Genomic DNA, 72,089 nt, shown 5'->3' on the forward strand with positions numbered 1-72,089 from the left:
CTACTGACTGATTACCCCACTTACCCACAGACTGGCAAGACTGATGAAGTTACTGCAGTGGGGCAACACTGCCACCTGCTGACTGACTACCCCACTTACCCACAGACTGGCAAGACTGATGAAGTAACTGCAGTGGGGCAACACTGCCACCTACTGACTGATTACCCCACTTACCCACAGACTGGCAAGACTGATGAAGTTACTGCAGTGGGGCAACACTGCCACCTGCTGACTGACTACCCCACTTACCCACAGACTGGCAAGACTGATGAAGTTACTGCAGTGTCTTCGTCAGCAAGTCAACATCAATCATTTGCCCACTTTGTCTTTGACTTAATTGGACCAGGAAGACGAGAAGGAAACAGGGACTTTGTCTCAAAATGATTGCAATGTTTTTGTAAACCAATAGGGATTAAAAAATTGCTAACACGAACAAGTTATGTAATACTCAAATTATGGCAACATAATAATTAACATAATTTTATGTTATCCATGAAAAGAGCCATGTGTGGGTTCAGAGGTCATGTGTGGGTTCAGAGGTCATGTGTGGGTTCAGAGGTCAAGTGTGGGTTCAGAGGTCATGTGTGGGTTCAGAGGTCATGTGTGGGTTCAGAGGTCATGTGTGGGTTCAGAGGTCATGTGTGGGTTCAGAGGTCATGTGTGGGTTCAAAGCATTGTAAATGATCATGGAAACAGTCTCTATTCCAAACCAAGAGTGGTTCAAGAAGGACAGAGATGGACAAAAGAACACAAACACCCAACCCACAAACAAATACAGAAACACACAAACACAGAAACACACAAACGTTTCGGGTAGCCTTCCACAAGCTTCCCACAATAAGTTGGGTGAATTTTGGCCCATTCCTCCTGACAGAGTTGGTGTAACTGAGTCAGGTTTGTAGGCCTCCTTGTTCCCACATGCTTTTTCAGTTCTGCCCACACATTTTCTATAGGATTGAGGTCAGGGCTTTGTGATGGCCTCTCCAATACCTTGACTTTGTTGTCCTTAAGCCATTTTGCCACAACTTTGGAAGTATGCTTGGGGGTCATTGTCCATTTGGAAGACCCATTTGCGACCAAGCATTGACTTCCTGACTGATGTCTTGAGATGTTGCTTCAATATATCAAAATAATTTTCCTGCCTCATGATGCCAGAACAGAGAACAGAACACAGCATCCAACTCAACATTGAGGTAAGCCTATCGCTCACAACACCATATTAGGACTTCCTGAGAGTCCCAATGAGTTGGTATCAGTGTCATTCGGACCGGTTAGTGTCATCAGGCCCTGAGCCATAGGACCACGCCTTTCTAGGGAGTTTTTCCTAGCCACCCCTCATAGCCTGGTTCCTCTCTAGGTTTCTTCCTAGGTTTTGGCCTTTCTAGGGAGTTTTTCCTAGCCGCTGTGCTTCTACACCTGCATTGCTTGCTGTTTGGGGGTTTTAGGCTGAGGGTTTCTGTACAGCACTTTGAGATATCAGCTGATGCAAGAAGCGGCTTTCTAAATACATTTGATTTGATCAGTCTCTGGACTTCGGTGCTTGATGAAGGTCACTGTTGACACAACTGTTGACTGTTGACATCACCGTGTTCTGTATCTTTCCTGTTTCTATGGCGGGAGAGACACTTATTCTGTCCACTTCTAAGAGGGGTCTGTCCCATATCACATATAAATCAGCTATCAAAGGCTCCTCCGATAGTGTTCCTCTGTGGATAATACAGAGTCTCCAGTCACACAAGGTAAACGGATGTTACTGGCAGACTTCAGGAGAGGAGAAATGTTGTAGCCAGACTCAGATATGTTTCTAGCCTGAGTTCCAGATCGGTTTGTGTTGTCATTTCCACTATTGGCGGAGTTGGCAAGACAGTGAAAAACTGTGGTGTGGTGATGATGACGATGATGAAATGTTGGCTCTAAATTGGCAATAATCACTATTTTCTATCATGTTTCCCAGGTGTAGTTCTTTACCACAGTCAGAATCTTTGAATCTGAGTGAAAATGACCGTGCTTCATGAACACACAGCGCGAGGAGAGAGAGGGAAACTGGGGCACTATCATCACTATCCTCCACCAGGAGAGAGATGGAAACTGGAGCACTATCCTCACTATCCTCCACCAGGAGAGAGAGGAAAACTGGGGCACTATCCTCCACCAGGAGAGAGAGGGAAACTGGGCCACTATCATCACTATCCTCCACCAGGAGAGAGAGGGAAACTGGGGCACTATCATCAGTATCCTCCACCAGGAGGGAGAGGGAAACTGGGTCACTATCATCACTATCCTCCACCAGGAGAGAGAGGAAAACTGGGGCACTATCCTCCACCAGGAGAGAGAGGGAAACTGGGCCACTATCATCACTATCCTCCACCAGGAGAGAGAGGGAAACTGGGGTACTATCATCACTATCCTCCACCAGGAGAGAGATGGAAACTGGGGTACTATCATCACTATCCTCCACCAGGAGAGAGAGGAAAACTGGGGCACTATCCTCCACCAGGAGAGAGAGGGAAACTGGGGTACTATCATCACTATCCTCCACCAGGAGAGAGAGGGAAACTGGGGCACTATCATCACTATCCTCCACCAGGAGAGAGAGGGAAACTGGGACACTATCCTCTACCAGGAGAGAGAGGGAAACTTGGACACTATCATCACTATCCTCCACCAGGAGAGAGAGGGAAACTGGGGCACTATCCTCACTATCCTCCACCAGGAGAGAGAGGGAAACTGGGACACTATCATCACTATCCTCCACCAGGAGAGAGAGGGAAACTGGGGCACTATCCTCACTATCCTCCACCAGGAGAGAGAGAAAAAATGGGACACTATCCTCCACCAGGAGAGAGAGGGAAACTGGGACACTATCCTCACTATCCTCCACCAGGAGAGAGAGGGAAACTGGGACACTATCATCACTATCCTCCACCAGGAGAGAGAGGGAAACTGGGGCACTATCATCACTATCCTCCACCAGGAGAGAGAGGGAAACTGGGGTACTATCCTCACTATCCTCCACCAGGAGAGAGAGGGAAACTGGGACACTATCCTCCACCAGGAGAGAGAGGAAAACTGGGACACTATCATCACTATCCTCCACCAGGAGAGAGAGGGAAACTGGGACACTATCCTCCACCAGGAGAGAGAGGGAAACTGGGGTACTATCATCACTATCCTCCACCAGGAGAGAGAGGGAAACTGGGCCACTATCCTCCACCAGGAGAGAGAGGGAAACTGGGTCACTATCATCACTATCCTCCACCAGGATAGAGAGGGAAACTGGGGCACTATCCTCACTATCCTCCACCAGGAGAGAGAGGGAAACTGGGGCACTATCATCACTATCCTCCACCAGGAGAGAGAGGGAAACTGGCGTACTATCCTCACTATCCTCCACCAGGAGAGAGAGGGAAACTGGGCCACTATCCTCCACCAGGAGAGAGAGGGAAACTGGGCCACTATCCTCACTATCCTACACCAGGAGAGAGAGGGAAACTGGGGCACTATCATCACTATCCTCCACCAGGAGAGAGAGGGAAACTGGGGTACTATCCTCACTATCCTCCACCAGGAGAGAGAGGGAAACTGGGCCACTATCCTCACTATCCTCCACCAGGAGAGAGAGGGAAACTGGGGCACTATCATCACTATCCTCCACCAGGAGAGAGAGGGAAACTGGGGTACTATCCTCACTATCCTCCACCAGGAGAGAGAGGGAAACTGGGCCACTATCCTCCACCAGGAGAGAGAGGGAAACTGGGCCACTATCCTCACTATCCTCCACCAGGAGAGAGAGGGAACCTGGGACACTATCATCACTATCCTCCACCAGGAGAGAGAGGGAAACTGGGCCACTATCCTCCACCAGGAGAGAGAGGGAAACTGGGACACTATCCTCACTATCCTCCACCAGGAGAGAGAGGGAAACTGGGACACTATCCTCCACCAGGAGAGAGAGGGAAACTGGGCCACTATCCTCACTATCCTCCACCAGGAGAGAGAGGGAAACTGGGACACTATCCTCCACCAGGAGAGAGAGGGAAACTGGAACACTATCCTCCACCAGGAGAGAGAGGGAAACTGGGCCACTATCCTCACTATCCTCCACCAGGAGAGAGAGGGAAACTGGGACACTATCCTCCACCAGGAGAGAGAGGGAAACTGGGCCACTATCCTCACTATCCTCCACCAGGAGAGAGAGGAAACTGGGTCACTATCCTCCACCAGGAGAGAGAGGAAAACTGGGACACTATCCTCACTATCCTCCACCAGGAGAGAGAGGGAAACTGGGACACTATCCTCCACCAGGAGAGAGAGGGAAACTGGGGTACTATCCTCACTATCCTCCACCAGGAGAGAGAGGAAAACTGGGACACTATCCTCACTATCCTCCACCAGGAGAGAGAGGGAAACTGGGCCACTATCCTCACTATCCTCCACCAGGAGAGAGAGGGAAACTGGGGTACTATCCTCACTATCCTCCACCAGGAGAGAGAGGAAAACTGGGACACTATCCTCACTATCCTCCACCAGGAGAGAGAGGGAAACTGGGACACTATCCTCCACCAGGAGAGAGAGCGAAACTGGGACACTATCCTCACTATCCTCCACCAGGAGAGAGAGGGAAACTGGGAGACTATCCTCCACCAGGAGAGAGAGGGAAACTGGGACAATATCATCACTATCCTCCACCAGGAGAGAGAGGGAACCTGGGACACTATCCTCACTATCCTCCACCAGGAGAGAGAGGGAAACTGGGACACTATCATCACTATCCTCCACCAGGAGAGAGAGGGAAACTGGGGCACTATCATCACTATCCTCCACCAGGAGAGAGAGGGAACCTGGGGTACTATCCTCACTATCCTCCACCAGGAGAGAGAGGGAAACTGGGCCACTATCATCACTATCCTCCACCAGGAGAGAGAGGGAACCTGGGCCACTATCATCACTATCCTCCACCAGGAGAGAGAGGGAAACTGTGCCACTATCATCACTATCCTCCACCAGGAGAGAGAGGGAACCTGGGACACTATCCTCCACCAGGAGAGAGAGGGAAACTGGGGCACTATCCTCCACCAGGAGAGAGAGGGAAACTGGGCCACTATCATCACTATCCTCCACCAGGAGAGAGAGGGAAACTGGGCCACTATCCTCCACCAGGAGAGAGAGGGAAACTGGGACACTATCCTCCACCAGGAGAGAGAGGGAAACTGGGCCACTATCCTCCACCAGGAGAGAGAGGGAAACTGGGGCACTATCCTCCACCAGGAGAGAGAGGGAAACTGGGACACTATCCTCCACCAGGAGAGAGAGGGAAACTGGGCCACTATCATCACTATCCTCCACCAGGAGAGAGAGGGAACCTGGGACACTATCATCACTATCCTCTTCTTTGATGTCTTATGTTAGCCATGTGTTAGCCTTTACCTTATATGACCTGCAGGAATGTAGTATGATTTCCCACGTTGAGATATAATCTCACACTGTTCTCTTTAATTGTGTAATTTACCCTATAGATGTAGCCTATGAATTCTCGATATATTACAATGCCACAGAATTGTCCAAATAATACCTTTTAAAAACACTTACAGATGTTCTTCCGACTGATCTGAGTGAGTTGACCTACAGTACATGAAACAACCAGACGTTCAACGCTGAGGAACCAACAACATGTACCACTGCCGTCTGCTCCATCCCTTTCAACAGCGTCAACACACACCGCTCATTCCTGACTATATAGCGCCATCTACAGGACAGTGGCTCAGAGAGGAGAGCCATGTTCATTTCTTTATGGCAACAATTACGTGGCAGTATATACTTTATAATATATCTCATTGCTCACGTGTGTGTTTGTGTCTCTGTCTGTCTGTCTGTCTGGTTGTATGTCTGTCTGTCTGTCTTGGATCCTAATGAGGGTGTTTGAGTGACAAATATATTAAACATAAACATCCCTTCATGTCCTCTCTTCTCCTTCCCCTCCCCTCCTCTAAAACGAAACCCTAGTCAGAGATGGTTGCCTCGCTTCAGGTCCTTAGGAAACTATGCAGTTATTTGTTTTTTTTTATGTATTATTTCTTACATTGTTAGCCCAGGAAACCTTAAGTGTTATTACATACAGCCGGGAAGAACGATTGGATATCAGAGTGACGTCAACTTACCACCAACATTACCACCGGGAATACGTCTTCCCGAAGCGGATCCTTTGTTCATACCTCCACCCTGGACATGTGATCTTATCCCAGAGGCCCAAAACAACGTGGTCGCCGCAGGAGAGGCAGACGGAGCGGCCTGCTGGTCAGACTCAGAAGGCGAGCACACCATCCATATTGGCAAGGCGACTGGAAACATGACCGAATACAAACGGTGCAGCTATTCCCTCCACAAGGCAATCAAACAATCAAAGCGTCGGTATAGAGACAAAGTAGAGTCGTAATTCAACGGCTCAAACACGAGCAATTCAACAGCTCAGACACAAGAGGTATGTGGCAGGGTTTACAGTCAATCACGGATTACAAAAAGAAAACCAGCCCCGTCGCGGACCAGGATGTCTTGCTCCCAGACAAATTAAACAACTTCTTTGCTCGCTTTGAGGACAATACAGTGCCACTGACACGGCCCATTACCAAAGCCTGTGGGCTCTCCTTCACTGCAGCCGACGTGAGTAAAACATTTAAACGTGTTAACCCTCGCAAGGCTGCAGGCCCAGACGGCATTCCCAGCCGCGTCCTCAGAGCATGCGCAGACCAGCTGGCTGGTGTGTTTACGGACATATTCAATCGCTCTCTATCCCAGTCTGTTGACCCCACATGCTTCAAGATGGCCACCATTGTTCCTGTACCGAACAAAGCAAAGGTAACTGAACTAAATGACTATCGTCCCGTAGCACTCACCTCTGTCATCATGAAGTGCTTTGAGAGACTAGTCAAGGACCATATCACCTCCACCCTACCTAATACCCGAGACCCACTCCAATTTGCTTACCGACCCAATAGGTCCACAGACGATGCAATCGCCATCACACTGCACACTGCCCTAACCCATCTGGACAAGAGGAATACCTATGTAAGAATGCTGTTCATTGACAACAGCTCAGTATTTAATACCATAGTACCCTCCAAACTCGTCATTAGGCTCGAGACCCTGGGTCTCGACCCCGCCCTGTGCAACTGGGTCCTGGACCTTCTGACGGGCCGCCCCCAGGTGGTGAGGGTAGGAAACAACATCTCCACTTCACTGATCCTCAACACTGGGGCCCCACAAGGCTGCGTGCTCAGCCCCCTCCTGTACTCCCTGTTCACCCATGACTGCGTGGCCACGCACGCCTCCAACTCAATCATCAAGTTTGCAGACGACACAACAGTAGTGGGCTTGATTACCAACAACGACGAGACAAGTCTACAGGGAGGAGGTGAGGGCCCTCGGAATGTGATGTCAGGAAAATAACCTCACACTCAACGTCAACAAAACAAAGGAGCTGATTATGGACTTCAGGAAACAGCAGAGGGAGCACCCCCCTATCCACATTGAAGGGACTGCATTGGAGAAGGTGTAACGTTTTAAGATCCTTGGCGTACACATCATGGACAAACTGAAATGGTCCACCCACACAGACAGTGTGGTGAAGAAGGCGCAACAGAGCCTCTTCAACCTCAGGAGGCTGACGAAATTTGGCTTGTCACCTAAAACACTCACAAACTTTTACAGATGCACAATCGAGAGCATCCTGTCGGGCTGTATCACCGCCTGGTACGGCAACAGCTTCGCCCTCAACCTCAAGGCTGTCCAGAGGGTGGTGAGGTCTGCACAACGCATCACCGGGGGCAAACTACCTGCCCTCCAGGACACCTACACCACCCGATGTCACAGGAAGGCCAAAAAAGATCCTCAAGATCCGCTATCATCCAGAAGGTGAGGTCAGTACAGGTGCATCAAAGCTGGGGACGAGAGACTGAAAAACATCTTCTATCTCAAGACCATCAGACTGTTAAACAGCCATCACTAACTCAGAGAGACTGCTGTCAACATACAGACCCAATCACTGACCACTTTAATAAATGCACTTAATAAAGATGTCATTAGTCACTTTAAATAACGCCACTTTAATCATGTTTACATACCCTACATTACTCATCTCATATGTATATACTGTACTCTATACCATCTACTGCATCTGGCCTATACCGTTCAGGCCATCATTCATCCATATATTTATATGTACATATTCTTATTCATCCCTTTACACTTGTGTGTATCAAGTAGTTGTTGTGAATTTGTTAGATTACTTGTTAGATATTACAGTGTTGTCGGGAACTAGAAGCACAAGCACTTCGCTACACTCGCATTAACATCTGCTAGCCATGTGTATGTGACCAATAAAATGTGATTTTATTTGACATGGCAGCTGCACAACATGGTTAGCAAGATGTAGCGAGATGTGTGACCTGTTGCCACAACAAGAGGACAACCAGTGAAGAACAAACACCATTGTAAATACAACCTATATTTATGCAGATTTATTTTCCCTTTTGTACTTAAACTATTTACGCGTTGTTGCACCACTGTACATAATAATAATCTAACATTTTGAAATGTCTCTTTTCTTTAATTTTTACTGTTAATTTCCGATAGTTTATTTCACCTTTATTTATTATCTATTCCATTTGTTTTGGCAATGTAAACATGTTTCCTACGCCAATAAATCTATTTTAATTGAATTAACTGAGGGACTTACACTTTTCCAGAGGGCTCTCAAGACTCCACCCCCTAGTAACCACCCTTGGCAACCAATCAGAACGGTCCGGGCCAAAGGTGTGAATGACTGGGGGGGGGGACGGTAGATTCTGCTGGGGGTTAGAGAATCCTAAAGTAGAACTCTAACTCCCATGGCGCCAGAGAGATGGTTTTATAGGACTATCTACACTCATGTTGCTGCCTCCATTAACATAAACAAGTACATTCTTCACACAAAAAAAATACTTCATTTGGCGAGACAATAATATGCTGCAAGTTCAACAAATGCTTTTAAAAAACTCCTATTAGGCTTAGGAAGGTGTTCCTAATGCTTGGTATACATAGTGTATATCCCCATCATATCTCTCAGAACAGTACCATGGTCATTTTATTATTATATTAAGTGTGTAAGGAAACATATGAGACATTAGCTCTTTGGCCTAATAACCGAAAGGTTGCTAGATGGAATCCCCCGAGCTGACAAGGTTATAAAAAAAAACCTGTCGTTCTGCCCACTGAACAAGGCAGGTAACCCACTGTTCCTAGGCCGTCATTGTAAATAAGAATTTGTTCCTAACTGACTTGCCTGGTTAAATAATGGTTTATAGAATATGCTATCTTAGCTTCTGCTACATATATAACAGCCCTCTTATGTCCAGACCTGGCTTCAAATACTTTTTGAAATGAATACTTTATCTGGGCTTGATTGATCTTGCCTGGTCAATGGAACCAAATGAAAATAGTTTGAAAAGTGCAAACCCATCTGGTACTCCAGGCTAAAGCAAATGAAAATAGTTTGAAACATTTTAAATACAAATTTGAACCCAGGTCTGATCCCTTCCCACCGCTATTAGGACTTGAGAGGCCCACCCCCAGAAACGCCCACCGTCAGGCCCCACCCCCAGAAACGCCCACCGACAGGCCCCACCCCTAAAAACCACCCCCCAGAAACCCCCACCGCCAGGCCCCACCCCCAAAACCATCACCCCCAAAAACCACCACCCCCAGCCCCCCCCCCCGGCCACCACCCACCAGAATCACACGCTGTCCTTAATATAGACAGGTTTGGCATGATTTCAACTAACTGTCCGTCGAGCTCACTCCTCTGCCGTGCCACAGCAACGTGGGAGTCTGATAGAGCAACCACGGACCTATCACACGCTGTCCTATATATAGGCCTGGCCCGTCTCGATTTCATCGGACCGACTATCGAACTCAGTGACTCTGCCACAGCGATATACAAGAGGTTTTCAGACTGAGAGACTGCGAGCGACACGATCACAGACCCGCCAATCGCAATCCTCTGCTTTGCAATGGCAACAAAAATAGAAAAGTATTTCTGACTGACGAGTTTTTAACAATAGAAGATTTACTTTGGAAGCAAACCTCCAGTGTCCTATCAAGAGTTGCTGGATATCTTCTCATATTCCGTTTGCTCAGTTGTTCATGCACCTTGGTTTGAAAGAGACTTTCTTTTCTATCCTTGATTTGAGCGACTGTGAAGCTCACTCCTCTCTGCCACACAGCAGCAACACAAGAGGGCTTTCTGGGACATGGACTGGGAGGAAGGCAGAACCATGGAGGGACTGTCTATAACCCACTGGGTGAACAGCCCAGTCCGCCACCAGGCCCTGTTCCAAGGAAGGGACTTGGACGACTGTGTGGAGGACCATGACCTTTTCGCCCTACCCGGGCCTGCCTTCCCCGACCCTGGGGTAGTGAAGCCTGGCCCTGGGGTAGTGAGGCCTGCCCCTGGGGTAGTGAAGCTAGAAGCGGTCTGCGAAGGTACTGCCACATCCCAGCCCCAGCGGACTGAGCCTGTTTACCAGGTGCTTCTGGACGTGTCCCAGTTCAGACCTGAGGATATCATGATTCAGGTGTTTGAGGGATGGCTCTTGATCAAGGCTCAGCATGGAGCCAGAATGGATGAACATGGGTTTGTTACCCGAAGCTTCACCCGTCAGTACCCACTGCCTGAGAAACTACAGCATGCGGGGGATCTGAGGGCTCTGCTATGTCATGATGGGATACTGGTGGTGGAATCCAAGCAGAGAACACCTGTCAGGATACAACACAGTGAGGAGGACCCCTATTGATTATTGACTGTTGATTATTACTGTATTGATCAGGTAAGGATGAGGCCAGATCAGCTGCTACAGTACCACTAACATGAGTGATTGATTGATTCATTGTGTCTGTTATTTTCGTGTGAAGTTCAATTTTCTAATATTTCTCTAAACATTGTTATTGTAACGTTTCTATCTGACGCTACTTCGCTATAAAAAGCTGTTGGTGCTAATGTTATCGAATTATATAACGGCAGTAATGATATTTAAAAATCTATTTTCTGAAAATACGTTGTTTTTTTTTCCCCCCCTCCTCGCTTTAAAATGTTACTCCCAACTCCTCTCACCTCAATTAAAACAATGATGTGTTTCATTTGAACAGAAATATGAAGTGTTTATTTAATTTGGTAAATAGACAGAGGAAGTTCCTCTCCAGTCATTGAAAACGTATGATATCTATGACTACAATGGGAATGTTAAGCATGAGGCTTTCAGCATCACTGATCATGTTGTTTTTACACATTTTATCAGATTGCTTAGAAATTGTTGACGGAAGAGACGTAAAAACGTGAATAAATATTGTTATTAGATGTTATCGGTCTAAAGGCACTGCATCGCAGTGCTAGAGGCATCACTACAGACCCGGGTTCGATCCCGGGCTGTATCACAACCGGCCGTGATCGGGAGTCCCATAGGGCGGCGCACAATTGGCCCAGCGTCGTCCGGGTTAGGGGAGGGTTTGGCCAGGGGGGGGGCTTTACAAGTAGGCTGTAATTGTAAATAAGAATTTGTTCTTAACTGACTTGGCTAATTAAATAAAGGTTAAATAAAAAATGAATGTCACGTGATGCGTACACGTCATGTAGACATAGTGTACACGTCATGCAACGTGACACGGACACGTCAAGTGTCAGTTTGCTTGTAAATTTATTATGAACGATCTTACCATGAACGCCTTAAAAACGTCTACATGTACATGATTTTATTTTTTAAAAAATGAAATGGATTCCCAGAATAATCTAATCAATTTCATTTGTCGATTTAGCTAAAAATAGACATATCACCTCAATACAAAAAAGGGTTTGTTTGTTGGAGGTAGAGGGAAGTATCTAGTGACGCATTCAAAATAACTCGGAACTCGGCAATCTCCGACTTCCGACTTCAGTGCGTTCAAGACAACTTGGAGCCCGGGAAAAAACGAGCTCAGACTGGGATTCATTTTTTGCTTTGACCGGTCGTCGTCCAACTCGGAATTCCAATTCAGAAACTCTGGCATCTTTCTCTGACCTGAAAATCACTGATGTCACGATATGACCAAAAAGTCGGTTTATTGGTTTATTAAATGCTCCGCAATTTAGAATATTATTTGTAGGCTATGCCTACAAGCAAAAGACCAAAAAGATAGAATCGGTATGGGTCTATGCATAGAGCAAACAGCTTAACAGATAAACACTTTTTTTTTAATTCAGGAGAATCCCATTGAATCAGGCTATTCATTTCAGTAAAGTTTTGTGGTTACGCATAACCACCTGAGCCTAAACAGAAGCGAAAACACCCCAGCCTGTTTCGATCACAGATCATGATGAAACCTGAACATTTCAGCTGGTTGTCATTGATTTAGTCCACAATCGCATACAGATTTGATACACATGAAGACCTATATTTAATCTGGATTTGACACACAATAGCCTGACTAGGAATCCTGACTTTTCCCCCACGTCATATTTGTTACCAAGTAGGCTAATGTATTTATTTTCCTATTAATTTGCATAGACGAACCATTGCGATTCAATGTTATTTACCATCTTCTGCTTTTTATGAATAAACAGGCATCGGGGTAAAAAAATATATAATTTCAATGCTCCCCCCCCACACATTAATCTGACTTACTTTACAGATCACAAAAGTCAGCTAATTTCCACTCCATTCATAGGCAAATACATTTGATTCATACACTGGCTTGTCTGGCTGGCATGTTTTCATTTTAAACAAGTCTTCCCATATTTACACTGAAATAATATTATTTTAGTAGTCCTCTACTATGACTTTTCAAAAACAAATCATAGTTCATTAGCACACCCTTGTGGTTGAATATATATCTATTGTACGTCCTACGATACAACAATGAATAATGTTGAATTAACAAATACCATCAAGGGATACGTTACAACTTACAATAATGAACACCTTCATGAAAACAGCTGTAAAAACCAATCTGGCAATATTTTAGATTTAAATATATAAATGTAAATTAATTTATTTTTTTGTACATGTGTATCAATTTACTTTTAGATTTTATTGAACACTCACATGGCATCACAGACTGAGATACTGAATTCTGGTGTGTGGAATAGAGAGTAGGTGGGTGCTGTGTGGTTCAGCCTTTCACTTGGTTTTCAACAGGCAGTCAGTCTTTGCGGTGCTCGTGTTTTTAGCTACTCTGTGCGGCTCACATTATGTGCTCAGTATGATAGTGTTCTGGGTAACAGTGGGTTAACTGCCTTGTTCAGGTGCAGAACGACAATATATTTACCTTGTCAACTCAGGGATTCGATCCAGCAACTTTTTGGTTACTGTCCCAACACTCTAACCACTAGGCTACCTGCCGCCCCAGGTCACATAACGTGACCCAGCGGTTGGCCTTGACGTGACCCAGCGGTTGACCTTGACGTGACCCAGCGGTTGGCCTTGACGTGACCCAGCGGTTGGCCTTGACGTGACCCAGCGGTTGGCCTTGACGTGACCCAGCGGTTGGCCTTGACGTGACCCAGCGGTTGGCCTTGACGTGACCCAGCGGTTGGCCTTGACGTGACCCAGCGGTTGGCCTTGACGTGACCCAGCGGTTGGCCTTGACGTGACCCAGCGGTTGGCCTTGACGTGACCCAGCGGTTGGCCTTGACGTGACCCAGCGGTTGGCCTTAACGTGACCCAGCGGTTGGCCTTGACGTGACCCAGCGGTTGGCCTTCACGTGACCCAGCGGTTGGCCTTGACGTGACCCAGCGGTTGGCCTTGACGTGACCCAGCGGTTGGCCTTGACGTGACCCAGCGGTTGGCCTTCACGTGACCCAGCGGTTGGCCTTGACGTGACCCAGCGGTTGGCCTTGACGTGACCCAGCGGTTGGCCTTGACGTGACCCAGCGGTTGGCCTTGACGTGACCCAGCGGTTGGCCTTGACGTGACCCAGCGGTTGGCCTTGACGTGACCCAGCGGTTGGCCTTGACGTGACCCAGCGGTTGGCCTTGACGTGACCCAGCGGTTGGCCTTGACGTGACCCAGCGGTTGGCCTTGACGTGACCCAGCGGTTGGCCTTCACGTGACCCAGCGGTTGGCCTTGACGTGACCCAGCGGTTGGCCTTGACGTGACCCAGCGGTTGGCCTTGACGTGACCCAGCGGTTGGCCTTCACGTGACCCAGCGGTTGGCCTTGACGTGACCCAGCGGTTGGCCTTGACGTGACCCAGCGGTTGGCCTTGACGTGACCCAGCGGTTGGCCTTGACGTGACCCAGCGGTTGGCCTTGACGTGACCCAGCGGTTGGCCTTGACTTGACCCAGCGGTTGGCCTTGACGTGACCCAGCGGTTGGCCTTGAGACTATTTGGAGATAACAGTACCAACACTGGCCCAGGGGTTAACAGCATGGCGATGTCGTCCACCACGAGGAGGAAAATGTAAATAGTTATAATGTGAGATTTTTATATTCTCCTTAAACAGATGGTGAGCCCAGCTAGGAGCGAAACAGCAGGAAGTTGTCACAGGACTCGCCTTCCTTTTGTCTTTCTTCCAAACCAAGGCATTAGTCCGGATGTTCAAAACATTTTGTCCCCTTGATTATCCTCCGGTGGCTCTCATTCTGTTTCTCCGGCACCTTCTCCATGTTCGGTCTCACCTTGATTTAATAATAGAAATAAATGCAGTTATATTTTATGTTATTACAAATACATCTCTTATATATCTCTTGGAAAGACAGAAAATAAATTAACAGCAGACATTTTGACCTGGTCAAAAACCTCCACATCCTTCTCAGTCGCTGCTTGAAGGTGGTTTCTAGGTAGTTTTTCCTAGCCACCGTGCTTCTACATCTGCATTGCTTGCTGTTTGGGGTTTTAGGCTGGGTTTCTGTACAGCACTTCGAGATATTAGCTGATGTACGAAGGGCTATATAAAATAAACTTGATTGATTGATTGATGGTCCTCGAAGGTATTCTGATCTGGTTCAACAACTTGTATCAGTGATAATAAAGTATATTAGACAAAAACAACAATAGAAAAACACAAAGTCAATCACAAATGTTTCATACTACAGTATAGGCAATCATTTATACACAATTGGGTTGCTTAGCTCAGTAAATAGTCGCGGCTTCTGGTCCGTTGTCACCGCAGTCTTCCTCTTCTTCGTCTGAAGAGGTGTAACAAGGATCAGACCAATACGCAGCGTGGTAGAACTATGGTCAGAACGTGACGTCCGTACAGCAGGTGATAGGGGGAGTGTTCTGGAGGCCTGGACCCTGCTGTTGTGTGCAAAGATAAATACTTTCAGATTGTCCTCCCACCATTCCTGGTACCCGTCAAGGGACTTGCCCCATGGCAGAACCCGTTGGTCCGTTAACCCGTCAAGGGACTTGCCCCATGGCAGAACCCGTTAACCCGTCAAGGGACTTGCCCATGGCAGAACCCGTTAACCCGTCAAGGGACTTGCCCCATGGCAGAACCCGTTAACCCGTCAAGGGACTTGCCCATGGCAGAACCCGTTAGCCCGTCAAGGGACTTGCCCCATGGCAGAACCCGTTAACCCGTCAAGGGACTTGCCCATGGCAGAACCCGTTAGCCCGTCAAGGGACTTGCCCCATGGCAGAACCCGTTAACCCGTCAAGGGACTTTCCCCATGGCAGAACCCGTTAACCCATCAAGGGACTTGCCCATGGCAGAACCCGTTGGTCCGTTAATCCAAATCTGCAGTCATCATACATCTACACATTACATATAACTCACTCTACTATCAATGTCAATTTCCCCCAATTTTTTTTTTTACAAAATGTAATTTACTGGGGGCCAAGCTACATTTGGTTAACATCACGCTAGTAAACTGTTAAACGCTATTTTCGTACAAACATTAACACTTAACACATTTTATCGTGACATCGCATATTTACATATATTACCTGAACTAATCTGACTCTTTGTTGATAGAAAATAAAACAAATTGGATCCAAAAATGTTGTTGAAAAAAAAGGTACAGAAAGTTTAAACGCCATTTTTAATAACCTTCTCTTACATGTAAAACCATTAGCAATCTAGCCTAACTCCATTACTTTACAATGGAGAAAATACCCTTCCGTTTTTTACACGGGGGAAAAAAATGTACATTTCTAGCATTTACGGTTGAGATTTAACTAATAATATAAATATAGACACACCTTATGACTTTCATTAACACGCAGGCGTCAACACAGACGTTGGTATTATGTCATGTCAGTCAGACGTTCAATAGTAGGCGACAGCCACAGGGTGGTACGGTTGCCTAGACTTAATTCCGTCTCATATCACCCTCCATATCTACTCTGCCTGATTACGTGCGGTTGTTGAACGCGAGAAGGGAGTGTGTGATGAGTGAGACAGGAGCCACCACTGCAACTAGTCCTTTCAACTTTAAACGGCGAAGACTTGGACGAAATAACGGGATTTTATTGCACTTGTTATTTTTAAATGTACAGTAGTAAAAGACAACTGGATTGCGAAGTAGATCGCTTAAGGAGGGGCATTTAGGAGGGAGTGTGCCTACAGAAGTAGTGTAGTTTGTATATGCTAGCCCGTTAATAGTTTGCTGGCTATTGGAGTGCTAGACACTACACAGTCATTTGTTGAACTATGGCGCTCAAGGCGAGGGCTTTATACGACTTCAATTCCGAAAACACTGGGGAGATATCATTAAAGGAACATGAAATAGTGAGTTTGTACAGCGAACAGGACATTGAAGGATGGCTAGAAGGGTCCAACGGCAAAGGCGAGAGAGGTCTGTTCCCCGCGTCCTACGTCGAGATACTTAATAACGAGACCGCGTCCACGTTTAACAACAGCACATCAGAGGATACTTACCCGGGATCCCGATACGACAATATTCCAACCGGAGATTTCGGGGACACCTCAAATAAAACATTAAATCAAATTGAAAACTTGTCCAAATCATCAACATCGTCTGGGTTGACAGCGTCCTCACCGCCTGCCCCGGCGCAGCAGCAGCGCGGTTACCAAGCCAGCCAGGGCAGCGATGAAGACTGGGACGATGACTGGGATGACACCTCGACGGTGGCTGACGAGCCCGGGGTTGTTGGGGGAAGTCACCAGGGGGACTTTGATGGCAACGGATCGTCTACATACAGCGTGTCAACATCGTCTATGTCCAGAAGTGGCAACGTTCAACAAGCCAAGAGCTCTGCCACGGTCAGTAGAAACCTCAATAGGTTTTCAACATTTGTGAAATCAGGAGGGGAAGCGTTCGTGTTAGGCGAGGCAGCTGGGTTTGTGAAAGATGGCGATAAGATATGTGTTGTAACGGGACAATACGGTCCAGAATGGCAGGAAAACCCGTACCCCTTCGCCTGTACCATCGACGACCCCACCAAGCAGACCAAGTTTAAAGGGATGAAGAGTTACATTGCCTACAAGCTGACGCCCACCCACACACAGATCCAGGTAAACAGAAGGTATAAACACTTTGACTGGCTCTATGCCCGACTGGTGGAGAAGTTCCCTGTCATCTCGGTGCCCCACATACCGGAGAAACAGGCCACGGGGCGGTTTGAAGAGGACTTCATCTCTAAAAGGAGGAAAGGGTTGATATGGTGGATGAATCACATGACTAGTCACCCGGTCCTGTCCAAATGTGACGTTTTTCAGCACTTCCTCACTTGCAACAGGTAGGTTTCTCTCCTCTGCTCTCATCTCCTCGCCAGTCTGTTTCTATTTATTCTCTTGTCAGTTCCTTATGGAATTGTCCTGTCAAACATGACAATGAGTTGGCCAGAGCCCTTATACTACATTACGTGGTTGGAGAAATTAGCAAGCTAACTTTGATCAACTATTGAGTTCAACTCTGGATAAGAGGTACAGTGAAAGTGGCTCACATTTTTTAGCCAGTCAGGTACATTTTCAATGGCAATGAATCCTTCAGAACGAACCTGTTCTCAGGCAGGCTAACTCAGGGATAACTCCATTCGTCCTGAATTAAGTCTCTGAGCTGTGAGTTGAGGACCAATGAAATCAGATTCCCTCCCTCTCGCAAATATTGCATCATCATCCACTTTCATGTTGAGGAAGACAACCCGATTTAAATATTTGAATAACGTTACACGTTTAGTAATGACAGAATACGTTTGAAACGTCACGTGCAGTAAAACTTGTGTATGACCTAATAACATGATTATTTTTTCGATAGGTTTGGAGAAAAAAATGTTGCTTGTACATTAGGTTTGAACACTATCCAGATTGTCACACCTTCATATCGACCTTGTGCCATCCCTGGATGTTTGGGTAATAATCGGCACTGAACACTAGGGGCGCTATTTTCATACCCTACTGAGCTTCTGTAATCTAGAAGATTAGCAATTCCAATGTAATGTAAAATCTCATAGCAAATGACAGTCTCTGACAAACTATGTGCAGGACAGACATTCCAGCTCATAACTTTATACCAGACATTCCAGCTCATAACTTTATACCAGACATTCCAGCTCATAACTTTATGCCAGACATTCCAGCTCATAACTTTACACTAGACATTCCAGCTCATAACTCTATACCAGACATTCCAGCTCATAACTTTACACTAGACATTCCAGCTCATAACTTTATACCAGACATTCCAGCTCATAACTTTACACCAAACATTCCAGCTCATAACTTTGTACATGTAACTCAAAAAATGCTACTCACAGTTTGATGTACGAGCAAAACAAATATTAGACAGCAAGACTCTGGAATTATAGATAAACTTCTCCTTAGTGCAACCGCTGTGTCAGATTAAAACTTTTTTTTAAATAAAAAGCACACCATGCTTTAATCTGAGTACGGCGCTCAGACAGAAAAACAAGCCATACAGATAACCGCCATGTTGTGGAGTCAACAGAAGTCAGAAATAGCATTATAAATATTCACTTACCTCTTCATCAGAATGGACTCCCAGGTATCCCAGTTTCACAATAAATGTTTGTTTTGTTCGATAAAGTCCATAATTTATGTCCAAATACCAGGTGCAATCGGACCAAACTTACACTGTATCTTGGATAGGCAAAGAGTTGAAAAACTACAAACCTCCGATTTCCCACTTCCTGGTTGGATTTTTTCTCAGGTTTTTGCCTGCCATATGAGTTCTGTTAAACTCACAGACATCATCCAAACAGTTTTAGAAACTTCAGAGTGTTTTCTATCCAAATCTACTAGTAATATGCATGTCTTAGCTTCTGGGCCTGAGTAGCAGGCAGTTTACTCTGGGCACCTTATTCATCCAAGCTACTCAATAGTGCCCGTCAGTCCCAAAGAAGTTAACAAACACCATGTGACTGGGGCCTACCAGTAAGCTTCAAAATGAAAAATTATATGACAAGTGAAATGAAGAACATTATCTGCTAATGTATTACACTAGTTGACTGAAGGTATTTACTTAAAAAAATATTTAAAAATCACTGTATTGAAAACCATCCCATGGAGGCGGATTATTTAAGATGTTTGAAGATGGGCAGGGACTGTGCTGTCCTAGCTTCAGGGGGGAGCTGGTTGAACCATTGGGGTGCCAGGACAGGGAAGTGCTTGGACTGGGCTCAGCGGGAGCTGCCCAGTCCAAAGACACCTGAGGTGGCAGAACGTAGTGCTCGGGTTGGGGTGTAGGGTTTGAGCAGAGCCTGAAGGTAGAGAGGGACAGTTCCTCTTTCTGATCTGTAGATTAGCACCATGGTCTTGTAGTGGATGGGTTGGGGTGTGGGGTTTGAGCAGAGTCTGAAGGTAGAGAGGGACAGTTCCTCTTTCTGATCTGTAGGTTAGCACCATGGTCTTGTAGTGGATGCGAGCTTCAACTGGAGGCCAGTGGAGTGTGGAGAGGAGCGTGGTGGGAGAACTTGGGAAGGTTGAAAACCAGGTGGGCTGAACTTGGGAAGGTGGAAAACCAGGTGGGCTGAACTTGGGAAGGTGGAAAACCAGGTGGGCTGCAGCGTTCTGGATAGGTTGCAGGTGTTTTCTCCCACTTTTTCTGAAATATTTACATAACGTCACAAACCCACTATTATATTCTAACTATAGAATTAGAATAGTCATTCTATTTCCATCCAACAGTTTGCCCAAATGTTTCTCTCTAAATCGCAAGTCAAATCGCAATTGCAACATTTACAGTTGAAGTCGGAAGTTTACATCCACTTAGGTTGGAGTCATTAAAACTTGTTTTTCAACCACTCTACAAATTTCTTGTAAACAATCTATAGTTTTGGCAAGTTGGTTAGGACATCTACTTTGTGCATGAAACAAGTAATTTTTCCAACAATTGTTCACAGACAGATTATTTCATTTATAATTCGCTGTATCACAATTCCAGTGGGTCAGAAGTTTACATACACTAAGTTGACTGAACAGCTTGGAAAATTCCAGAAAATTATGTCATGGCTTTGGAAGCTTCTGATAGGCTAATTGACATCATTTGAGTCAATTGGAGGTGTACCTGTGGATGTATTTCAAGGTCTACCTTCAAACTCAGTGCCCCTTTGCTTGACATAATGGGAAAATCAAAAGAAATCAGAGAAGTCCTCAGAAAATAAATTGTAGACCTCCACAAGTCTGGTTCATCCTTGGGAGCAATTTCCAAATGCCTGAAGTTACCACGTTTATCTGTACAAACAATAATACGCAAGTATAAACACCATGGGACCACGCAGCCGTCATACCGCTCAGGAAGGAGACACGTTCTGTCTCCTAGAGATTAACGTCCTTTGGTGCAAATCAATCCCAGAACAACAGCAAAGGACCTTGTGAAGATGCTGGAGGAAACAGGTACAAAAGTATCTATATCCACAGTAAAACGAGTCCTATATCGACATAACCTGAAAGGAAGCTCAGCAAGGAAGAAGCCACTGCTCCAAAACCGCCATAAAAACTACAGTTTGCAACTGCACATGGGGACAAAGATCGTACTTTTTTGGAGAAATGTCCTCTGGTCTGATGAAACAAAAATAGAACTGTTTGGCCATAATGACCATCATTATGTTTGGAGGAAAAAGGGGGAGGCTTGCAAGCCGAAGAACACCATCCCAACCGTGAAGCACGGGGGTGGCAGCATCATGTTGTGGGGGTGCTCTGCTGCAGGAGGGACTGGTGCACTTCACAAAATAGATGGCATCATGAGGAAGGAAAATTATTTGGATATATTGAAGCAACATCTCAAGACCTCAGTCAGGAAGTTAAAGCTTGGTTGCAAATGGGTCTTCCAAATGAACAATGACCCCAAGCATACTTCCAAAGTTGTGGCAAAATGGCTTAAGGACAACAAAGTCAAGGTATTGGAGTGGCCATCACAAAGCCCTGACCTCAATCCTATAGAAAATGTGTCGGCAGAACTGAAAAAGCGTGTGCGAGCAAGGAGGCATAAAAACCTGACTCAGTTACACCAACTCTGTCAGGAGGAATGGGCCAAAATTCACCCAACTTATTGTGGGAAGCTTGTGGAAGGCTACCCGAAACGTTTAACCAAAGTTAAACAATTCTAAAGGCAATGCTACCAAATACTAATTGAGTGTATGTAAACTTCTGACCCACTGGGAATGTGATGAAATAAATCATTCTCTCTACTATGATTCTGACATTTCACATTCTTAAAATAAAGTGGTGATCCTAACTGACCTGAGACAGGGAAGTTTTACAAGGATTAAATGTCAGGAATTGTGAAAAACAGAGTTTAAATGTATTTGGCTAAGGTGTATGTAAACTTCTGACTTCAACTGTAGTTAAAAATAAGGCCAAGATTGTTTGGGAGAGAGGAGCAGGGGCCAGTGTGTGTGACAGACAGAGGGAGGGAGAGAGAGAGGAGGGAGAGAGAGGGGAGGGGCCGGTGTGTGTGACAGAGGGAGGGAGAGAGAGAGGAGGGGGAGATGAGCAGGGGCCGGTGTGTGTGACAGAGGGAGGGAGAGAGAGAGGAGGGGGAGATGAGCAGGGGTCGGTGTGTGTGACAGAGGGAGGGAGAGAAAGAGGAGGGGGAGATGAGCAGGGGCCGGTGTGTGACAGTGTGTGGGAGAGAGAGAGGAGGGGGAGATCAGCAGGGGCCGGTGTGTGTGACAGAGGGAGGGAGAGACAGGGGAGGGGCCGGTGTATTTGACAGTGTGTGGGAGAGAGAGAGGAGGGGGAGATGAGCAGGGGCCGGTGTGTGTGACAGAGGGAGGGGGAGATGAGCAGGGGCCGGTGTGTGTGACAGAGGGAGGGAGAGAGAGGGGAGGGGCCGGTGTATTTGACAGTGTGTGGGAGAGAGAGAGGAGGGGGAGATGAGCAGGGGCCGGTGTGTGGGAGAGAGAGAGGAGGGGGAGATGAGCATGGGCCGGTGTGTGTGACAGTGTGTGGGAGAGAGAGAGGAGGGGGAGATGAGCAGGGGCCGGTGTGTGGGAGAGAGAGAGGAGGGGGAGATGAGCATGGGCCGGTGTGTGTGACAGTGTGTGGGAGAGAGAGAGGAGGGGGAGAGGAGCAGGGGCCGGTGTGTGTGACAGTGTGTGGGAGAGAGAGAGGAGGGGGAGGTGAGCAGGGGCCGGTGTGTGTGACAGTGTGTGGGAGAGAGAGAGGAGGGGGAGGTGAGCAGGGGCCGGTGTGTGTGACAGTGTGTGGGTGGCACAAAGGGGGGGAGAGTGAAAGTAGCCAAACCGACTTGTGCTAGTTAGAAAAACTTGTTGCTGCCAAATGTTATCCACCATACCATCTGGTAGTGCCTGTCTTGACTGTATCAAATTGTTGTAAAGAAGCTCGCCAGCTAGGTTAGCCTAGCTGCGGTAGCCGGCTAAGTTAGCCTAGCTGCGGTAGCCGGCTAAGTTAGCCTAGCTGCGGTAGCCGGCTAAGTTAGCCTAGCTGCGGTAGCCGGCTAAGTTAGCCTAGCTGCGGTAGCCGGCTAGGTTAGCCTAGCTGCGGTAGCCGGCTAGGTTAGCCTAGCTGCGGTAGCCGGCTAGGTTAGCCTAGCTGCGGTAGCCGGCTAGGTTAGCCTAGCTGCGGTAGCCGGCTAGGTTAGCCTAGCTGCGGTAGCCGGCTAGGTTAGCCTAGCTGCGGTAGCCGGCTAGGTTAGCCTAGCTGCGGTAGCCGGCTAGGTTAGCCTAGCTGCGGTAGCCGGCTAGGTTAGCCTAGCTGCGGTAGCCGGCTAGGTTAGCCTAGCTGCGGTAGCCGGCTAAGTTAGCTAAAGTAACAAGGCTAATTGAGGCTGTTTTGCTGCACTTCCTGTCCAATGTCTACAACAACTCCAACTCATATAAAAACAACAGCCTACTCCTTCTCATTTAGCCAACTTCATTCCGTAATTAGAAATCACTTTGCTACGCATTGAGCCTCTGTCTGTAGCGCCACTGTGATTGGTCGACAATAACAAGGTAATTTGGGAAGTCATTAATATGGAGTTGGTCCCCCCTTTGCTGCTATAACAGCCTCCACTCTTCTGGGAAGTCATTAATATGGAGTTGGTCCCCCCTTTGCTGCTATAACAGCCTCCACTCTTCTGGGAAGTCATTAATATGGAGTTGGTCCCCCCTTTGCTGCTATAACAGCCTCCACTCTTCAGGGAAGACTTTCCACTAGATGTTGGAACATTGCTGCTATAACAGCCTCCACTCTTCCTGGAAGGCTTTCCACTAGATGTTGGAACATTGTTGCTATAACAGCCTCCACTCTTCCTGGAAGACTTTCCACTAGATGTTGGAACATTGCTGCTATAACAGCCTCCACTCTTCCTGGAAGGCTTTCCACTAGATGTTGGAACATTGTTGCTATAACAGCCTCCACTCTTCTGGGAAGGCTTTCCACTAGATGTTGGAACATTGTTGTAGGGGCTTGCTTCCATTCAGCCACAAGAGCATTAGTGTGAGGTTGTGCTCACAGTTGGCGTTCCAATTCATTCCAAAGGTGTTCGATGGGGTTGAGGTCAGAGTCAAGTTCTTCCACACCGATATCGACAAAGCGTTTCTGTATGGACTTCGCTTTGTGCACGGGGGCATTGTCATGCTGAAACAAGAAAGGGCCTTCCCCAAACTGTTGCCACAAAGTTGGAAGAACAGAATCATCTAGAATGTCATTGTATGCTGTAGCGTTAAGATTTCCCTTCACTGGAACTAAGGGGCCCGAACCATGAAAAACAGCCCCAGACCATTATTCCTCATCCACCAAACTTTACAGTTGGCACTATGCATTGGTGCAGGTAGCGTTCTCCTGGTTTTCACTAAACCCAGATTTGTCCGTTGGACTGCCAGATGGTGAAGCGTGATTCATCACTCCAGAGAACGCGTTTCCAGTGCTCCAGAGTCCAATGGCGGCGAGCTTTACACCACTCCAGCCGACGCTTGTCATTGCACATGGTGATCTTAGGCTTGTGTGCTTCTGCACGGCCATCAAATGGCCACCCAGACTATTTAAATTGACACCCATCCCCCCCATTCCCATTTGTTTTTACACTGCTGCTACTCGCTGTTTATTATCTATGCATAGTCACTTCTCCCCCACCTACATGTACAAATTACCTCAACTAACCTGTAGCCCAGCACACTGACTCGGTACCGGTACCCCCGCTATATAGCCTCCACACTGACTCGGTACCGGTATCCCCGCTATATAGCCTCCACACTGACTCGGTACCGGTACCCCCGGTATATAGCCTCCACACTGACTCGGTACCGGTACACCCTGTATATAGCCTCCACATTGACTCGGTACCGGTACACCCTGTATATAGCCTCCACATTGACTCGGTACCGGTACCCCCTGTATATAGCCTCCACATTGACTCTGTACCGGTACCCCCTGTATATAGCCTCCACATTGACTCTGTACTGGTACCCCCTGTATATAGCCTCCACATTGACTCTGTACTGGTACCCCCTGTATATAACCTCCACATTGACTCTGTACCGGTACCCCCCTGTATATAGCCTCCACATTGACTCTGTACCGTAACCCCCTGTATATAGCCTCCACATTGACTCTGTACCGTAACACCCTGTATATAGCCTCCACATTTACTCTGTACCGGTACCCCCTGTATATAGCCTCCACATTGACTCTGTACCGGTACCCCCTGTATATAGCCTCCACACTGACTCGGTACCGGTACACCCTGTATATAGCCTCCACACACTGACTCGGTACCGGTGCCCCCTGTATATAACCTCCACACTGACTCGGTACCGGTACACCCTGTATATAACCTCCACACTGACTCGGTACCGGTACCCCCTGTATATAGCCCCCGCACACTGACTCGGTACCGGTACCCCCTGTATGTAGCCCCCGCACACTGACTCGGTACCGGAACCCCCTGTATATAGCCTCCACACTGACTCGGTACCGGTACCCCCGGTATATAGCCTCCACACTGACTCGGTACCGGTGCCCCCTGTATATAGCCTCCACACTGACTCGGTACCGGTAACCCCGGTATATAGCCTCCACACTGACTCTGTACCGGTACCCCCTGTATATAGCCTCCACATTGACTCTGTACCGGTACACCCTGTATGTAGCCTCCACATTGACTCGGTACCGGTACCCCCTGTATATAGCCTCCACACTGACTCGGTACCGGTACCCCCTGTATATAACCTCCACACTGACTCGGTACCGGTGCCCCCTGTATATAGTCTCGTTACTGTTACGTTTATTACTTTTTAACTTTAGTCTACTTGGTAAATATTTTCGTAACTCTTCTTGAACACCACTGCTGGTTAAGAGCTTGTCGGTAAGCATTTCACGGTAAAGTCTACACTTGTTGTATTCGTCTCAATGTGACAAATAATGTTTGATTTGAAACCCATTTCATGAAACTCCCGAACGGTCAGTTCTTGTGCTGACGTTGCTTCCACAGAGGCAGTTTGGAACTCGGTAGTGATTGGTAGGACCGAGATTGTTACACGCTTCAGCACTCGGCAGTCCTGTTCTGTGAGCTTGTGTAGCCAACCACTTTAAGGCTGAGCCATTGTCGTTTCCACTTCACAATAACAGCACTTACAGTTGTCCCTGGGGGCAGCTCTAGCAGGGCAGAAAATTGACCAACTGACTTGTTGGAAAGGCGGCAATCCTATGACGGTGCCACATTGAAAGTCACTGAGCTCTTCAGTACAGGCCATTCTAAAGCCAATGTTTGTCTATGGAGATTGCATGGCTGTGTGCTCAATTTTATACACCTGTCCGCAACGGATGTGGCTGAAATAGCCAAATCCACTAATTTTGAAGGGGTGTCCACATACTTTTGTGTATATCTAGTGTAGAACGCCCCCCCCCCCAAAAAAAATGTAAATATTTTTTTTTATTTTTTTTAACTAGGTCATAACCGCTTTAATAACGTATATATTTTTAGTGTGCCTTTGCTAATGCATCGATATACATATTAGTATTACATTGTAAAATATGTGAGAATAATGAGGACATAATGCCTGACTAAATAGAATAGATGTGTCCATGGTGATTCTTCTGTAACCTGTGTGTCTGATGCAAGAACACATCATCAAAGCCACGAATAGCGGTAGCGAATGTTATTAGCATTATTTTTATAATGAGGAAAAATAACCAAAAAAACAGGTTCCCTTTTTTTTTTTTTTTTTTAATGGAAGGATTTGAATGGAACGCCAAGGCGATGTAGCCGTTCTCATAATAACCCATACGTGGATTTTACCGCAACAGAATACCCTTCAATTGAAGCGGCAGGAAAAACAACCCGGAAGTGGCCACATCTCTCACAACAACAACAAAAACGGATCAGAAATGAAATCGCGGGAAATTTAAAAAAGCAACTCGAGAGCTTTAGAAATGTCTGCATTTCAACGTAGGCCTCTTCTAGCAGCCTACTTGTTCAGGTAGTCTACGTCAAGCCCCTCGTAGGCCTCTTCTAGCAGCCTACTTGTTCAGGTAGTCTACGTCAAGCCCCTCGTAGGCCTCTTCTAGCAGCCTACTTGTTCAGGTAGTCTACTTCAAGCCCCTCGTAGGCCTCTTCTAGCAGCCTACTTGTTCAGGTAGTCTACGTCAAGCCCCTCGTAGGCCTCTTCTAGCAGTCTACTTGTTCAGGTAGTCTACGTCAAGCCCCTCGTAGGCCTCTTCTAGCAGCCTACCTGTTCAGGTAGTCTACGTCAAGCCCCCCGTAGGCCTCTTCTAGCAGCCTACTTGTTCAGGTAGTCTACTTCAAGCCCCTCGTAGGCCTCTTCTAGCAGCCTACTTTTTCAGGTAGTCTACTTCAAGCCCCTCGTAGGCCTCTTCTAGCAGCCTACTTTTTCAGGTAGTCTACTTCAAGCCCCTCGTAGGCCTCTTCTAGCAGCCTACTTGTTCAGGTAGTCTACTTCAAGCCCCTCGTAGGCCTCTTCTAGCAGCCTACTTGTTCAAGTAGACTACTTCAAGCCCCTCGTAGGCCTATTCTAAGTAGTCTACTTCAAGACCCTCGTAGGCCTCTTCTAGCAGCCTACTTGTTCAGGTAGTCTACGCCAAGCCCCTCGTAGCCCTCTTCTAGCAGTCTACTTGTTCAGGTAGTCTACGTCAAGCCCCTCGTAGGCCTCTTCTAGCAGTCTACTTGTTCAGGTAGTCTACGTCAAGCCCCTCGTAGGCCTATTCTAGCAGCCTACTTGTTCAGGTAGTCTACTTCAAGCCCCTCGTAGGCCTCTTCTAGCAGTCTACTTGTTCAGGTAGTCTACGTCAAGCCCCCCGTAGACCTCTTCTAGCAGCCTACCTGTTCAGGTAGTCTACTTCAAGCCCCTTGTAGGCCTATTCTAAGTAGTCTACTTCAAGACCCTCGTAGGCCTCTTCTAGCAGCCTACTTGTTCATGTTATTTCATTACCAGATCATATTGGGAATAAGCCCACTGAGCTATGTCATTTGTTGTCATTTATATCCAGAATAATTCATAGGAAGAGCATTGAGTGTATCTCAATAGTCTTATCCTACACAACTGCGCACAGTAGCCTTGGTGTCCAATCAGACAGCAACGCAGTAGCCTTGATGTCCAATCAGACAGTAACACAGTAGCCTTGGTGTCCAATCAGACAACAACACAGTAGCCTTGGTGTCCAATCAGACAACAACACAGTAGCCTTGGTGTCCAATCAGACAGCAACACAGTAGCCTTGGTGTCCAATCAGACAACAACACAGTAGCCTTGGTGTCCAATCAGACAGCAACACAGTAGCCTTGGTGTCCAATCAGACAGCAACACAGTAGCCTTGGTGTCCAATCAGACAGCAACACAGTAGCCTTGGCGTCCAATCAGACAGCAACACAGTAGCCTTGGTGTCCAATCAGACAACAACACAGTAGCCTTGGTGTCCAATCAGACAGCAACACAGTAGCCTTGGTGTCCAATCAGACAGCAACACAGTAGCCTCGGTGTCCAATCAGACAGTAACTCAGTAGCCTCGGTGTCCAATCAGACAGTAACTCAGTAGCCTCGGTGTCCAATCAGACAACAACACAGTAGCCTCGGTGTCCAATCAGACAGCAACACAGTAGCCTTGGTGTCCAATCAGACAACAACACAGTAGCCTTGGTGTCCAATCAGACAGCAACACAGTAGCCTTGGTGTCCAATCAGACAGCAACACAGTAGCCTTGGTGTCCAATCAGACAGCAACACAGTAGCCTTGGTGTCCAATCAGACAACAACACAGTAGCCTTGGTGTCCAATCAGACAGCAACACAGTAGCCTTGGTGTCCAATCAGACAGCAACACAGTAGCCTTGGTGTCCAATCAGACAGTAACTCAGTAGCCTCGGTGTCCAATCAGACAACAACACAGTAGCCTCGGTGTCCAATCAGACAACAACACAGTAGCCTCGGTGTCCAATCAGACAACAACACAGTAGCCTTGGTGTCCAATCAGACAACAGCACAGTAGCCTTGGTGTCCAATCAGACAACAACACAGTAGCCTTGGTGTCCAATCAGACAGCAGCACAGTAGCCTTGGTGTCCAATCAGACAACAACACAGTAGCCTTGGTGTCCAATCAGACAACAACACAGTAGCCTTGGTGTCCAATCAGACAGCAACACAGTAGCCTTGGTGTCCAATCAGACAGCAACACAGTAGCCTTGGTGTCCAATCAGACAGCAGCACAGTAGCCTTGGTGTCCAATCAGACAGCAACACAGTAGCCTTGGTGTCCAATCAGACAGCAACACAGTAGCCTTGGTGTCCAATCAGACAGCAGCACAGTAGCCTTGGTGTCCAATCAGACAGCAACACAGTAGCCTTGGTGTCCAATCAGACAGCAACCCAGTAGCCTTGGTGTCCAATCAGACAGCAACCCAGTAGCCTTGGTGTCCAATCAGACAGCAACCCAGTAGCCTTGGTGTCCAATCAGACAACAGCGCAGTAGCCTTGGTGTCCAATCAGACAACAGCGCAGTAGCCTTGGTGTCCAATCAGACAGCAACGCAGTAGCCGTGGTGTCCAATCAGACAGCAACGCAGTAGCCTTGGTGTCCAATCAGACAGCAACGCAGTAGCCTTGGTGTCCAATCAGACAGCAACGCAGTAGCCTTGGTGTCCAATCAGACAGCAACGCAGTAGCCTTGGTGTCCAATCAGACAGCAACGCAGTAGCCTTGGTGTCCAATCAGACAGCAACGCAGTAGCCTTGGTGTCCAATCAGACAGCAACGCAGTAGCCTTGGTGTCCAATCAGACAGCAACGCAGTAGCCTTGGTGTCCAATCAGACAGCAACGCAGTAGCCTTGGTGTCCAATCAGACAGCAACGCAGTAGCCTTGGTGTCCAATCAGACAGCAACGCAGTAGCCTTGGTGTCCAATCAGACAGCAACGCAGTAGCCTTGGTGTCCAATCAGACAGCAACGCAGTAGCCTTGGTGTCCAATCAGACAGCAACGCAGTAGCCTTGGTGTCCAATCAGACAGCAACGCAGTAGCCTTGGTGTCCAATCAGACAGCAACGCAGAAGCCTTGGTGTCCAATCAGACAGCAACGCAGTAGCCTTGGTGTCCAATCAGACAGCAACGCAGTAGCCTTGGTGTCCAATCAGACAGCAACGCAGTAGCCTTGGTGTCCAATCAGACAGCAACGCAGTAGCCTTGGTGTCCAATCAGACAGCAACGCAGTAGCCTTGGTGTCCAATCAGACAACACAGTAACTGTGGTGTCCAATCAGACAGCAACACAGTAGCCTTGGTGTCCAATCAGATAACAACACAGTAGCCTTGGTGTCCAATCCGATGCACAAAAACATGAACTCATTACCTTGATACATTCTGTTTTAAATCTAATGAGACCCTGCTGTAAATCAGACAACAACAGATCATCAGTTCACCAGAGATATTAGATCCAACATGGCTCCAGACACTACTGTCTTCACCAGCGTAATGAATGAGACACCAACATATCACCAGAGATATTAGATCCAACATGACTCTACTGACTCTACCGGGCGGTCCTGTAGGGGCTCTACTGGCTCTACCGGGCGGTCCTGTAGGGACTCTACCGGGCGGTCCTGTAGGGGCTCTACTGACTCTACCGGGCGGTCCTGTAGGGGCTCTACTGGCTCTACCGGGCGGTCCTGTAGGGGCTCTACTGACTCTACCGGGCGGTCCTGTAGGGGCTCTACTGGCTCTACCGGGCGGTCCTGTAGGGGCTCTACTGACTCTACCGGGCGGTCCTGTAGGGGCTCTACTGGCTCTACCGGGCGGTCCTGTAGGGACTCTACCGGGCGGTCCTGTAGGGGCTCTACTGACTCTACCGGGCGGTCCTGTAGGGGCTCTACTGGCTCTACCGGGCGGTCCTGTAGGGGCTCTACTGGCTCTACCGGGTGGTCCTGTAGGGACTCTACTGACTCTACCGGGCGGTCCTGTAGGGGCTCTACTGACTCTACCGGGCGGTCCTGTAGGGGCTCTACCGGGCGGTCCTGTAGGGACTCTACTGACTCTACCGGGCGGTCCTGTAGGGGCTCTACTGACTCTACCGGGCGGTCCTGTAGGGACTCTACTGACTCTACCGGGCGGTCCTGTAGGGGCTCTACCGGGCGGTCCTGTAAGGGTTCTACTGGCTCTACCGGGCGGTCCTGTAGGGGCTCTACTGACTCTACCGGGCGGTCCTGTAGGGGCTCTACTGACTCTACCGGGTGGTCCTGTAGGGGCTCTACTGACTCTACCGGGCGGTCCTGTAGGGGCTCTACTGACTCTACCGGGCGGTCCTGTAGGGGCTCTACTGACTCTACCGGGCGGTCCTGTAGGGGCTCTACTGACTCTACTGGGCGGTCCTGTAGGGTCTCTACTGGCTCTACCGGGCGGTCCTGTAGGGGCTCTACTGACTCTACCGGGCGGTCCTGTAGGGGCTCTACTGACTCTACCGGGCGGTCCTGTAGGGGCTCTACTGACTCTACCGGGCGGTCCTGTAGGGGCTCTACCGGGCGGTCCTGTAGGGGCTCTACTGACTCTACCGGGCGGTCCTGTAGGGGCTCTACTGACTCTACCGGGCGGTCCTGTAGGGGCTCTACTGGCTCTACCGGGCGGTCCTGTAGGGGCTCTACTGACTCTACCGGGCGGTCCTGTAGGGGCTCTACCGGGCGGTCCTGTAGGGGCTCTACTGACTCTACCGGGCGGTCCTGTAGGGGCTCTACTGACTCTACCGGGCGGTCCTGTAGGGGCTCTACTGGCTCTACCGGGCGGTCCTGTAGGGGCTCTACTGACTCTACCGGGCGGTCCTGTAGGGGCTCTACTGACTCTACCGGGCGGTCCTGTAGGGGCTCTACTGGCTCTACCGGGCGGTCCTGTAGGGGCTCTACTGACTCTACCGGGCGGTCCTGTAGGGGCTCTACTGACTCTACCGGGCGGTCCTGTAGGGGCTCTACCGGGCGGTCCTGTAGGGGCTCTACCGGGCGGTCCTGTAGGGGCTCTACTGACTCTACCGGGCGGTCCTGTAGGGGCTCTACTGGCTCTACCGGGCGGTCCTGTAGGGGCTCTACTGGCTCTACCGGGCGGTCCTGTAGGGGCTCTACTGACTCTACCGGGCGGTCCTGTAGGGGCTCTACTGGCTCTACCGGGCGGTCCTGTAGGGGCTCTACCGGGCGGTCCTGTAGGGGCTCTACCGGGCGGTCCTGTAGGGGCTCTACCGGGCGGTCCTGTAGGAGCTCTAACCTTTATTGTGTTCTATTCAACAGCATGGACCAGAAGTCATGGAAGCAGGGGAAGAGGAAGGCAGAGAAGGACGAGATGGTGGGGGCCAACTTCTTCCTCACTATCTCCACCCCCTCCGGACCCCCCTTGGACCTAGTCGAAGTCGAGTCCAAGATCGACGGCTTCAAAGCGTTCACTAAGAAAATGGACGACAGCGTGGTCCAAGTCAACGCCACCACCAACGAATTCGCCCGGAAACAGATCACGGGGTTTAAGAAGGAGTACCAGAAAGTGGGCCAGGCGTTTAAAGTCCTGGGCCAGGCGTTTGAGCTGGACCAGCAGGCATACTCGGTAGGGTTGAACCAGGCCATAGCGTATACAGGAGAAGCATACGATGCTATCGGAGACTACTTTGCAGAGCAGCCAAGACACGATGTGGACCCTTTAATGGATTTGTTACAGCTGTACCAGGGACATCTGGCCAACTACCCTGACATCATCCACGTACAGAAAGGTAATGTCCTCATACTACCCTGACATCATCCACGTACAGAAAGGTAATGTCCTCATACTACCCTGATATCATCCACGTACAGAAAGGTAATGTCCTCATACTACCCTGATATCATCCACGTACAGAAAGGTAATGTTATCATACTACCCTGATATCATCCACGTACAGAAAGGTAATGTTATCATACTACCCTGATATCATCCACGTACAGAAAGGTAATGTTATCATACTACCCTGATATCATCCACGTACAGAAAGTTACATATTATTTTTATTTCCCCTTTATTTAACCAGGTAGACCAGTTGAGAACAAGTTCTCATTTACAACTGCGACCTGGCCAAGATAAAGCAAAGCAGTGCGACAGAAACAACACAGAGTTACACATGGAGTAGAACAAACATACAGTCTTTAACACAATAGAAAAGTCTATATACAGTGTGTGCAAATGAGGTAGGATAAGGGAGGCAAGGCAATAAATAGGCCATGGTGGCGAAATAATTACAATTTAGCAAATTAACACTGGAGTGATGTGCAGGAAATGAATGTGCAAGTAGAGATACTGGGGTGCAAAGGAGCAAAAATAAATAAATAACAGTATGGGGATGAGGTAGTTGGGTGGGTTATTTACAGATGAGCTATGTACAAGTGCAGTGATCTGTGAGCTGCTCTGACAGCTGGTGCTTAAAGATAGTGAGGGAGATATGAGTCTCCAGCTTCAGTGATTTTTGCAGTTTGTTCCAGTCATTGGCAGCAGAGAACTGTAAGGAAAGACGGCCAAAGGAAGAATTGGCTTTGGGGGTGACCGGTGAGAGATACCTGCTGGAGCGCGTGCTACAGGTGGGTGCTGCTATGGTGACCAGAGATATATACCTGCTGGAGCGCGTGCTACGGGTGGGTGCTGCTATGGTGACCAGCGAGCTGAGATAAGGGGGGACTTTACCTAGCAGGGTCTTGTAGATGACCTGGAGCCAGTGGGTTTGGCGACGAGTGTGAAGCGAGGGCCAGCCAATGAGAGCATACAGATCACAGTGGTGGGTGGTATATGGGGCTTTGGTGACAAAACGGATGGCACTGTGATAGACTACATCCTGTTTGTTGAGTAGAGTTTTGGAGGCTATTTTGTAAATGACATCGCCGAAGTCGAGGATTGGTAGGATGGTCAGTTTTACGAGGGTATGTTTGACAGCATGAGTGAAGGATGCTTTGTTGCGAAATAGGAAGCCGATTCTAGATTTAATTTTGGATTGGAAATGATTAATGTGAGTCTGGAAGGAGAGTTTACAGTCTAACCAGACACCTAGGTATTTGTAGTTGTCCACATATTCTAAGTCAGAACCGTCCAGAGTAGTGATGTTGGACGGGCGGGCGGGTGCGGGTAGCGATCGGTTGAAGAGCATGCATTTAGTTTTACTTGCATTTAAGAGCAGTTGGAGGCCACGGAAGGAGAGTTGTATGGCATTGAAGCTCGTCTGGAGGTTAGTTAACACAGTGTCAAAAGAAGGGCCAGAAGTATACAGAATAGTGTCGTCTGCGTAGAGGTGGATCAGAGACTCACCAGCAGCAAGAGCAACATCATTGATGTATACTGAGAAAAGAGTCGGCCTGACAATTGAACCCTGTGGCACCTCCATAGAGACTGCCAGAGGTCCGGACAACAGGCCCTCCGATTTGACACACTGAACTCTGTCTGAGAAGAAGTTGGTGAACCAGGCGAGGCAATAATTAGAGAAACCAAGGCTGTTGAGGCTGCCTATAAGAATAGGCCGTCACACGCCGAGTCGATCAGGACTAGGCCGTCACACGCCAAGTCCGTCACACGCCAAGTCGATCAGGACTAGGCCGTCACACGCCAAGTCCGTCACACGCCAAGTCGATCAGGACTAGGCCGTCACACGCCAAGTCCGTCACACGCCAAGTCGATCAGGACTAGGCCGTCACACGCCAAGTCCGTCACACGCCAAGTCGATCAGGACTAGGCCGCCACACGCCACGTCTATCAGGACTAGGCCGTCACACGCCACGTCTATCAGGACTAGGCCGCCACACGCCACGTCTATCAGGACTAGGCCGCCACACGCCACGTCTATCAGGACTAGGCCGTCACACGCCACGTCTATCAGGACTAGGCCGTCACACGCCACGTCTATCAGGACTAGGCCGTCACACGCCACGTCTATCAGGACTAGGCCGTCACACGCCACGTCTATCAGGACTAGGCCGTCACACGCCAAGTCTATCAGGACTAGGCCGTCACACGCCAAGTCTATCAGGACTAGGCCGTCACACGCCACGTCTATCAGGACTAGGCCGTCACACGCCACGTCTATCAGGACTAGGCCGTCACACGCCACGTCTATCAGGACTAGGCCGTCACACGCCACGTCTATCAGGACTAGGCCGTCACACTGTTTCTTTTTGTTCACATTTATTCGATTAATCCAAGTGATCAAATTACTATTTGCATCGTCTGGGTTGACAATCATCGAATGATCTCTATTATCTGATTGATCGATCGATCATTCCTGACTGTAAATTCAGTTACAGAGATGAAAGCCTGTAGGCTGCTCTTTATTACAGGGAGAGGGAGGGGACTTAGTTTACATGAGAAATATGAAATGTTTTCATTGGGATATTAACCCACACCACACACCCTCCCTTACACAAAGACACATACACACCCTCCCTTACACAAAGACACATACACACCCTCCCTTACACAAAGACACATACACACCCTCCCTTACACAAAGACACATACATACACCCTCCCTTACACAAAGACACATACACACCCTCCCTTACACAAAGACACATACACCCTCCCTTACACAAAGACACACACACACCACACACCCTCCCTTACACAAAGACACATACACCCTCCCTTACACAAAGACATACACACCCTCCCTTACACAAAGACACACACACACCACACACCCTCCCTTACACAAAGACACATACACCCTCCCTTACACAAAGACATACACACCCTCCCTTACACAAAGACACACACACACCACACACCCTCCCTTACACAAAGACACATACACACCCTCCCTTACACAAAGACACATACATACACCCTCCCTTACACAAAGACACATACACACACCACACACCCTCCCTTACACAAAGACACATACACACACCCTCCCTTACACACAGACATATACACACACCCTCCCTTACACAAAGACATATACACACACCGACAGACACAGACACACACAGACACACGTTTCATTTGACTGCTCAAGTCACATGTTAGGCAGCATGTGGTTTCACAGATGCATTGTGTGTTTTTCCACAACTGGTAGTGTGTGTGTGTGTGTGTGTGTGTGTGTGTGTGTGTGTGTGTGTGTGTGTGTGTGTGTGTGTGTGTGTGTGTGTGTGTGTGTGTGTGTGTGTGTGTGTGTGTGTGTGTGTGTGTGTGTTTGCAGTCACTGTGGTACATGACCTATCAGACACTGTATAAAGCCAGGAAACAACGGAAAATGCCACAGGGTTTGCCAGGAAAGCCAGGCAGTCTATCACCCCCCGTGACCCTACATGCACTCACACTACAGCTGAACACGACGGGGCTGGACTGAGACCGAATTTTCTACGATTCATTTTGTCCGGGCTCGGAATTGCCACGCTGTAAATAGAAAATGACAACGTGTGACTGGTCCTTCTCTCTCTCTCTCAGCTGCAAGTTAGCAGACACGTGTGACTGGTCCTTCTCTCTCTCAGCTGCAAGTTAGCAGACACATGTGACTGGTCCTTCTCTCTCTCAGCTGCAAGTTAGCAGACACATGTGACTGGTGCTTCTCTCTCTCAGCTGCAAGTTAGCAGACACATGTGACTGGTCCTTCTCTCTCTCAGCTGCAAGTTAGCAGACACATGTGACTGGTCCTTCTCTCTCTCAGCTGCAAGTTAGCAGACACATGTGACTGGTCCTTCTCTCTCTCAGCTGCAAGTTAGCAGACACATGTGACTGGTCCTTCTCTCTCTCAGCTGCAAGTTAGCAGACACATGTGACTGGTGCAGCTTGTCTCTCTCTCTCTCTCAGCTGCAAGTTAGCAGACACATGTGACTGGTGCTTCTCTCTCTCAGCTGCAAGTTAGCAGACACATGTGACTGGTGCTTCTCTCTCTCAGCTGCAAGTTAGCAGACACATGTGACTGGTGCTTCTCTCTCAGCTGCAAGTTAGCAGACACATGTGACTGGTCCTTCTCTCTCTCTCTCACTCAGCTGCAAGTTAGCAGACACATGTGACTGGTGCTTCTCTCTCTCTCTCTCTCAGCTGCAAGTTAGCAGACACATGTGACTGGTCCTTCTCTCTCTCTCTCTCTCAGCTGCAAGTTAGCAGACACATGTGACTGGTCCTTCTCTCTCTCTCTCTCTCAGCTGCAAGTTAGCAGACACATGTGACTGGTGCAGCTTGTCTCTCTCTCTCAGCTGCAAGTTAGCAGACACATGTGACTGGTGCTTCTCTCTCTCTCTCTCTCAGCTGCAAGTTAGCAGACACATGTGACTGGTCCTTCTCTCTCTCTCTCTCTCAGCTGCAAGTTAGCAGACACATGTGACTGGTGCAGCTTGTCTCTCTCTCTCAGCTGCAAGTTAGCAGACACATGTGACTGGTCCTTCTCTCTCTCAGCTGCAAGTTAGCAGACACATGTGACTGGTCCTTCTCTCTCTCAGCTGCAAGTTAGCAGACACATGTGACTGGTGCTTCTCTCTCTCAGCTGCAAGTTAGCAGACACATGTGACTGGTGCTTCTCTCTCTCAGCTGCAAGTTAGCAGACATGTGACTGGTGCTTCTCTCTCTCTCTCTCTCAGCTGCAAGTTAGCAGACACATGTGACTGGTCCTTCTCTCTCTCTCTCTCTCAGCTGCAAGTTAGCAGACACATGTGACTGGTGCTTCTCTCTCTCTCTCTCTCAGCTGCAAGTTAGCAGACACATGTGACTGGTCCTTCTCTCTCTCAGCTGCAAGTTAGCAGACACATGTGACTGGTCCTTCTCTCTCTCAGCTGCAAGTTAGCAGACACATGTGACTGGTGCTTCTCTCTCTCAGCTGCAAGTTAGCAGACACATGTGACTGGTGCTTCTCTCTCTCAGCTGCAAGTTAGCAGACACATGTGACTGGTGCTTCTCTCTCTCAGCTGCAAGTTAGCAGACACATGTGACTGGTGCTTCTCTCTCTCAGCTGCAAGTTAGCAGACACATGTGACTGGTGCTTCTCTCTCTCAGCTGCAAGTTAGCAGACACATGTGACTGGTGCAGCTTGTCTCTCTCTCTCAGCTGCAAGTTAGCAGACACATGTGACTGGTGCAGCTTGTCTCTCTCTCTCTCTCAGCTGCAAGTTAGCAGACACATGTGACTGGTGCAGCTTGTCTCTCTCACTCAGCTGCAAGTTAGCAGACACATGTGACTGGTGCAGCTTGTCTCTCTCTCTCAGCTGCAAGTTAGCAGACACATGTGACTGGTGCAGCTTGTCTCTCTCTCTCTCTCAGCTGCAAGTTAGCAGACACATGTGACTGGTGCAGCTTGTCTCTCTCACTCAGCTGCAAGTTATCAGACACATGTGACTGGTGCAGCTTGTCTCTCTCTCTCTCAGCTGCAAGTTATCAGACACATGTGACTGGTGCAGCTTGTCTCTCTCTCACTCAGCTGCAAGTTAGCAGACACATGTGACTGGTGCAGCTTGTCTCTCTCTCTCACTCAGCTGCAAGTTAGCAGACACATGTGACTGGTGCAGCTTGTCTCTCTCACTCAGCTGCAAGTTAGCAGACACATGTGACTGGTGCAGCTTGTCTCTCTCACTCAGCTGCAAGTTATCAGACACATGTGACTGGTGCAGCTTGTCTCTCTCACTCAGCTGCAAGTTATCAGACACATGTGACTGGTGCAGCTTGTCTCTCTCTCTCACTCAGCTGCAAGTTAGCAGACACATGTGACTGGTGCAGCTTGTCTCTCTCACTCAGCTGCAAGTTAGCAGACACATGTAACTGGTGCAGCTTGTCTCTCTCTCTCACTCAGCTGCAAGTTAGCAGACACATGTGACTGGTGCAGCTTGTCTCTCTCACTCAGCTGCAAGTTAGCAGACACATGTGACTGGTGCAGCTTGTCTCTCTCTCTCTCTCAGCTGCAAGTTAGCAGACACATGTGACTGGTGCAGCTTGTCTCTCTCTCTCTCTCAGCTGCAAGTTATCAGACACATGTGACTGGTGCAGCTTGTCTCTCTCTCTCAGCTGCAAGTTAGCAGACACATGTGACTGGTGCAGCTTGTCTCTCTCACTCAGCTGCAAGTTAGCAGACACATGTGACTGGTGCAGCTTGTCTCTCTCTCTCTCTCAGCTGCAAGTTAGCAGACACATGTGACTGGTGCAGCTTGTCTCTCTCTCTCACTCAGCTGCAAGTTAGCAGACACATGTGACTGGTGCAGCTTGTCTCTCTCTCTCACTCAGCTGCAAGTTATCAGACACATGTGACTGGTGCAGCTTGTCTCTCTCTCTCACTCAGCTGCAAGTTAGCAGACACATGTGACTGGTGCAGCTTGTCTCTCTCACTCAGCTGCAAGTTATCAGACACATGTGACTGGTGCAGCTTGTCTCTCTCTCTCAGCTGCAAGTTATCAGACACATGTGACTGGTGCAGCTTGTCTCTCTCTCTCACTCAGCTGCAAGTTAGCAGACACATGTGACTGGTGCAGCTTGTCTCTCTCTCACTCAGCTGCAAGTTATCAGACACATGTGACTGGTGCAGCTTGTCTCTCTCACTCAGCTGCAAGTTAGCAGACACATGTGACTGGTGCAGCTTGTCTCTCTCTCTCACTCAGCTGCAAGTTAGCAGACACATGTGACTGGTGCAGCTTGTCTCTCTCACTCAGCTGCAAGTTAGCAGACACATGTGACTGGTGCAGCTTGTCTCTCTCACTCAGCTGCAAGTTAGCAGACACATGTGACTGGTGCAGCTTGTCTCTCTCACTCAGCTGCAAGTTAGCAGACACATGTGACTGGTGCAGCTTGTCTCTCTCTCTCTCTCAGCTGCAAGTTAGCAGACACATGTGACTGGTGCAGCTTGTCTCTCTCTCTCACTCAGCTGCAAGTTAGCAGACACATGTGACTGGTGCAGCTTGTCTCTCTCTCTCACTCAGCTGCAAGTTATCAGACACATGTGACTGGTGCAGCTTGTCTCTCTCTCTCACTCAGCTGCAAGTTAGCAGACACATGTGACTGGTGCAGCTTGTCTCTCTCACTCAGCTGCAAGTTATCAGACACATGTGACTGGTGCAGCTTGTCTCTCTCTCTCAGCTGCAAGTTATCAGACACATGTGACTGGTGCAGCTTGTCTCTCTCTCTCACTCAGCTGCAAGTTAGCAGACACATGTGACTGGTGCAGCTTGTCTCTCTCTCACTCAGCTGCAAGTTATCAGACACATGTGACTGGTGCAGCTTGTCTCTCTCACTCAGCTGCAAGTTAGCAGACACATGTGACTGGTGCAGCTTGTCTCTCTCTCTCACTCAGCTGCAAGTTAGCAGACACATGTGACTGGTGCAGCTTGTCTCTCTCACTCAGCTGCAAGTTAGCAGACACATGTAACTGGTGCAGCTTGTCTCTCTCTCTCACTCAGCTGCAAGTTAGCAGACACATGTGACTGGTCCAGCTTGTCTCTCTCACTCAGCTGCAAGTTAGCAGACACATGTGACTGGTGCAGCTTGTCTCTCTCACTCAGCTGCAAGTTATCAGACACATGTGACTGGTGCAGCTTGTCTCTCTCACTCAGCTGCAAGTTAGCAGACACATGTGACTGGTGCAGCTTGTCTCTCTCTCTCAGCTGCAAGTTATCAGACACATGTGACTGGTGCAGCTTGTCTCTCTCACTCAGCTGCAAGTTAGCAGACACATGTAACTGGTGCAGCTTGTCTCTCTCTCTCACTCAGCTGCAAGTTATCAGACACATGTGACTGGTGCAGCTTGTCTCTCTCTCTCTCTCTCAGCTGCAAGTTATCAGACACATGTGACTGGTGCAGCTTGTCTCTCTCTCACTCAGCTGCAAGTTATCAGACACATGTGACTGGTGCTTCTCTCTCTCTCTCTCTCAGCTGCAAGTTAGCAGACACATGTGACTGGTGCAGCTTGTCTCTCTCACTCAGCTGCAAGTTAGCAGACACATGTGACTGGTGCAGCTTGTCTCTCTCTCTCTCTCAGCTGCAAGTTATCAGACACATGTGACTGGTGCAGCTTGTCTCTCTCTCACTCAGCTGCAAGTTATCAGACACATGTGACTGGTGCTTCTCTCTCTCTCTCTCTCAGCTGCAAGTTAGCAGACACATGTGACTGGTGCAGCTTGTCTCTCTCACTCTGCTGCAAGTTAGCAGACACATGTGACTGGTGCAGCTTGTCTCTCTCTCTCAGCTGCAAGTTATCAGACACATGTGACTGGTGCAGCTTGTCTCTCTCTCTCTCTCAGCTGCAAGTTAGCAGACACATGTGACTGGTGCAGCTTGTCTCTCTCTCTCAGCTGCAAGTTAGCAGACACATGTGACTGGTGCAGCTTGTCTCTCTCTCTCAGCTGTAAGTTAGCAGACACATGTGACTGGTGCGTGTCTCTCTCTCTCAGCTGCAAGTTAGCAGACACATCCAACCATGTGTTTTGTGCTGTCTGTGGTGCTGAAGCTGCTTACTAATTACAGCCATTTTGTATTAATTTCTTACTTGTTGTGTTTCTGACTGAAAAGTGATGTTACCGAAATCCCTCATTTGTTTTAGGCAGCAAAAAACAAGATTCTGATGCTTCTCATGAAACCAGTTTTTAACCATGTCAGTAGCAAGTTGAGTTAGATAACCATGATGGGTCTGATAACGATCTTTCTGAAGACTAAGATGCCTACTTTGTGTCTTATTTTAAATAAATAAAATTAAAATTATGCCAGAATTTGGACAATTTTCACACCAATAATTCTCATGACCGATATGTGTCTGGATTAAATTCTCGGGTAATTTTATACATTTTTACTTCAGTGAAACCGAATTTATTTGTAAATAACACTAGATATGTTGCTGTAGTTTGTCCATAAATCATACAAATGTTATACTACTTTAAGTTTACGTTAAACTATAATAATTATTACGTGATGAGTGTCTGTGGACATATTTCTCGTTACGTAACACTTTTTAGAGTTGCTGTAAACTCCCAATAATTTTTTTTTTAAATACGGATTTATTCTCCCACAATGCATCATCTAGAGGATTTAGTCCTTAGTTCATTTAATTTCTTGACTTTAATATTATGAACGAGGATCTTATTTTCAAACATCCCCTTTAAGACGCTTAAACTTCTCATTACCAAAATGACAACAACAAAAAAGCTAAAATTGGGAGAAATTTAGAGAACCAACACGGAGGCATGAATGGGGTTTAGTGATGTGGTCAATTGCTGAATCATGAAGGCTTTTTATTTATTTTATTTATTTCACCTTTATTTATCCAGGTAGGCCAGTTGAGAACAAGTTCTCATTTACAATTGCGACCTGGCCAAGATAAAGCAAAGCAGTGCAACACAAACAACAACAGAGTTACACATAAACAAATGGACAGTCAATAACACAATAGGAAAAAAAGTCTATATACTGTGTGTGCAAATGTAGTAGATTAGGGAGTAAATAGTCCATAGTGGCGAAATAATTACAATGTAGCAATTAAACACTGGAGTGATCGATGTGCAGAAGATGAATGTGCAAGTAGAGATACTGGGGTGCAAAGGAGCAAGATAAAGAACAATATGGGGATGAGGTAGTTGAGTGGGCTATTTACAGATGGGCTGTGTACAGGTGCAGTGATTGGCAAGCTGCTCTGACAACTGATGCTTAAAGTTAGAGAGGGAAATATACAGTTGAAGTCGGAAGTTTACATACACATACACACACTTCTTGTTAATCAAACTATAGTTTTGGCAAGTCGGTTAGGACATCTACTTCATTTTTCATTTTCATTTTTCATTTTTACAACAATTGTTTACAGACAGATTATTTCACTTATAATTCACTGTATCACAATTCCAGTGGGTCAGAAGTTTACATACACTAAGTTGACTGTGTCTTTAAACAGCTTGGAAAATTCCAGAAAATTATGTCATGGCTTTAGAAGCTTCTGATAGGCTAATCGACATAATTTGAGTCAATTGGAGGTGTACCTGTGGATGTCTTTCAAGGCCTACCTTCAGACTCAATGCCTCTTTGATTGACGTCATGGGGAAATCAAAAGAAATCAGCCAAGACCTCAGAAAAAAAATTGTAGACCTCCACAACTCTGGTTCATCCTTTGGAGCAATTTCCAAACACCTGAAGGTACCACGTTCGTCTGTACAAACAATAGTACACAAGTATAGACACCATGGGACCACGCAGCCGTCATACCGCTCAGGAAGGAGACGCGTTCTGTCTCCTAGAGATTAATTTACTTTGGTGTGAAAAGTGCAAATCAATCCCAGAACAACAGCAAAGGACATTGTGAAGATGCTGGAGGAAACAGGTACAAAGTGTCTATATCCACAGTAAAACAAGTCTTATATCGACATAACCTGAAAGGTCGCTCGGTAAGGAAGAAGCCACTGCTCCAAAACCGCCATAAAAAAAGCCAGACTACGGTTTGCAACTTCACATGGGGACAAATATCGTACTTTTTGGAGAAATGTCCTCTGATGAAACAAAAATAGAACTGTTTGGCCATAATGACCATCGTTATGTTTGGAGGAAAAAGGGGGATGCTTGCAAGCCGAAGAACACCATCCCAACCGTGAAGCACGGGGGTGGCAGCATCATGTTGTGGGGGTGCTTTGCTGCAGGAGGGACTGGTGCTCTTCACAAAATAGATGGCATCATGAGGAAGGAAAATTATGTGGATATATTGAAGCAACTTCTCAAGACATCAGTCAGGAAGTTAAAGCTTGGTCGCAAATGGGTCTTCCAAATGGACAATGACCCCAAGCATACTTCCAAAGTTGTGGCAAAATGGCTTAAGGACATGAAAGTCAAGGTATTGGAGTGGCCACCACAAAGCTCTGACCTCAATCCTATAGAAAATTTGTGGGCAGAACTGAAAAAGTGTGTGCGAGCCAGGAGGCCTACAAACCTGACTCAGTTACACCAGCTCTGTCAGGAGGAAGGGCCAAAATTCACCCAATTTATTGTGGGAAGCTTGTGGAAGACTACCCGAAACGTTTAACCCAAGTTAAACAATTTAAAAGCAATGCTACCAAATACTAATTGAGTGTATGTAAACTTCTGACCCACTGGGAATGTGATGAAAGAAATAAAAGCTGAAATAAATCATTCTCTCTACTATTATTCTGACATTTCACATTCTTAAAATAAAGTGGTGATTCTAACTGACCCAAGACAGGGAATTTTTACTAGGATTAAATGTCAGGAATTGTGGAAAAAACTGAGTTTTTTAAAATGTATTTTAGCAAAAGTTGATTTAAACTTCCGACTTCAACCGAAGTACACGTTTCTAATCATTTTTAGGTTTCTTTTATAAGATCCTTCATTTTGGCACAAACAAATTCTAATATATAGTCACAACGGGTGTGCTGTGCTGGTAACCTTTTATTATTTAATAGGACCACTGCTTACACCTATTGTATAGATGTTATGTAAAACATCAGCTATTTGATTAAGTTGTCAAGAAATATGGGTTTATAATAATAACCCTTTTTTTAATATACTTAAAGCCACAATCTGGAGTTTGTGTTTCAGCAAAGAGCAACCGTCTCATTATTTTATTTATTTAACCTTTATTTAACTAGGCCAGTTAAGAACAAATTCTTATTTACAATGACGGCCTACACCGGGCCAAACACGGACGACGCTGGGCCAATTGTGTGCCGCCCTCTGGGACTCTCAATCACGGCCCGGATGTGATACAGCCTGGATTCGAACCAGGTACTGCAGTGACGCCCTGGTCTTAGACCACTGCGCCTCTCGGGAGAAAAGGGAGATATCCCTCATTTTGACACGTGTACCTGTTGTGGAACTTACCTGTACTGTTTGATTTTTCCCAATAATGTTTCTTGGTCCATATCCCACATATGTCGATCCTTTATACACATATCATGCCATTTGCTCATAGGATGCCATTCAATTTAGAAATGCATCTAAAATACTTTGAGAACCAAGCATTCATGAACTAATATGCAAATATTACCTTTAAAATTTACTTTTGAAAATACAAAAAAGCGCGTAATTACTAATGATAAAATAAAGGGTTTTATTCAGTTGCGTTTAGATCTGTGATTTTTGTTTGGGATTAACAAAATGCCATTTTGATGATGTAATCTTTAATAGAGCTCAGTACCGTTTTTCAATAGCGACATCTCATCTCTAAAACCTGCTTCTCATCACCGTAATGCACTAATACTTAGTTACTTCATACTTAGGAAATATTAGTGAAAATACAACTTTAGTCTTTTTTTTTTGCTTCATCTGACAGTGTGACTTTGTTGTTCTTTTACCCTCTCCTCTCTCCTCCTTCTCCAGGAGCACTGACCCTCTCCTCTCTCCTCCTTCTCCAGGAGCACTGACCCTCTCCTCTCTCCTCCTTCTCCAGGAGCACTGACCCTCTCCTCTCTCCTCCTTCTCCAGGAGCACTGACCCTCTCCTCTCTCCTCCTTCTCCAGGAGCACTGACCCTCTCCTCTCTCCTCTCTCTCCAGGAGCACTGACCCTCTCCTCTCTCTCCAGGAGTACTGACCCTCTCCTCTCTCCTCCTTCTCCAGGAGCACTGACCCTCTCCTCTCTCCTCTCTCTCCAGGAGCACTGACCCTCTCCTCTCTCCTCTCTCTCCAGGAGTACTGACCCTCTCCTCTCTCCTCCTTCTCCAGGAGTACTGACCCTCTCCTCTCTCCTCTCTCTCCAGGAGCACTGACCCTCTCCTCTCTCCTCCTTCTCCAGGAGCACTGACCCTCTCCTCTCTCCTCTCTCTCCAGGAGCACTGACCCTCTCCTCTCTCTCCAGGAGCACTGACCCTCTCCTCTCTCCTCTCTCTCTAAGAGTACTGACCCTCTCCTCTCTCCTCCTTCTCCAGGAGTACTGACCCTCTCCTCTCTCCTCTCTCTCCAGGAGCACTGACCCTCTCCTCTCTCCTCCTTCTCCAGGAGCACTGACCCTCTCCTCTCTCCTCCTTCTCCAGGAGCACTGACCCTCTCCTCTCTCCTCCTTCTCCAGGAGCACTGACCCTCTCCTCTCTCCTCCTTCTCCAGGAGCACTGACCCTCTCCTCTCTCCTCTCTCTCCAGGAGCACTGACCCTCTCCTCTCTCTCCAGGAGTACTGACCCTCTCCTCTCTCCTCCTTCTCCAGGAGCACTGACCCTCTCCTCTCTCATCTCTCTCCAGGAGCACTGACCCTCTCCTCTCTCTCCAGGAGCACTGACCCTCTCCTCTCCTCCTTCTCCAGGAGTACTGACCCTCTCCTCCTTCTCCAGGAGCACTGACCCTCTCCTCTCTCTCCAGGAGCACTGACCCTCTCCTCTCCTCTCTCTCCAGGAGCACTGACCCTCTCCTCTCCTCCTTCTCCAGGAGTACTGACCCTCTCCTCCTTCTCCAGGAGCACTGACCCTCTCCTCTCTCCTCTCGATCCAGGAGCACTGACCCTCTCCTCTCTCTCCAGGAGCACTGACCCTCTCCTCTCCTCTCTCTCCAGGAGCACTGACCCTCTCCTCTCTCCTCTCTCTCCAGGAGCACTGACCCTCTCCTCCTTCTCCAGGAGTACTGACCCTCTCCTCTCTCCTCTCTCTCCAGGAGCACTGACCCTCTCCTCTCTCCTCTCTCTCCAGGAGCACTGACCCTCTCCTCTCTCCTCTCTCCTCCTTCTCCAGGAGTACTGACCCTCTCCTCTCTCCTCTCTCTCCAGGAGTACTGACCCTCTCCTCCTTCTCCAGGAGTACTGACCCTCTCCTCTCTCCTCCTTCTCCAGGAGTACTGACCCTCTCCTCTCTCCTCTCTCCTCCTTCTCCAGGAGTACTGACCCTCTCCTCTCTCTCCAGGAGCACTGACCTTCTCCTCTCTCCTCCTTCTCCAGGAGCACTGACCCTCTCCTCTCTCCTCCTTCTCCAGGAGTACTGACCCTCTCCTCTCTCCTCCTTCTCCAGGAGCACTGACCCTCTCCTCTCTCCTCCTTCTCCAGGAGTACTGACCCTCTCCTCTCTCTCCTCTCTCTCCAGGAGTACTGACCCTCTCCTCTCTCCTCTCTCTCCAGGAGTACTGACCCTCTCCTCTCTCCTCCTTCTCCAGGAGCACTGACCCTCTCCTCTCTCCTCTCTCTCCTCCTTCTCCAGGAGTACTGACCCTCTCCTCTCTCCTCCTTCTCCAGGAGCACTGACCCTCTCCTCTCTCCTCCTTCTCCAGGAGTACTGACCCTCTCCTCTCTCCTCTCTCTCCAGGAGTACTGACCCTCTCCTCTCTCCTCTCTCCAGGAGTACTGACCCTCTCCTCTCTCCTCTCTCCAGGAGTACTGACCCTCTACTCTCTCCTCTCTCCTCTCTCCTTCTCCAGGAGCACTGACCCTCTCCTCTCTCCTCTCTCTCCAGGAGTACTGACCCTCTCCTCTCTCCTCCTTCTCCAGGAGTACTGACCCTCTCCTCTCTCCTCTCTCTCCAGGAGCACTGACCCTCTCCTCTCTCCTCCTTCTCCAGGAGCACTGACCCTCTCCTCTCTCCTCCTTCTCCAGGAGCACTGACCCTCTCCTCTCTCCTCCTTCTCCAGGAGCACTGACCCTCTCCTCTCTCCTCCTTCTCCAGGAGCACTGACCCTCTCCTCTCCTCTCCTCTCTCCTCCTTCTCCAGGAGTACTGACCCTCTCCTCTCTCCTCCTTCTCCAGGAGTACCCTCCCTCTCCTCTCTCCTCCTTCTCCAGGAGTACCCTCCCTCTCCTCTCTCCTCCTTCTCCAGGAGCACTGACCCTCTCCTCTCTCCTCCTTCTCCAGGAGTACTGACCCTCTCCTCTCTCCTCCTTCTCCAGGAGCACTGACCCTCTCCTCTCTCCTCCTTCTCCAGGAGCACTGACCCTCTCCTCTCTCCTCCTTCTCCAGGAGTACCCTCCCTCTCCTCTCTCCTCCTTCTCCAGGAGTACCCTCCCTCTCCTCTCTCCTCCTTCTCCAGGAGTACTGACCCTCTCCTCTCTCCTCTCTCTCCAGGAGCACTGACCCTCTCCTCTCTCCTCCTTCTCCAGGAGCACTGACCCTCTCCTCTCTCTCCAGGAGTACTGACCCTCTCCTCTCTCCTCCTCCAGGAGCACTGACCCTCTCCTCTCTCTCCTGTCTCCTCCTTCTCCAGGAGTACTGACCCTCTCCTCTCTCCTCCTTCTCCAGGAGTACTGACCCTCTCCTCTCTCCTCCTTCTCCAGGAGCACTGACCCTCTCCTCTCCTCTCTCCTCCTTCTCCAGGAGCACTGACCCTCTCCTCTCCTCTCTCCTCCTTCTCCAGGAGCACTGACCCTCTCCTCTCTCCTCCTTCTCCAGGAGTACTGACCCTCTCCTCTCTCTCCAGGAGCACTGACCCTCTCCTCTCTCCTCCTTCTCCAGGAGTACTGACCCTCTCCTCTCTCCTCCTTCTCCAGGAGCACTAACCCTCTCCCCTCTCCTCCTTCTCCAGGAGTACTGACCCTCTCCTCTCTCCTCCTTCTCCAGGAGCACTGACCCTCTCCTCTCTCCTCCTTCTCCAGGAGCACTGACCCTCTCCTCTCTCCTCTCTCCTCCTTCTCCAGGAGCACTAACCCTCTCCCCTCTCCTCCTTCTCCAGGAGTACCCTCCCTCTCCTCTCTCCACTCTCTCCAGGAGCACTGACCCTCTCTCCTCTCTCTCCTCTCTCTCCAGGAGCACTGACCAAGGTGAAGGAGTCCCAGAAGCACGTTGAGGAAGGCAAGATGGACGCTCCCCAGGCGGACGGCGTCAACGAGCGCTGTGACATCATCTCCTTCGCCACGCTGGCAGAGATCCATCATTTCCACCAGGTCAGGGTGAGGGACTTCAAGGCCCAGATGCAGCGCTATCTAACCGAGCAGATTGGCTTCTTCCACAAGATCACAGGCAAGCTGGAGGAGGCCCTGGAGAAGTACGACAACGCATAGAGCAGAGAGGGGTTTGGAGGGACACCCCTGATTGGTCTAGATCTGATCGGCCACTTTCTGATTGGTCCAGATCTCAGATCCGACCCTCCTATTAGGTCTAGATTGTTCCAGATCTGACTTTTTGACCTTGCTTATCCAGCCAATCATCGACGTTACAGTCAACCGCCTGACAGCAATACAATCCACTGTGAGAAAAAGACAGAGAAACCTGGATAGCATCAAACATGAGATTGATTAGCTGTCATTAGCAAAGGGTGGCTACTTTGAAGGATCTCAAATATAAATTATATTTTGATTTGTTTAACACTTTTTTGGTTACTACATGATTCCATATGTGTTATTTCATAGTTTTGATGTCTTCACTATTATTCTACAATGTAGAAAATAGTAAAAATAAAGAAAAACCCTGGAATGAGTAGGTGTCCAAACTTTTGACTTGTCGTGTATGTGGTCACCAACATCAATCAGTGAATATTATTATCAGGTTGTGGTAAGGTTACAGACCAGATTTATTTATGTTCATATTGACTTCCGTAAAAGTCGGTCCCTCTCATTGTTCGGGCGGCGTTCGGCGGTCGACGTCACCGGTCTTCAAGCCGTCGCCGCTCCACTTTTCATTTTCCATTTGTTTTGTCTTGGTTTTCCGCACACCTGGTTCACATTCCCTCATCTGACTAAATGTATTTTACCCTCTGTCCCCCCCCCCCACATGTCTGTGTGTGGAATTGTTTGTTTGTTACGTGTGGTTCGCATCAGGCTGGTTTGCGCCGGGTGTTTTGTTTATTGTACCGTTTGTGTACCTTGGGCATGAATAAAGTGTGTCTGTTATCACCCAGCTCCTGCTCTCCTGCACCTGACTTACCTTCAACCAGTTGTGCACATCGTGACAGGTACTGTGTATATAAAAACACACACACACACACACACACACACACACACACAGTATAGGGCTATCTATCAATCTTGAAAAGGATGATCTATTTTGGATGCAATGTAAATGGACCTGAAGGAGAACGAATGTGAGAGAGTCTCTGGTTCTCTGGTTTAGAGCAACGATATACAGGAGAGTTTTAATACTCTGCAGCTGAAAAAAAAAAAGACATCTGTTTCAAAAAAAATAAATTTTAAAATACGGTGAACCCCGAAAGTCAGATGGAGATGAATAAATGACACGCATTCGGCCTTTTTATATTCGGTCTTTTAACGTTTTTGAAAGTGTGCAAACCAAGACTCGTGTCAACTATCCCCATGACACAGCTGACTCGCACCACATCCATGTGTCTCTGAATCGGCTACAAAACTCCCCAGTTAATGATCTAGTCTGTGATTATTATTATTTGACCATGCCAATACAGTTGATTTGATTAGTCCTAAACTAATACTTCCGTCCCGATAACAGAACAGAGAGCTAGAATAGTGTCAATAGCAGTAGGTCGGTCAAATCAAACCTACCTGAATGATGGCTATCAAACAGTCTCTAGCTCTGGGCCTCGATGTTCAACACATCCTGAACAAAAGGTAACCCAAGACATTTCTTACCCCGGCTTGTCACACATCAGACCCCACCTCGTTAGAGATGAGGACAACCTAGACCACAGCGAGTTCAACACACGTCTTCAATGGAAACGATTGCTCAGCCTGAGAGTAAGTGGTTAGATTTAGTTCTCAACTAGAGTGTACCAGAACTGCAACAGTCTGGAGGGAGAGAGAGCAGGGTTAAGGAGAGAGGTGAGGGTTAAGGAGAGAGAGGAGGGTTAAGGAGAGAGAGGAGGGTTAAGGAGAGAGGAGGGTTAAGGAGAGAGGGGGGTTAAGGAGAGAGGTGAGGGTTAAGGAGAGAGAGGAGGGTTAAGGAGAGAGAGGAGGGTTAAGGAGAGAGGGGGGTTAAGGAGAGAGGTGAGGGTTAAGGAGAGAGGTGAGGGTTAAGGAGAGAGAGGAGGGTTAAGGAGAGAGAGGAGGGTTAAGGAGAGAGGAGGGTTAAGGAGAGAGAGCAGGGTTAAGGAGAGAGAGGAGGGTTAAGGAGAGAGGAGGGTTAAGGAGAGAGAGGAGGGTTAAGGAGAGAGGAGGGTTAAGGAGAGAGAGCAGGGTTAAGGAGAGAGAGCAGGGTTAAGGAGAGAGAGGAGGGTTAAGGAGAGAGAGGGGTTAAGGAGAGAGAGCAGGGTTAAGGAGAGAGAGGAGGGTTAAGGAGAGAGAGCAGGGTTAAGGAGAGAGAGGAGGGTTAAGGAGAGAGAGCAGGGTTAAGGAGAGAGAGGGGTTAAGGAGAGAGGTGAGGGTTAAGGAGAGAGAGGAGGGTTAAGGAGAGAGAGGAGGGTTAAGGAGAGAGAGGGGTTAAGGAGAGAGAGCAGGGTTAAGGAGAGAGAGCAGGGTTAAGGAGAGAGAGGAGGGTTAAGGAGAGAGGAGGGTTAAGGAGAGAGAGCAGGGTTAAGGAGAGAGAGGGGTTAAGGAGAGAGGTGAGGGTTAAGGAGAGAGAGGAGGGTTAAGGAGAGAGAGGGGTTAAGGAGAGAGGTGAGGGTTAAGGAGAGAGAGGAGGGTTAAGGAGAGACAGCAGGGTTAAGGAGAGAGAGCAGGGTTAAGGAGAGAGAGGAGGGTTAAGGAGAGAGAGCAGGGTTAAGGAGAGAGAGGAGGGTTAAGGAGAGAGAGGGGTTAAGGAGAGAGGTGAGGGTTAAGGAGAGAGAGGAGGGTTAAGGAGAGAGAGGGGTTAAGGAGAGAGGTGAGGGTTAAGGAGAGAGAGCAGGGTTAAGGAGAGAGAGGAGAGTTAAGGAGAGAGAGGAGGGTTAAGGAGAGAGAGCAGGGTTAAGGAGAGAGAGCAGGGTTAAGGAGAGAGAGGGGTTAAGGAGAGAGGTGAGGGTTAAGGAGAGAGAGGAGGGTTAAGGAGAGAGAGGGGTTAAGGAGAGAGAGCAGGGTTAAGGAGAGAGGAGGGTTAAGGAGAGAGAGGAGGGTTAAGGAGAGAGGGGGGTTAAGGAGAGAGGTGAGGGTTAAGGAGAGAGAGGAGGGTTAAGGAGAGAGGAGGGTTAAGGAGAGAGGGGGGTTAAGGAGAGAGGTGAGGGTTAAGGAGAGAGAGGGTTAAGGAGAGAGGAGGGTTAAGGAGAGAGGTGAGGGTTAAGGAGAGAGAGGAGGGTTAAGGAGAGAGAGGAGGGTTAAGGAGAGAGGAGGGTTAAGGAGAGAGAGGAGGGTTAAGGAGAGAGAGGGGTTAAGGAGAGAGAGCAGGGTTAAGGAGAGAGAGGAGGGTTAAGGAGAGAGAGGGGTTAAGGAGAGAGAGCAGGGTTAAGGAGAGAGGAGGGTTAAGGAGAGAGAGGAGGGTTAAGGAGAGAGAGGGGTTAAGGAGAGAGAGCAGGGTTAAGGAGAGAGAGGAGGGTTAAGGAGAGAGAGCAGGGTTAAGGAGAGAGAGGAGGGTTAAGGAGAGAGAGCAGGGTTAAGGAGAGAGGTGAGGGTTAAGGAGAGAGAGGAGGGTTAAGGAGAGAGAGGAGGGTTAAGGAGAGAGAGGGGTTAAGGAGAGAGAGCAGGGTTAAGGAGAGAGAGCAGGGTTAAGGAGAGAGAGGAGGGTTAAGGAGAGAGGAGGGTTAAGGAGAGAGAGCAGGGTTAAGGAGAGAGAGGGGTTAAGGAGAGAGGTGAGGGTTAAGGAGAGAGAGGAGGGTTAAGGAGAGAGAGGGGTTAAGGAGAGAGGTGAGGGTTAAGGAGAGAGAGGAGGGTTAAGGAGAGACAGCAGGGTTAAGGAGAGAGAGCAGGGTTAAGGAGAGAGAGGAGGGTTAAGGAGAGAGAGCAGGGTTAAGGAGAGAGAGGAGGGTTAAGGAGAGAGAGGGGTTAAGGAGAGAGGTGAGGGTTAAGGAGAGAGAGGAGGGTTAAGGAGAGAGAGGGGTTAAGGAGAGAGGTGAGGGTTAAGGAGAGAGAGCAGGGTTAAGGAGAGAGAGGAGAGTTAAGGAGAGAGAGGAGGGTTAAGGAGAGAGAGCAGGGTTAAGGAGAGAGAGCAGGGTTAAGGAGAGAGAGGGGTTAAGGAGAGAGGTGAGGGTTAAGGAGAGAGAGGAGGGTTAAGGAGAGAGAGGGGTTAAGGAGAGAGAGCAGGGTTAAGGAGAGAGAGGGGTTAAGGAGAGAGAGGAGGGTTAAGGAGGGAGAGGAGGGTTAAGGAGAGAGAGGAGGGTTAAGGAGAGAGGTGAGGGTTAAGGAGAGAGAGCAGGGTTAAGGAGAGAGAGGAGGGTTAAGGAGAGAGAGGGGTTAAGGAGAGAGAGGAGGGTTAAGGAGAGAGAGGGGTTAAGGAGAGAGAGGGGTTAAGGAGAGAGGGGAGGGTTAAGGAGAGAGAGGAGGGTTAAGGAGAGAGAGCAGGGTTAAGGAGAGAGGGGAGGGTTAAGGAGAGAGAGGAGGGTTAAGGAGAGAGAGGAGGGTTAAGGAGAGAGAGGGGTTAAGGAGAGAGGGGAGGGTTAAGGAGAGAGAGGAGGGTTAAGGAGAGAGAGGAGGGTTAAGGTGAGAGTGGAGGGTTAAGGAGAGAGAGGGGTTAAGGAGAGAGGGGAGGGTTAAGGAGAGAGGGGAGGGTTAAGGAGAGAGAGCAGGGTTAAGGAGAGAGAGGAGAGTTAAGGAGAGAGAGGAGGGTTAAGGAGAGAGAGCAGGGTTAAGGAGAGAGAGGAGAGTTAAGGAGAGAGAGGAGGGTTAAGGAGAGAGAGGAGGGTTAAGGAGAGAGAGGAGAGTTAAGGAGAGAGAGCAGGGTTAAGGAGAGAGAGCAGGGTTAAGGAGAGAGAGGAGGGTTAAGGAGAGAGAGCAGAGTTAAGGAGAGAGAGGGGTTAAGGAGAGAGAGGAGAGTTAAGGAGAGAGCAGGGTTATCATAGTACTGGACTTGGTCAAGAGTGAGGGATGTTGGGTACTGTGTGTCAGAGCAGAGACAGTTGTGGCTTTTCTAACAGACAGGAAGTCTTTGTTCAGTGTCACATCGTGTTCTGGTGTGTCAGTGTTGTGGTTGGTTGTTGCGTGGACTGAGAAACTCACTGAGTTAACACACAGACAACCAATCTGCCTCTGCTGTGTTACTAACTAGTCCTAAACCCTGATCCTCTGTTAACTAGTCCTAACCCCTGATCCTCTGATAACTAGTCCTAAACCCTGATCCTCTGTTAACTAGTCCTAACCCCTGATCCTCTGATAACTAGTCCTAACCCCTGATCCTCTGTTAACTAGTCCTAACCCCTGATCCTCTGATAACTAGTCCTAAACCCTGATCCTCTGATAACTAGTCCTAAACCCTGACCTTCTGTTAACTAGTCCTAACCCCTGATCCTCTGATAACTAGTCCTAAACCCTGATCCTCTGTTAACTAGTCCTAACCCCTGATCCTCTGATAACTAGTCCTAAACCCTGATCCTCTGATAACTAGTCCTAAACCCTGACCTTCTGTTAACTAGTCCTAACCCCTGATCCTCTGATAACTAGTCCTAACCCCTGCTCCTCTGTTAACTAGTCCTAACCCCTGACCCTCTGATAACTAGTCCTAACCCCTGATCCTCTGTTAACTAGTCCTAACCCCTGACCCTCTGATAACTAGTCCTAAACCCTGACCTTCTGTTAACTAGTCCTAACCCCTGATCCTCTGATAACTAGTCCTAACCCCTGCTCCTCTGTTAACTAGTCCTAACCCCTGACCCTCTGATAACTAGTCCTAACCCCTGATCCTCTGTTAACTAGTCCTAACCCCTGACCCTCTGATAACTAGTCCTAAACCCTGACCTTCTGTTAACTAGTCCTAACCCCTGACCCTCTGATAACTAGTCCTAAACCCTGATCCTCTGTTAACTAGTCCTAACCCCTGATCCTCTGTTAACTAGTCCTAACCCCTTATCCTCTGACAGTCCTAACCCCTGATCCTCTGATAACTAGTCCTAAACCCTGATCCTCTGTTAACTAGTCCTAACCCCTGACCCTCTGATAACTAGTCCTAAACCCCGATCCTCTGTTAACTAGTCCTAACCCCTGATCCTCTGTTAACTAGTCCTAACCCCTGATCCTCTGTTAACTAGTCCTAAACCCCGATCCTCTGTTAACTAGTCCTAACCCCTGATCCTCTGTTAACTAGTCCTAACCCCTTATCCTCTGACAGTCTTAACCCCTGATCCTCTGTTAACTAGTCCTAAACCCTGATCCTCTGTTAACTAGTCCTAACCCCTGATCCTCTGTTAACTAGTCCTAACCCCTGATCCTCTGTTAACTAGTCCTAACCCCTGATCCTCTGACAACTAGTCCTAAACCCCGATCCTCTGTTAACTAGTCCTAAACCCTGATCCTCTGTTAACTAGTCCTAAACCCTGATCCTCTGCTGTGTTACTAACTAGTCCTAAACCCTGATCCTCTGTTAACTAGTCCTAAACCCTGACCCTCTGCTGTGTTACTAACTAGTCCTAAACCCTGATCCTCTGATAACTAGTCCTAACCCCTGACCCTCTGATAACTAGTCCTAACCCCTGACCCTCTGTTAACTAGTCCTAAACCCTGACCTTCTGTTAACTAGTCCTAACCCCTGACCCTCTGATAACTAGTCCTAACCCCTGATCCTCTGTTAACTAGTCCTAACCCCTGATCCTCTGTTAACTAGTCCTAACCCCTGATCCTCTGTTAACTAGTCCTAAACCCTGATCCTCTGTTAACTAGTCCTAACCCCTGATCCTCTGTTAACTAGTCCTAACCCCTGATCCTCTGTTAACTAGTCCTAACCCCTGATCCTCTGTTAACTAGTCCTAAACCCTGATCCTCTGTTAACTAGTCCTAAACCCTGATCCTCTGACAACTAGTCCTAAACCCTGATCCTCTGTTAACTAGTCCTAACCCCTGATCCTCTGTTAACTAGTCCTAACCCCTGATCCTCTGTTAACTAGTCCTAAACCCTGATCCTCTGTTAACTAGTCCTAAACCCTGATCCTCTGACAACTAGTCCTAAACCCTGATCCTCTGACAACTAGTCCTAAACCCTGATCCTCTGACAACTAGTCCTAAACCCTGATCCTCTGTTAACTAGTCCTAACCCCTGATCCTCTGATAACTAGTCCTAAACCCTGATCCTCTGTTAACTAGTCCTAAACCCTGATCCTCTGTTAACTAGTCCTAACCCCTGACCCTCTGATAACTAGTCCTAAACCCTGATCCTCTGTTAACTAGTCCTAAACCCTGATCCTCTGTTAACTAGTCCTAACCCCTGATCCTCTGTTAACTAGTCCTAAACCCTGATCCTCTTAACTAGTCCTAAACCCTGATCCTCTGTTAACTAGTCCTAAACCCTGATCCTCTGTTAACTAGTCCTAACCCCTGATCCTCTGTTAACTAGTCCTAAACCCTGATCCTCTTAACTAGTCCTAAACCCTGATCCTCTGTTAACTAGTCCTAAACCCTGATCCTCTGTTAACTAGTCCTAACCCCTGATCCTCTGTTAACTAGTCCTAAACCCTGATCCTCTGTTAACTAGTCCTAAACCCTGATCCTCTGTTAACTAGTCCTAAACCCTGATCCTCTGCTGTGTTACTAACTAGTCCTAAACCCTGATCCTCTGTTAACTAGTCCTAAACCCTGATCCTCTGTTAACTAGTCCTAAACCCTGATCCTCTGCTGTGTTACTAACTAGTCCTAAACCCTGATCCTCTGTTAACTAGTCCTAACCCCTGACCCTCTGTTAACTAGTCCTAACCCCTGATCCTCTGTTAACTAGTCCTAACCCCTGACCCTCTGATAACTAGTCCTAAACCCTGATCCTCTGTTAACTAGTCCTAACCCCTGATCCTCTGTTAACTAGTCCTAACCCCTGATCCTCTGTTAACTAGTCCTAACCCCTGACCCTCTGTTAACTAGTCCTAACCCCTGATCCTCTGTTAACTAGTCCTAACCCCTGACCCTCTGATAACTAGTCCTAAACCCTGATCCTCTGACAACTAGTCCTAAACCCCGATCCTCTGTTAACTAGTCCTAACCCCTGATCCTCTGTTAACTAGTCCTAAACCCTGATCCTCTGCTGTGTTACTAACTAGTCCTAAACCCTGATCCTCTGTTAACTAGTCCTAAACCCTGACCCTCTGCTGTGTTACTAACTAGTCCTAAACCCTGATCCTCTGATAACTAGTCCTAACCCCTGACCCTCTGATAACTAGTCCTAACCCCTGACCCTCTGTTAACTAGTCCTAAACCCTGACCTTCTGTTAACTAGTCCTAACCCCTGACCCTCTGATAACTAGTCCTAACCCCTGATCCTCTGTTAACTAGTCCTAACCCCTGATCCTCTGTTAACTAGTCCTAACCCCTGATCCTCTGTTAACTAGTCCTAACCCCTGATCCTCTGTTAACTAGTCCTAAACCCTGATCCTCTGTTAACTAGCCCTAAACCCTGATCCTCTGTTAACTAGTCCTAACCCCTGATCCTCTGTTAACTAGTCCTAAACCCCGATCCTCTGTTAACTAGTCCTAACCCCTGATCCTCTGTTAACTAGTCCTAACCCCTTATCCTCTGACAGTCTTAACCCCTGATCCTCTGTTAACTAGTCCTAAACCCTGATCCTCTGTTAACTAGTCCTAACCCCTGATCCTCTGTTAACTAGTCCTAACCCCTGATCCTCTGTTAACTAGTCCTAACCCCTGATCCTCTGACAACTAGTCCTAAACCCCGATCCTCTGTTAACTAGTCCTAAACCCTGATCCTCTGTTAACTAGTCCTAAACCCTGATCCTCTGCTGTGTTACTAACTAGTCCTAAACCCTGATCCTCTGTTAACTAGTCCTAAACCCTGACCCTCTGCTGTGTTACTAACTAGTCCTAAACCCTGATCCTCTGATAACTAGTCCTAACCCCTGACCCTCTGATAACTAGTCCTAACCCCTGACCCTCTGTTAACTAGTCCTAAACCCTGACCTTCTGTTAACTAGTCCTAACCCCTGACCCTCTGATAACTAGTCCTAACCCCTGATCCTCTGTTAACTAGTCCTAACCCCTGATCCTCTGTTAACTAGTCCTAACCCCTGATCCTCTGTTAACTAGTCCTAAACCCTGATCCTCTGTTAACTAGTCCTAACCCCTGATCCTCTGTTAACTAGTCCTAACCCCTGATCCTCTGTTAACTAGTCCTAACCCCTGATCCTCTGTTAACTAGTCCTAAACCCTGATCCTCTGTTAACTAGTCCTAAACCCTGATCCTCTGACAACTAGTCCTAAACCCTGATCCTCTGTTAACTAGTCCTAACCCCTGATCCTCTGTTAACTAGTCCTAACCCCTGATCCTCTGTTAACTAGTCCTAAACCCTGATCCTCTGTTAACTAGTCCTAAACCCTGATCCTCTGACAACTAGTCCTAAACCCTGATCCTCTGACAACTAGTCCTAAACCCTGATCCTCTGACAACTAGTCCTAAACCCTGATCCTCTGTTAACTAGTCCTAACCCCTGATCCTCTGATAACTAGTCCTAAACCCTGATCCTCTGTTAACTAGTCCTAAACCCTGATCCTCTGTTAACTAGTCCTAACCCCTGACCCTCTGATAACTAGTCCTAAACCCTGATCCTCTGTTAACTAGTCCTAAACCCTGATCCTCTGTTAACTAGTCCTAACCCCTGATCCTCTGTTAACTAGTCCTAAACCCTGATCCTCTTAACTAGTCCTAAACCCTGATCCTCTGTTAACTAGTCCTAAACCCTGATCCTCTGTTAACTAGTCCTAACCCCTGATCCTCTGTTAACTAGTCCTAAACCCTGATCCTCTTAACTAGTCCTAAACCCTGATCCTCTGTTAACTAGTCCTAAACCCTGATCCTCTGTTAACTAGTCCTAACCCCTGATCCTCTGTTAACTAGTCCTAAACCCTGATCCTCTGTTAACTAGTCCTAAACCCTGATCCTCTGTTAACTAGTCCTAAACCCTGATCCTCTGCTGTGTTACTAACTAGTCCTAAACCCTGATCCTCTGTTAACTAGTCCTAAACCCTGATCCTCTGTTAACTAGTCCTAAACCCTGATCCTCTGCTGTGTTACTAACTAGTCCTAAACCCTGATCCTCTGTTAACTAGTCCTAACCCCTGACCCTCTGTTAACTAGTCCTAACCCCTGATCCTCTGTTAACTAGTCCTAACCCCTGACCCTCTGATAACTAGTCCTAAACCCTGATCCTCTGTTAACTAGTCCTAACCCCTGATCCTCTGTTAACTAGTCCTAACCCCTGATCCTCTGTTAACTAGTCCTAACCCCTGACCCTCTGTTAACTAGTCCTAACCCCTGATCCTCTGTTAACTAGTCCTAACCCCTGACCCTCTGATAACTAGTCCTAAACCCTGATCCTCTGACAACTAGTCCTAAACCCCGATCCTCTGTTAACTAGTCCTAACCCCTGATCCTCTGTTAACTAGTCCTAAACCCTGATCCTCTGCTGTGTTACTAACTAGTCCTAAACCCTGATCCTCTGTTAACTAGTCCTAAACCCTGACCCTCTGCTGTGTTACTAACTAGTCCTAAACCCTGATCCTCTGATAACTAGTCCTAACCCCTGACCCTCTGATAACTAGTCCTAACCCCTGACCCTCTGTTAACTAGTCCTAAACCCTGACCTTCTGTTAACTAGTCCTAACCCCTGACCCTCTGATAACTAGTCCTAACCCCTGATCCTCTGTTAACTAGTCCTAACCCCTGATCCTCTGTTAACTAGTCCTAACCCCTGATCCTCTGTTAACTAGTCCTAACCCCTGACCCTCTGATAACTAGTCCTAAACCCTGATCCTCTGTTAACTAGTCCTAACCCCTGATCCTCTGTTAACTAGTCCTAACCCCTTATCCTCTGACAGTCCTAACCCCTGATCCTCTGATAACTAGTCCTAAACCCTGATCCTCTGTTAACTAGTCCTAACCCCTGACCCTCTGATAACTAGTCCTAAACCCCGATCCTCTGTTAACTAGTCCTAACCCCTGATCCTCTGTTAACTAGTCCTAACCCCTGATCCTCTGTTAACTAGTCCTAAACCCCGATCCTCTGTTAACTAGTCCTAACCCCTGATCCTCTGTTAACTAGTCCTAACCCCTTATCCTCTGACAGTCTTAACCCCTGATCCTCTGTTAACTAGTCCTAAACCCTGATCCTCTGTTAACTAGTCCTAACCCCTGATCCTCTGTTAACTAGTCCTAACCCCTGATCCTCTGTTAACTAGTCCTAACCCCTGATCCTCTGACAACTAGTCCTAAACCCCGATCCTCTGTTAACTAGTCCTAAACCCTGATCCTCTGTTAACTAGTCCTAAACCCTGATCCTCTGCTGTGTTACTAACTAGTCCTAAACCCTGATCCTCTGTTAACTAGTCCTAAACCCTGACCCTCTGCTGTGTTACTAACTAGTCCTAAACCCTGATCCTCTGATAACTAGTCCTAACCCCTGACCCTCTGATAACTAGTCCTAACCCCTGACCCTCTGTTAACTAGTCCTAAACCCTGACCTTCTGTTAACTAGTCCTAACCCCTGACCATCTGATAACTAGTCCTAACCCCTGATCCTCTGTTAACTAGTCCTAACCCCTGATCCTCTGTTAACTAGTCCTAACCCCTGATCCTCTGTTAACTAGTCCTAAACCCTGATCCTCTGTTAACTAGTCCTAACCCCTGATCCTCTGTTAACTAGTCCTAACCCCTGATCCTCTGTTAACTAGTCCTAACCCCTGATCCTCTGTTAACTAGTCCTAAACCCTGATCCTCTGTTAACTAGTCCTAAACCCTGATCCTCTGTTAACTAGTCCTAAACCCTGATCCTCTGTTAACTAGTCCTAACCCCTGATCCTCTGTTAACTAGTCCTAACCCCTGATCCTCTGTTAACTAGTCCTAAACCCTGATCCTCTGTTAACTAGTCCTAAACCCTGATCCTCTGACAACTAGTCCTAAACCCTGATCCTCTGACAACTAGTCCTAAACCCTGATCCTCTGACAACTAGTCCTAAACCCTGATCCTCTGTTAACTAGTCCTAACCCCTGATCCTCTGATAACTAGTCCTAAACCCTGATCCTCTGTTAACTAGTCCTAAACCCTGATCCTCTGTTAACTAGTCCTAACCCCTGACCCTCTGACAACTAGTCCTAAACCCTGATCCTCTGTTAACTAGTCCTAAACCCTGATCCTCTGTTAACTAGTCCTAACCCCTGATCCTCTGTTAACTAGTCCTAAACCCTGATCCTCTTAACTAGTCCTAAACCCTGATCCTCTGTTAACTAGTCCTAAACCCTGATCCTCTGTTAACTAGTCCTAACCCCTGATCCTCTGTTAACTAGTCCTAAACCCTGATCCTCTTAACTAGTCCTAAACCCTGATCCTCTGTTAACTAGTCCTAAACCCTGATCCTCTGTTAACTAGTCCTAACCCCTGATCCTCTGTTAACTAGTCCTAAACCCTGATCCTCTGTTAACTAGTCCTAAACCCTGATCCTCTGTTAACTAGTCCTAAACCCTGATCCTCTGCTGTGTTACTAACTAGTCCTAAACCCCGATCCTCTGTTAACTAGTCCTAAACCCTGATCCTCTGTTAACTAGTCCTAAACCCTGATCCTCTGCTGTGTTACTAACTAGTCCTAAACCCTGACCTTCTGTTAACTAGTCCTAACCCCTGACCCTCTGATAACTAGTCCTAACCCCTAATCCTCTGTTAACTAGTCCTAACCCCTGATCTTCTGTTAACTAGTCCTAACCCCTGATCCTCTGTTAACTAGTCCTAAACCCTGATCCTCTGTTAACTAGTCCTAACCCCTGATCCTCTGTTAACTAGTCCTAACCCCTGATCCTCTGTTAACTAGTCCTAAACCCTGATCCTCTGTTAACTAGTCCTAAACCCTGACCCTCTGATAACTAGTCCTAAACCCTGATCCTCTGACAACTAGTCCTAAACCCTGATCCTCTGATAACTAGTCCTAAACCCTGATCCTCTGACAACTAGTCCTAAACCCTGATCCTCTGATAACTAGTCCTAAACCCTGATCCTCTGACAACTAGTCCTAAACCCCTTATCCTCTGACAACTAGTCCTAAACCCTGATCCTCTGACAACTAGTCCTATACCCTGATCCTCTGACAACTAGTCCTAAACCCTGATCCTCTGACAACTAGTCCTAAACCCTGATCCTCTGACAACTAGTCATAAACCCTGATCCTCTGATAACTAGTCCTAAACCCTGATCCTCTGATAACTAGTCCTAACCCCTGACCCTCTGATAACTAGTCCTAAACCCTGATCCTCTGATAACTAGTCCTAACCCCTGACCCTCTGATAACTAGTCCTAAACACCGATCCTCTGATAACTAGTCCTAACCCCTGATCCTCTGACAACTAGTCCTAACCCCTGACCATCTGACAACTAGTCCTAAACCCTGATCCTCTGATAACTAGTCCTAAACCCCGATCCTCTGATAACTAGTCCTAACCCCTGACCCTCTGATAACTAGTCCTAAACCCTGATCCTCTGATAACTAGTCCTAACCCCTGATCCTCTGACAACTAGTCCTAAACCCTGATCCTCTGACAACTAGTCCTAAACCCTGACCCTCTGACAACTAATCCTAACCCCTGATCCTCTGATAACTAGTCCTAACCCCTGATCCTCTGTTAACTAGTCCTAAACCCTGACCCTCTGCTGTGTTACTAACTAGTCCTAAACCCTGACCTTCTGTTTAACTAGTCCTAAACCCTGATCCTCTGTTAACTAGTCCTATCCCCTGATCCTCTGTTAACTAGTCCTAAACCCTGATCCTCTGTTAACTAGTCCTAAACCCTGATCCTCTGTTAACTAGTCCTAACCCCTGACCCTCTGATAACTAGTCCTAAACCCTGATCCTCTGTTAACTAGTCCTAACCCCTGATCCTCTGTTAACTAGTCCTAACCCCTGATCCTCTGTTAACTAGTCCTAACCCCTGATCCTCTGTTAACTAGTCCTAAACCCTGATCCTCTGTTAACTAGTCCTAAACCCTGATCCTCTGTTAACTAGTCCTAACCCCTGACCCTCTGATAACTAGTCCTAACCCCTGATCCTCTGTTAACTAGTCCTAAACCCCGATCCTCTGTTAACTAGTCCTAAACCCTGATCCTCTGTTAACTAGTCCTAACCCCTGACCCTCTCATAACTAGTCCTAAACCCTGATCCTCTGACAACTAGTCCTAAACCCTGATCCTCTGACAACTAGTCCTAAACCCTGATCCTCTGACAACTAGTCCTAAACCCTGATCCTCTGACAACTAGTCCTAAACCCTGATCCTCTGACAACTAGTCCTAAACCCTGATCCTCTGATAACTAGTCCTAAACCCCGATCCTCTGATAACTAGTCCTAACCCCTGATCCTCTGACAACTAGTCCTAACCACTGATCCTCTGACAACTAGTCCTAAACCCTGATCCTCTGATAACTAGTCCTAAACCCCGATCCTCTGATAACTAGTCCTAACCCCTGACCCTCTGATAACTAGTCCTAAACCCTGATCCTCTGATAACTAGTCCTAACCCCTGATCCTCTGACAACTAGTCCTAAACCCTGATCCTCTGACAACTAGTCCTAAACCCTGACCCTCTGACAACTAGTCCTAACCCCTGACCCTCTGATAACTAGTCCTAACCCCTGATCCTCTGTTAACTAGTCCTAAACCCTGACCCTCTGCTGTGTTACTAACTAGTCCTAAACCCTGACCTTCTGTTAACTAGTCCTAAACCCTGATCCTCTGTTAACTAGTCCTAAACCCTGATCCTCTGTTAACTAGCCCTAAACCCTGATCCTCTGATAACTAGTCCTAAACCCTGACCTTCTGTTAACTAGTCCTAACCCCTGACCCTCTGATAACTAGTCCTAAACCCTGATCCTCTGTTAACTAGTCCTAAACCCTGATCCTCTGATAACTAGTCCTAAACCCTGATCCTCTGATAACTAGTCCTAACCCCTGATCCTCTGATAACTAGTCCTAACCCCTGATCCTCTGATAACTAGTCCTAACCCCTGATCCTCTGATAACTAGTCCTAACCCCTGACCCTCTGATAACTAGTCCTAACCCCTGATCCTCTGATAACTAGTCCTAACCCCTGATCCTCTGATAACTAGTCCTAACCCCTGACCCTCTGATAACTAGTCCTAACCCCTGATCCTCTGATAACTAGTCCTAACCCCTGACCCTCTGTTAACTAGTCCTAAACCCTGATCCTCTGTTAACTAGTCCTAACCCCTGATCCTCTGTTAACTAGTCCTAAACCCTGATCCTCTGTTAACTAGCCCTAAACCCTGATCCTCTGATAACTAGTCCTAAACCCTGACCCTCTGTTAACTAGTCCTAACCCCTGGTGTGGATATAGAGTATAACTAGGCTACCTCTGGTTATGATAGTGTCTTAGAGACAAGCCTAACCACAGGTCTGAGGTCAGACATTGTGAGGGAAAAGCTTTTTGGTATCAAGTGTACTTGTTTGGTTCCACTACTGTTACTGTTCTAATGTTCTACTACTGTTACTGTTCTAATGTTCTACTACTGTTACTGTTCTAATGTTCTACTACTGTTACTGTTCTAATGTTCTACTACTGATACTGTTCTAATGTTCTACTACTGTTACTGTTCTAATGTTCTACTACTGTTACTGTTCTAATGTTCTACTACTGATACTGTTCTAATGTTCTAATACTGATGCTGTTCTAATGTTCTACTACTGTTACTGTTCTAATGTTCTACTACTGATGCTGTTCTAATGTTCTAATACTGATGCTGTTCTAATGTTCTACTACTGATACTGTTCTAATGTTCTAATACTGTTACTGTTCTAATGTTCTACTACTGATGCTGTTCTGATGCTCTAATACTGATGCTGTTCTAATGTTCTACTACTGTTACTGTTCTAATGTTCTACTACTGATGCTGTTCTAATGTTCTAATACTGATACTGTTCTAATACTGATGCTGTTGTAATGGTCTAATACTGATGCTGGTCTACTGTTCTAATACTGATGCGGGTCTACTGTTCTAATACTGATACTGTTCTAATGTTCTAATACTGATGCTGTTCTACTGTTCTAATACTGATGCTGTTCTACTGTTCTAATACTGATGCTGTTCTACTGTTCTAATACTGATGCTGTTCTACTGTTCTAAAACTGATGCTCTTCTAATGTTCTAATACTGACAATGTTCAAATGTTTTAATACTGATGCTGTTCTAATGTTCTAATACTGATTCTGTGCTAATGTTCTACTACTGATGCTGTTCTAATGTTCTAATACTGATGCTGTTCTAATGTTCTAATACTGATGCCGTTCTAATGTTCTAATACTGATGCTGTTCTAATGTTCTAATACTGATACTGTTCTAATGTTCTAATACTGATGCGGTTCTAATGTTCTAATACTGATGCTGTTCTAATGTTCTAATACTGATGCTGTTCTAATGTTCTAATACTGATGCTGTTCTAATGTTCTAATTCTGATGCTGTTCTAATGTTCTAATACTGATACTGTTCGAATGTTCTAATATTGATGCTGTTCTAATGTTCTAATACTGATGCTGTTCTAATGTTCTAATACTGATGCTGTTCTAATACTGATGCTGTTCTAATACTGATGCGGTTCTAATGTTCTACAACTGATGCTGTTCTAATGTTCTACTACTGATGCTGTTCTAAAACTGATGCTGTTCTAATACTGACACTGTTCTAATGTTCTAATACTGATACTGTTCTAATGTTCTAATACTGATGCGGTTCTAATGTTCTAATACTGATGCTGTTCTAATGTTCTACTACTGATGCTGTTCTAATACTGATGCTGTTCTAATACTGATGCTGTTCTAATGTTCTAATAATGATGCTGTTCTAATACTGATGCTGTTCTAATGTTCTAATACTGATGCTGTTCTAATGTTCTACTACTGATGCTGTTCTAATACTGATGCTGTTCTAATACTGATGCTGTTCTAATACTGAGGCTGTTCTAATGTTCTAATACTGATACTGTTCTAATACTGAGGCTGTTCTAATGTTCTAATACTGATGCTGTTCTAATACTGAGGCTGTTCTAATGTTCTAATACTGATACTGTTCTAATGTTCTAATACTGATGCGGTTCTAATGTTCTAATACTGATGTTGTTCTAATGTTATAATACTGATGCGGTTCTAATGTTCTAATACTGATGCTGTTCTAATGTTCTACTACTGATGCGGTTCTAATGTTCTAATACTGGTGCTGTTGTAATGTTCTAATACTGATGCTATTCTGATACTGTTCTAATGTTCTAATACTGATGCTGCTCTAATACTGATGCGGTTCTAATGTTCTAATCCTGATGCTGTTCTACTGTTCTACTACGGATGCTGTTCTAATACTGATACTGTTCTAATGTTCTAATACTGACGCTGTTCTAATGTTCTACTACTGATGCTGTTCTAATGTTCTAATACTAATGCTGTTCTACTCCTGAGGCTGTTCTAATGTTCTAATACTGATGCTGTTCTAATACTGATGCTGTTCTAATTTTATAATGCTGATACTGTTCTAATGTTCTACTACTGATACTTTTCTAATGTTCTAATACTGATGCTGTTTTAATGTTTCTACTACTGATGCTGTTCTACTACCGAGGCTGTTCTAATGTTCTAATACTGATGCTGTTCTAATGTTCTAATACTGATGCTGTTCTACTACCGAGGCTGTTCTAATGTTCTAATACTGATGCTGTTCTAATGTTCTTCTACTGATGCTGTTCTACTACCGAGGCTGTTCTAATGTTTTAATACTGATGCTGTTCTAATGTTCTAATACTTATGCTGTTCTAATACTGATGCTGTTCTAATACTGATACTGTTCTAATGTTCTAATACTGATGCTGTTCTAATACTGATGCTGTTCTAATACTGATGCTGTTCTAATGTTCTAATACTGATGCTGTTCTAATACTGATGCTGTTCTAATGTTCTAATACTGATGCTGTTCTAATACGGATGCTGTTCTAATGTTCTAATACTGATGCTGTTCTAATACTTATGCTGTTCTAATGTTCTAATACGGATGCTGTTCTAATACTTATGCTGTTCTAATGTTCTAATACGGATGCTGTTCTAATGTTCTAATACTGATGCTGTTCTAATACTGATGCTGTTCTAATGTTCTAATACTGATGCTGTTCTAATACTGATGATGTTCTAATGTTCTAATACTGATGCTGTTCTAATACTTATGCTGTTCTAATGTTCTAATACTGATGCTGTTCTAATGTTCTAATACTGATGCTGTTCTAATACTTATGCTGTTCTAATACGGATGCGGTTCTAATGTTCTAATACTGATGCTGTTCTAATACTGATGATGTTCTAATGTTCTACTACTGATGCTGTTCTAATACTGATGCTGTTCTAATGTTCTAATACTGATGCTGTTCTAATGTTCTAATACTGATGATGTTCTAATGTTCTAATACTGATGCTGTTCTACTGTTCTAATACTGATGCTGTTCTAATGTTCTACTACCGATGCTGTTCTAATGTTCTAATACTGATACTGTTCTACTACTGATGCTGTTCCAATATTATAATACTGATGCTGTTCTAATGTTCTACTACTGATGCTGTTCTAATGTTCTACTACTGATGCTGTTCTAATGTTCTAATACTGATGCTGTTCCAATGTTCTAATACTGATGCTGTTCTAATGTTCTACTACTGATGCTGTTCTAATGTTCTAATACTGATACTGTTCTACTACTGATGCTGTTCCAATATTATAATACTGATGCTGTTCTAATGTTCTAATACTGATACTGTTCTACTACTGATGCTGTTCCAATATTATAATACTGATGCTGTTCTAATGTTCTAATACTGATGCTGTTCTACTGTTCTAATACTGATGCTGTTCTAATGTTCTACTACCGATGCTGTTCTAATGTTCTAATACTGATACTGTTCTACTACTGATGCTGTTCCAATATTATAATACTGATGCTGTTCTAATGTTCTACTACTGATGCTGTTCTAATGTTCTACTACTGATGCTGTTCTAATGTTCTAATACTGATGCTGTTCCAATGTTCTAATACTGATGCTGTTCTAATGTTCTACTACTGATGCTGTTCTAATGTTCTAATACTGATACTGTTCTACTACTGATGCTGTTCTAATGTTCTAATACTGATACTGTTCTACTACTGATGCTGTTCTAATGTTCTAATACTGATGCTGTTCCAATGTTCTAATACTGATGCTGTTCCAATGTTCTAATACTGATGCAGTTCTAATGTTCTACTACTGATGCAGTTGCGTTCCCCCTCTAGTTACCACTCCACTATGTCTCCCTGTCATGGCTTTTGCACCATCAGTACAGACACCAACACATCTTGACCACCAAAGTCCATTTGATGTCACAAAGCTGTCCAGTATTTTAAAAATATCCTCTCCTGTTGTCCTGGTTTCCAGTGGTTTGCAGAAGAGGATGTCTTCCTTAATTGACCCCCCATGAACGTAACGGACATATACCAGGAGCTGTGCCAGGCCTGCCACGTCTGTTGACTCATCCAGCTGTAACGTATATAATTCACTGGCTTGTATGAGATCACTGATGCGTCGTGAAACAGTGCTGTTTGATGAAGGCATTGTCTGTATAGTTTTTTTGGCCTTTTCCGCCAGCATTGTCCCAACCTTATCCGTGGCAACAGGAAGAATTAAGTCCTCAACAGTAGTATGGGGCTTGTCTGTCCTAGCCACTCGGTAGCTCACCACATAAGACACTTCTAGCCCCATCTTATTAATGGTATCTGTCGCTTTTATACATGTCTTACTACTTGAAACGAGGCTATTCAGGAGAGAAAATAACCTCACCCAAATGTATCGCTCCGTGTTGGAAAATATAAATGGACTGTTTGAAAATCTGAAGAACAATTTTTTAAATTAATTTTATGTGAATCACATTTTTATTTGGCGGAAACCCCGGCAGCTTTGCCTCCAGTTTGGGAACACCTGGTTAAGAAATGTTGCCTAAATCATGGGAACCAAGGCTGCTTGGCATCGAATTAAATAGTCAGTTTGATTTAAATAGTCCTTACAATCCAAAAGAGATGACATGTAAATAACATTTAGCTTAATATTATTGGTTAAATCACCTAATATTCATAGTGGTGGTTGATTAGTTATTAGTTTGTTTGTGAAAACGATGGAGAAGCATTGCATTATGGTTAACAATATCTGACCTTGAAGTATCAAACAGAAAACCATTTGTTCTGCCTTTTTCTAGTTTCATTCCTCTCGTTCTCATTGCCTCTGGCAAGGCCCAAAAACGTCAGCGCTATATTTAGTGTTTGTAAATCATTTTTATTGAGCCATGCAGGCAGTGCAGTCCACAGCTTTGAAGCCCTAACATGGGTAACCAGACTGAGCCTTGGCGGTAATGCGTTTGGTATTTTTAGCTGCAGTTCCCTGTTCGGGAACCGTTCTCATCAGATCAAACAATGCCTATAGCCCGGCTAGCGTTCTCTGGCCGATGGGAACAGATCGTTCATGCCAGGAATTTGGAGACTATTTTTTGGGGGTCGAGCACTCGGCCATCAAGACAGTTTTACATCTACCATGATCTCATCAGTGATGAAGTGGTTGAACGTAAGTTTACACATGCAATGAGTGTACAAAACATTTCCATGACTGACCAGGTGAATGCAGGTGAAAGCTATGATCCCTTATTGATGTCACTTGTTAAATCCACTTCAATCAGTGTAGATGAAGGAGAGGAGACGGGTTAAAGAAGGATTTTTAAGCCTTGAGACATGGATTGTGTATGTGTGTCATTCCGAGGGTGAATGGGTAAGACAAAATATTTTAAGTGCCTTTGAATCGGGTAGGTAGTAGGTGCCAGGCACACCGGTTTGTGTCAAGAACTGCTTGCTGTTTTGTTTTTTTCACACTCAACAGTTTCCCGTGTGTATCAAAAATGATCCAACACTCAATTTGACAAAACTGTGAGAAGCATTGGCGTCAACATGGGGCCAGCATACCTAAGATTTCAACACCTTGTAGAGTCCATGCCGAGACCAATTGAAGCTGTTCTGAGGGTAAAGGGGGAGGCAACTCCATATTAGGACGGTTTTGTACACTCAGTGTAAGTGAACTTGCTAGCCACCTCCCGGGTGGCGCAGTGGTCTAGGGCACTAGAGTCTCTGGGTTTGCGCCCAGGCTCTGTCGCAGCCGGCCGCAACCGGGAGGTCCGTGGGTCGACGCACAATTGGCATAGCGTCGTCCGGGTTAGGGAGGGTTTGGCCGGTAGGGATGTCCTTGTCTCAGTATGTAAAATGTAATAAAATTTATGCACTCTACTGTAAGTCGCTCTGGATAAGAGCGCCTGCTAAATGACTAAAATGTAAATGTAAAATGTAACTGACAACCTGGTGGTCACATAATGGGCGTATCAAGTTGTTGTTGCCAGAAGTGCTGTCCTTCTATTGACTCCAGTAAAACATCACTGACCCATCCTCTCCTCTCTCCTCTCTCTCCAGGAGTACTGACTGTCTCCTCACTCCTTCTCCAGGAGCACTGACCCTCTCCTCTCTCCTCTCTCTCCAGGAGTACTGACCCTCTCCTCTCTCCTTCTCCAGGAGCACTGACCCTCCTCTCTCCTTCTCCTCCAGGAGCACTGACCGTCTCATCTCTCTAGCTACAGGTGTCGCTACAGCGCGATAGGACAAGAACATCTCCCCTAACTCGGACGACGCTTGGCCAATTGTGCGTCGCCTCATGAGTCTCCCGGGTGCGGCCGGCACGGATCTCCGAACCAGCATCTGTAGCAACGCAGGTTGCACTGTGATGCAGTGCCTTAGACCAGACCACGGCGCCAGGCAGGAGGCTCCATCCACCAAGTTTTTAATGCTTATCAATTGCCTTGCAAGTATCAAAATATGAAAATACTACACAGGTCTCTTATAGAAGTTCAGTTAAATGTTAATTGTATTTTTTAAATCACAGAAACAATGAGAAAATATGGAAAAATAAATAATTTAATGTAAATTATATAAAGCAGCCTGTGTAATCATCTGCCAGAGAGTAGCCCCAATTAATACATTTGGGCCAGATAACTCATACCGGAATCGGCACGAGCTCAATCCCCGCATCCTAGCCATAAGTAATACTGCAGAAGGCGGCCCAGACTCGGGCCACATGACACTGTCTGCCGAGTCCTAACTCTCAGCCGGATTCGGTCCAAATCCACTGTCCTAGCTGGGCTACAGCCCAAGGCGTGGCGCATTGCCAGATAACATACAGTAGGTCAACTCTGTTCTTCTAAAATACATTTAAATGTTTTCTTTAGACATGGCTCAAATAAATAGTTGATTTATTTTGATGTTCCAAAGACATCAGCAGCTTATATGAGCGAGATGTACATCATGTTTGTTAATTACGGGGCAATTACCATAAAACCAGCAGTCTTTGGCATGACAGTAATCTCCTGACAGAATGTCATGACCGCCACAGCCCTAGATGTGTCAAATAGATCAGATCAGGGCTCCGGCTATGTATTTAGTTTGCCAACTTGCTAGCTAAGTGGCTAGCTGTCAAGATCAAGATTCTTGGTTTACAGCAGAGATATTCAACTCCCTCCTGGATCAAGCTTCTTGGTTTACAGCAGAGATATTCAACTCCCTCCTGGATCAAGATCCACGTTTCATGAATTGTTTCGTGTTTTATTTTTTTTTACATTTTTTAATAGTGCTCCTTGTGTGCACGTTCGGTAATAGCATATAACCACGGTATTGCACAGAAACTGTATGTCGGTATGAATGTCTGGATACCACCCAACGCTAGATTGGATACGGTATTAGCCTACAGCTTTTCAGGTTGAAAGACTGATACTCTTAAAGGGAAACGGTACGCTATTTCAACGTCATATTCATCATCTCCTGTACCAACATCAATACGTGTGAACATTTCTAGGAGTGTCTCCAATGACGACATCATTGTGCATCGTGTGAATTTATTATTATTTTTTTTTTTTTCATTTCACTTCACCAATTTGGACTATTTCGTGTATGTCCATTACATCAAATCCAAATAAAAATCGACTTAAATTACAAGGGGGTGAATACTTCTGCAAGGCACTGTAAATGAACCGTAGTTGGTTAGCTAGCAAGCAAGGGATAAGAAAGTTGCTAGCCAGTACGGTAATGGAACATTTACAATGAACAACTGGGTTGCCATAGATACAGAACAAAAAGACTGAACGACTGGGTCGCGTCCATAGATACAGAACAACGACTGGGTCTCGTCCATAGATACAGAACAAAAAGACTGAATGACTGGGTCGCGTCCATAGATACAGAACAAAAAGACTGAACGACTGGGTTGCCATAGATACAGAACTAAAAGACTGAACGACTGGGTCGCGTCCATAGATACAGAACAAAAAGACTGAAC

The 72,089-nt window shown here is 47.0% G+C and overlaps 2 protein-coding genes and 1 long non-coding RNA gene across 3 annotated transcripts; 2 read left to right on the top strand and 1 right to left on the bottom strand.

Annotated features, from left to right (window-relative positions):
- The first annotated feature begins 9,820 nt into the window (after positions 1 to 9,820).
- On the top strand, positions 9,821 to 11,543 carry hspb3 (heat shock protein, alpha-crystallin-related, b3). The gene has a single exon (XM_055918661.1). The coding sequence runs from the start codon at positions 10,284 to 10,286 to the stop codon at positions 10,824 to 10,826; it is 543 nt and encodes a 180-aa protein (XP_055774636.1). The 5' UTR covers positions 9,821 to 10,283; the 3' UTR covers positions 10,827 to 11,543.
- Positions 11,544 to 14,237: 2,694 nt separating this feature from the next.
- Positions 14,238 to 17,266, bottom strand: LOC129853026 (uncharacterized). The gene is made up of 3 exons (XR_008759064.1): positions 16,890 to 17,266; positions 14,792 to 15,304; positions 14,238 to 14,682 (listed from the first exon to the last, which is right to left on the bottom strand). It is a non-coding gene; the product is annotated as an uncharacterized LOC129853026 (long non-coding RNA).
- On the top strand, positions 16,300 to 49,556 carry LOC129853025 (sorting nexin-18-like). Its single transcript, XM_055918662.1, has 3 exons — positions 16,300 to 17,710; positions 32,142 to 32,611; positions 48,468 to 49,556. The coding sequence occupies exons 1-3, from the start codon at positions 16,662 to 16,664 to the stop codon at positions 48,719 to 48,721; spliced, it is 1,773 nt and encodes a 590-aa protein (XP_055774637.1). The 5' UTR covers positions 16,300 to 16,661; the 3' UTR covers positions 48,722 to 49,556.
- The last annotated feature ends 22,533 nt before the right edge of the window (positions 49,557 to 72,089 follow it).

This window comes from Salvelinus fontinalis, chromosome 4 (assembly GCF_029448725.1).
Source record: "Salvelinus fontinalis isolate EN_2023a chromosome 4, ASM2944872v1, whole genome shotgun sequence".
NCBI classification, from domain to species: Eukaryota; Metazoa; Chordata; class Actinopteri; order Salmoniformes; family Salmonidae; genus Salvelinus; species Salvelinus fontinalis.

What these genes read in the sequence shown, in the direction of transcription:
- hspb3 (XM_055918661.1), top strand. Translation starts at nt 10,284, where the DNA reads ATGGACTGGGAGGAAGGCAGAACCATGGAGGGACTGTCTATAACCCAC.
- LOC129853025 (XM_055918662.1), top strand. Translation starts at nt 16,662, where the DNA reads ATGGCGCTCAAGGCGAGGGCTTTATACGACTTCAATTCCGAAAACACT. An exon ending in CACTTCCTCACTTGCAACAG is followed by an intron (nt 17,711 to 32,141) that starts GTAGGTTTCTCT and finishes TCTATTCAACAG; the next exon opens with CATGGACCAGAAGTCATGGA. An exon ending in CATCATCCACGTACAGAAAG is followed by an intron (nt 32,612 to 48,467) that starts GTAATGTCCTCA and finishes CTCTCTCTCCAG; the next exon opens with GAGCACTGACCAAGGTGAAG.